This window comes from Nylanderia fulva, unplaced genomic scaffold (genome assembly GCF_048542155.1).
Source record: "Nylanderia fulva isolate GAGA-0341 unplaced genomic scaffold, ASM4854215v1 Scaffold56, whole genome shotgun sequence".
Taxonomy (NCBI): Eukaryota; Metazoa; Arthropoda; class Insecta; order Hymenoptera; family Formicidae; genus Nylanderia; species Nylanderia fulva.
Genome location: NW_028190654.1, coordinates 812,056 through 884,144, shown reverse-complemented (window position 1 = coordinate 884,144; position 72,089 = coordinate 812,056). Strand labels below are relative to the sequence as shown.

The 72,089-nt window shown below is 42.3% G+C and overlaps 6 protein-coding genes across 6 annotated transcripts; 1 reads left to right on the top strand and 5 right to left on the bottom strand.

The window, feature by feature from the left end:
* Window positions 1-16,256: 16,256 nt before the first annotated feature.
* Window positions 16,257-18,111, bottom strand: LOC146721069 (uncharacterized). The gene is given in 2 exon segments (XM_085487496.1): window positions 16,257-16,359; window positions 16,361-18,111. Coding segments are annotated over 2 exon segments (1,785 nt in total). The 5' UTR covers window positions 18,101-18,111; the 3' UTR covers window positions 16,257-16,314.
* A 4,331-nt stretch (window positions 18,112-22,442) lies between these two features.
* Window positions 22,443-22,967, bottom strand: LOC146721068 (uncharacterized). Its single transcript, XM_085487490.1, has one exon. It carries the CDS (start codon window positions 22,965-22,967, stop codon window positions 22,443-22,445), a length of 525 nt encoding a protein of 174 aa, XP_085343616.1.
* Window positions 22,968-25,927: 2,960 nt separating this feature from the next.
* LOC146721067 (uncharacterized) lies at window positions 25,928-26,995 on the top strand. The gene is made up of 2 exons (XM_085487489.1): window positions 25,928-26,152; window positions 26,264-26,995. The coding sequence occupies exons 1-2, from the start codon at window positions 25,928-25,930 to the stop codon at window positions 26,993-26,995; spliced, it is 957 nt and encodes a 318-aa protein (XP_085343615.1).
* A 4,726-nt stretch (window positions 26,996-31,721) lies between these two features.
* On the bottom strand, window positions 31,722-32,828 carry LOC146721066 (uncharacterized). Its single transcript, XM_085487475.1, has one exon. The coding sequence runs from the start codon at window positions 32,826-32,828 to the stop codon at window positions 31,722-31,724; it is 1,107 nt and encodes a 368-aa protein (XP_085343601.1).
* Window positions 32,829-67,905: 35,077 nt separating this feature from the next.
* Window positions 67,906-68,860, bottom strand: LOC114936337 (uncharacterized). Its single transcript, XM_029309511.1, has 2 exons — window positions 68,564-68,860; window positions 67,906-68,469 (listed from the first exon to the last, which is right to left on the bottom strand). The coding sequence occupies exons 1-2, from the start codon at window positions 68,858-68,860 to the stop codon at window positions 67,906-67,908; spliced, it is 861 nt and encodes a 286-aa protein (XP_029165344.1).
* Window positions 68,861-68,911: 51 nt separating this feature from the next.
* On the bottom strand, window positions 68,912-71,038 carry LOC114936338 (uncharacterized). Its single transcript, XM_029309512.1, has one exon. The coding sequence runs from the start codon at window positions 71,036-71,038 to the stop codon at window positions 68,912-68,914; it is 2,127 nt and encodes a 708-aa protein (XP_029165345.1).
* Between the last annotated feature and the right edge of the window lie 1,051 nt (window positions 71,039-72,089).

Sequence of the window (72,089 nt, the reverse complement as noted above, 5' to 3'; positions counted from 1 at the left end):
GACCAGGGCATAAATTTTTCAGAACAAATTTTTGGCGTTAAAAAAAGGTGCCGTGGGAAATAAAACCCGGTCCTTTTCCCCCTTTAAAGGGGGCCGTAAAACCCAATTAAACATAAATGTTTAAAGCGCTGTAAAAAAGTTTCCGTAAGCAAAACCAAAATAAAATATGGCTGCTCTGGCGCTTTATAAAAAGCGCTGTAACGCTGCATTAAACAGTGCAAAAAGTTTTTTAATTTTTACCTAGGTTCAGCTTTCAAAAAATATCTCCAGAAAAAAATTTTTTCAGAAAAAATTATGGGCGTTTAAAATCGGAAGACGAAAAATATATGGTTTTCTTTTTTCAGAGAAGGGCGATGGGGGCCCCTTTTTTTATTTTAAATTTATACAAAATTAAATTCCCTTTGTTGCAATTGAAATAAAAAGTCAATTATCGTTAAAAAGTTATTAAAATTATACAAACCCTTTACATTTATTAAAAAAAATATATATAAAGTTCTAAAAATTTTATTTTATATATGTACTTAAACCCCTTTTTTCAATTATTTTACTTAATTGCATAAATTTTTATGATAAAATTTGTATAAAATCGAAATCTTATTTGTGATCTTAAATTCTAGAAAAGCTGTTCAAAATTTGCTTTAAAAAGAAAAATATCCAAAAAAAATAAAAAAAAGGGCGGCCTGTTCAAAGAGGGGCTCAAAATTTAAGATCTAAAAATTACACGAAAAGTAATGATATTTTTAAGGTGCCGTTTTTAAATTTAAAATACTAAAAAATTTAAATTTTCTAAATTTGTAATAAAATATTACCATGAAAATAAAAGTGTTTTTATCAAGGTCAGTTACATTTAATACTACTATAAAAAAAATGATTACAATTTGATTTTTAAAAAAAAGGCGAAATTTTTTTCTTAGGCACAAAATAATATCGCTTTATAGAGATTTGTTTAAATCTACTAGCCCACAATGAAAAAAAATTGCTCAATTCCGAGTAAACCCAAATTTTTTTGACTCAGAAAAAAATGGGGGGGCCCCTCTCAAAAAAATTTCATATAAAAAATAAAATTAAAAAGGGTTTTGAAAATTATAATTAAAAACCCCCAATCTTTCTTTGAAAATTTTTTTAATTTTGTTCAAATTTTTTCCATTTGTGTTTCCGATTTTGGGAAATTATTGATCAGAAAACTTTGCCTTGTTGCTCGAAACGGGTGTATATTAAGTAAAATTTATAAATGTACAGTTCTCAGGTCAACTACAATAAAGCTATACGCTTAAAAAGTTTACTGATTATTTGTCGTAATATACAATAAAAAATTATATATAAATTATTCAAGATACAAGTGAGAAATAAATATCATTAAAATATACAAAAAAAATTTATCAATTTGACTCTGAAAAGTAAGTGACATGGTTCTCAAAGTGCAAGGTTTCATTTGACTTACAATTTTCTTCAGAAACACAGAAGAAAAAGGTATTTGTATATAGTTTTGTATATTCACTTCGTTGTGTGTAGAGCTTTTAAAAATACGTTGAATCTTTATTCTAATCTAATCTTCTTCTAATGTAATACTTTTCGTATTTCAAATGTTGTAGTAATTATTCTGTAAGAGCTTCGACATTATTTCTAAATAGACATCGAAAAACATCATAGTTTTTTGAGAGCAGGCCGCCATGTTATTTTTCTGAGTCATTAACAAATTGGTACTCTGGAATTACGAGCAATTATTTTTCATTGTACGGGCTAGTATAAATTTCAAATCAAATCTCTATAAACGACTATTATATTTTGTGCACTAAGAATAACATATCGCACTTATTTTCTAGAATCAAATTGTAATCAGTTTTACTTATATGTATGTATTCAATGTGAACTTGCACCTTGAATAAAATATCACAGTTACTTTTCATGGTAATATATTATTACTAAATTTAGATAATATACACTTTACGTATGTTCACTTTGAACTGGCACCTTGAATAACATATCAGTTACTTTTCGTGATAATTTATTATTAGATCGTTTAAATTTTTGAGTACCTTCTTTTGAACATGGCCTGACCTTTTCATTTTTATGATTTTTTTAGGATATATATATATATATATATTATATTTTTTTTGTTATTTTAATATATATATATATATATATATATATATATTGTTACGTCCGTGGCACTGATTTGCTTAGTATCCGACCTCACTCACACAAGCACACGCGAACCGTAAATAAGTAGAGAAATTAAATGAAATGCTAGAACACTTTAATAAATAAAGAATGTTAATACAGAACAAGAATTATAAGATGATAATTATCGGATAGCTATCGTGATATACGTCCACGCAGAACGACAACTAATTTCTAAATCTGACAGTCGTTCTTTACTCAATAATTTTCTTGACAACGGGATTCTGACAATTTCGCATATCGAAGACGGATCGATAGCAGGGCCGCAACACTGCTCCCCGCCGAATTTAGGTTGTCATCCCGACAACCAGCGATAAAAGGACCTTGAAGTCAACCGATTTCTTGTGCCAATATTAGGGTATCGCGATGATTTCTTGGCCCTACCCTGAGCTGCTGCCACAGGTTACCGTGCCCCATCACTTCTTTGATCCCCATTAGACACCATAAAGATTTGTCGTTGAATTCGCTTGTCGACTCTAAGGTACTACGACCATTTTCTGACCTTACCCTGAGCTGCTGCCACAGGTTACCGTGTTACGACGGGACGCCGTTTTTATAATTCCAATCGACTGTGTTCTTTTTCTGCATCCATCTTGTACACATCTTCAGACAAGAGGGGGATATTCACCATGGACCCATTGTCTTTGAAGGACACCTCTAGTCCCCGCCTCGGCATTTGCCTTTCGTCTCACGGGAAAACCATGGCTCAAAAACTGTGAGCAAGGCAGCCTTCATCCAGTTGAATGTTGATGAGCAAGATGATATTTCAGATCTCCGTGTTTTTTCTTTCTCTGATTTACGACTTCTATCTTTGACGTTCTGTCTTCCTTATAAACAAATTTTTCGCAAAACACAGCAAAAAGTAATGCAATTTAGAATTCTTATGATTTACTTATAATTATTCTATTACATTGTAAATGTACAGGCTCAGACTCAGTGTCAATATAATTATCTATAATAAGTATCTAAAACAAAATTTTATTCCCTCTCCTGGAAACGAGCTAAACAATCTATATGCACTACTTTATTCCTATGACGAGGAGATTTTTGTATACAATATACAACGTCACTTAATTTTTTTATTATTATCCATGGGCCTTCCCATGGACTCTGTAATTTCGGTGCCCTTCCTGCAATCTGACGAGGATTATAAAACCAGACTTTTTGTTTCGGCTCAAATAATACCTGTCTAGATCTACGATCATACCATAATTTAACATTTTTTTATTTTATCTGAAGATTCCTCCTAGCAAACTGATAAATCAAATCCAATTTGTTTCTGAGTCTACTTACATAGCTTCCTCCTTTTTTATTTTCTATTACTTTTGGTGGAAAACCTCTTAAAAGATCTAAGGGTAAGCGAAAATCTTGACCAAGATACATTTTCGCCGGAGTTGTACCAGTAGCCTCTTGTTTTGATGAACGAAAAGCCAATAAATACAAAGAAATCCATCGATCCCAATCTCTTTGATTTTCACAGATAAACTTTGCTAAATAATCCAGAATAGTTCGGTGTTGACGTTCAATCTGTCCATCTGATTGTGGATGAAGAGTTGTTCGTGTCTTTCTAATCCTCATTAACATCGTCATCTCCTGGAAAAGTCTAGATTCAAAGTTCCTCCCTTGATCTGTGTGTAATTCCAAGGGAATTCCATGTCTGGAAAATACTTGATCAATAAGAAATCTTGCCACAGTGTTAGCCTTTTTATTTCTCAAAGGAATAGCTTCTGGCCATTTTGTAAAACAATCCACGACTACTAATAAATATCTATTTCCTGTTGTAGAAGTTGGTAAAGGACTCAAAATATCTACTTGCATTCTTTCAAAGAGTGCTCCCACATTATAAATCTGTAGGAGAGATTTTCCTTTTCCAATGGGACCCTTCCTTACCACACAAGTTCTGCATGTAGCGCACCATTTTTCAATATCTTTTTTACTCGTTGCCCAATAGAAGCGTTTTCTGATTTTTTCAAGAGTCTTATTTACACCAAAATGTTCTCCAGAAGGCGAGTTATGAGCTTCTTCTAAAATATCCTGTATCTTTTGTGGAGGTACCACAATTTGGAAGAGATATTTCTGTAAATTTGGAGAGGTTCATTTTTTATAAAGGACCCCATCAATTATCATCAACATCTCCCAATGAGATCAATATATTTTTAAAGAAGCTTCCCCAGAAGCAACTTTTTGCCAAACTGGACGTCTTTCAATTTCCTTAGCTCGAATAATTTTTGATATAATTGGGTCCTGAAGTTGCGCAGGACGCCACTCTTGAAGATTATCTTCTACTAACACCAATTGACCATATTTTTCCTCCTTAAAGAGCTTTTCCTTGAACTCTACTTTAACGCAATAGCGGCACGATGCTTTCAAACATGGACGTCTAGATAAACCATCTGCGTTACCATGAGTTTTTCCACTCCGATAAAAAATGTCAAAATCGTATTGTTGTAGTCATTCAAGCCATCTTGCTAATTGTCCTAGATTTCGAAAGGACACCAACCATCGTAAAGAAACGTGATCTGTCCTTACTAGGAACTTTCGTCCACAAAGATAATGGTGGAATGATTTTACTGAATCCACGACGGCTAGCAATTAACGTCTAGTAACGCAGTAATTTCTTTCAGCTTTGTTAAATATCCGACTAAAATAAGCAATAACCCTTTCCTGTCCATCCTGAAATTGGGAGAGTACTGCTTCGACACCGTGGTTAGAAACATCAGTATCTAAAATAAATTAACCTTCTCCTGACGAAAATGATAAAATCGGTGGAGAGGTTAAAATACCCTTTAACTTCTTAAATGCTTGTTGACATTATATATATCAAATAAACTTACAATTACTCTCAGTCAGTCTATATAATGGTTTAGCTAAAATGGAAAAACCCTTAACAAATTTCCTGTAATAAGAACAAAATCCTAGAAAACTTCGGACCTGTTTCTGTGTTTTTGGAAGTGGCCAATTTTCTATAGTAGAAATCTTATCAGGGTCCGTGGCGACTCCTTCGGCAGAAATTATATGCCCTAAATATTTCACTTCCTTTTTTAAAAATACACACTTCTTAGGATTGACCTTTATATATATATATATATATATATATATATATATACGAAGTGTGTTCAAAAAGTATCGCGAATTTTAAATTTCCGGGGGTTACGTATATTCGATTTTCGATTTTTTTGTGGCGTTATGTTGGTACTCATGTTTCTCATTTATGCCGACAAGTACGGCCATTTTAAATGTTTAGTTAATTTTTGACAGCTGCTTTGCTTGCACGTGTTTTGGCTCGTTTTCGATTTTTGCCTATTCCAAAAAATGGATCAAAGAATCTGTATCAAATTTTGTGTGTTGTGAACCCATGATTCATCACCAGTTATGACCCTCTGGAGCAAATTTGGGTAGTCGCGGACAGAGTCCAACATCTCCTGAGCAATGTTAATGCGATGCTGTTTTTGGTCGAAATTAAGCAATTTTGGTACGAATTTCGCGGCGACCCGTGTCATGCCCAAATCATTGGTAAAAATCGAATGGCACGAGCCAATCGATATGTTTAGGTCCTCAGCAACTTCTCTAACGGTGATTCGACGATTGACCAATACTATTTTTTTCACTTCATCAATGTTTTCGTCTGTTGTTGACGTGCTCGGGCGTCCGGCACGCTCTTCGTCGTTCACATCTTCTCGGCCCTCGGAAAACATTTTGTACCACCGATAAACGTTGCTTCGGTCCAAGGTAGCTTCACCATATGCCACAGTCAACATTCGGAATGCGTCCGCGCACTTAATTTTGTTTTTCACACAAAATTTGATACAGATTCTTTGATCCATTTTTTGGAATAGGCAAAAATCGAAGACGAGCCAAAACACGTGCAAGCAAAGCAGCTGTCAAAAATTAACTAAACATTCAAAATGGCCGTACTTGTCGGCATAAATGAGAAACATGAGTACCAACATAACGCCACAAAAAAATCGAAAATCGAATATATGTAACCCGCGGAAATTCAAAATTCGCGATACTTTTTGAACACACCTTGTATATATATATATATATATATATATATATATATTTGCCTCTTTTAAACGTATAAAAACCTCTTTCAAGTTATTAATAATTTCCTCAAAGTTCTTTCCGTAAACTATTACATTGTCTAAATATACAAAGCATATTTTTTAAATCAATCCTCTCAAAACTCTTTCCATAAGACGCTCAAAAGTCACAGGGGCATTACACAGACCAAAAGGCATTAAATACGGTAAATTGCCACAAACCATGACGTATAGAAAAAGCATTTTCTCTCGATCTTTAGGATCTAACTTTATCTGCCAATATCCACTCTTAAGGTCTATAGTACAGAACCACGAATTCCTCGCTAAATAATCACAGATTTTATCAATTCTTGATAACGGATAGGAATCTTCTATGGTGACAGCATTAAGTCTTCGATAATCCACACAAAATCTTAAGGAACCATCTTTTTTTTTTATCATAACGGCTGGTGAAATCCTGGACTATTTGACTCCTCTATTACTTTTTCCGATTTTATTTCCTCTATTATTTTATTCACTTCTGTCTGAAGATGAAAGGGAATTCGTCGGGGTACCTGTTTAATGGAGCGGGAATCACACAATTTTATATTATGACACAAAACATCGCAATTTTCTGCAATAATATTCTGTGAAAATATTAATTGAAATTCTCTCAAAAAATCACAGAAAACATCTTTTTGCAAATTATTCAAATCAGATGAACTTTGCTCAAAAACTTGACTAAGAGAATTAGAGAGTTGTATAGGATAGTTCTCTATTTGAGAACAGACTAATCCATATTTATTTGCATCTCTTTCTTTTAAACCAAAAATAACTTTAACAAAACCGTCAATTATCTCTGTCTCAGAGAGAAAATCTTTCCCAAGAATACAATCATCATTTATATTTGCAACATAAAAAGGTATCTCTAAGCAAAATTTTCCTAAAAAAACTATCGCAAGAACTTTAAAAATTATTGGTACTCTTTCCCCAGTAGGATATCTAATATTACATTCCACTTTCTCTTGTGTTAAAGAAGCTGCCAATCTAATGCTTAATACTGACACGTTTGAGCCCGTATCAATTTTAAAAATGCATGGCTTATCATTCAACAAACCACTTACGCAACTTCATTTTCCCATAACCGTGTCTGCCTTTTCAAGGCGGCGTAATATAGCATTGTTATTATTATGTACTAAAAATGAATTTTCAGCGATTTTATTATTTAATAAAGATTAAGATTAGATATTTAAAGACAAGGCTCGTGTAATATTATAAAAATAAGATTTAGAAAGACAGGGCCAACCATAACGAGCATATTAAATTAGTTAGAGATGTAATGTCAACACATAATTACTTTATTTGTTAGTATATACAATGATATTAATAAAAAATAAACGTTTCGGCTGTTACCTCAGTCTTCTTCAGTAAATATATAAAAAATAAAATTAAGAAATATTACGCATTAGAGTCTATTTTGTAATGAACCTTTGGTTTGATGAGTCATTAAATTTATATTGGGTGACGCTTATATCATTTATTAAAAATAGATATTGTTTTTGATCGGCTAACCATTTTTTAACTGAGATGGTAACTTTTAAATATGTCAAAAAACATGCAAACGAGCTCACTGTTGTTATTAGATCAAGTTGACAGTCCATTCCACGTCATCAATCCTTTTGCACATTATTAGTTGAGAATATCATCAGAACTGCTTAATATGAGAATTGAAACAATTAGATGTTATCCAGCATCAAAAAGTTAGTCCCCATCATCAAGCATATTACCGAATAGGTTCATCATTGTAGTGTATTTCACCGTGTTTGTCTAAGTATATTTTTATTTTTTTGATATATTACTTTATATTAATTAGTTATTTTTTATATAAAAGATCTTGATTATGATTAAATTTGCTTACTTAAATTGATGAGTAGTCAAGATTCCGCCAAGTCAATGTGTTCATTATACAGTGTCACAATATGATATGTCGAATTCAAACCGTGACTCCTATTATTATTATTATTTATTTATACGACAATTCTTCTAGAATGTCAAAATATGACTCGTCAAGCATATCAGTATCTTTTTTTAAGTTTAGACCGTTTTTTTGTTCCTTTATATGAATTATTTCAGAAACATTTCTCTTCTGAAAATTAGATTCGGAATCTAAAATTTTTGTCTTCCCAATTAAATGAGTGTTGGTAATTAAGAATATGTTCCGAGATGACCGAATTAATGACGAAATTAAAAAAGTTGTTCTTCCGCTACAGTAATAAGTGTCATAACAATAGAGCAAATATATGCAACGATAAGATTCTAACACAGAAAAAAGTTTCGTATTTTAATATCCCGTATATTAATAATGTATCGGAGAGATTTAAAGACATAACGCGTGATTTGGATGTCATTCCATCTTATACGGGTGTTCGCGAACGCGCTGCGTGAGAGAGGATCGCGCGACACAATAGAATAAGTCACCCTTTCTTTTGTATTAAAAAAAGTTTAATTTCAATACACACTTAATTACAAAATACTTGAACAAGACTTATAACATTTAAATATTTCAGTGAAAATGTAATCGAGAACAAAGTGCGGAATAAGCGGCGGTCGTCAACGAGATTTTAGCGGATCAAAATAATATGCGGTTTGCGTTATGCGGTCACTGCGGAAAGCGATAAGGCGCGGATTTCGGGTGCGAGCTCTCTTTTTATGGGTTTCCGAAGAAAACCTACTTTTTCGGAAAGCGCCAATTATTGCGAGCAATTTAAATTGTGCTCGAGGTGACTCGAGGGCACAGCTCATTATTGGCCGCTTTTCTAAGATGCGCAACGAACTCGCGTCTTGCCATGCGCGCGCGGCCGCTCGCTCTTTTTAATTGGTGATCGAGGCCGCGTGGCAATTTTGCGCATGCTTGTAGCGCGAAAAGTATCCGGTGAAAACGGTTGCGATACCGCTAATTGTTTGTGTGCAAAGAGTGTTTATGAGATGACAGGTTTAATTTATGACAGTTTTTTTACCGTGACAAACATACAAAAAAGACCGTGACTTTTATTATTGACGCGGATGGAAAATTCTAGAATTTACAAAAATTTTACTTAACATCTCAAACAACGGGAATTAACAGTCTCCGTAAATTCATTAAAGTACACAAGAATAAGTTACCAAGGGAACTCCATAACAATGTAGTTTATAAAATCGATTGTATGGATTGTGATGCGTCGTACGTAGGGCAGACGGGTAGATTATTAAAAACTAGGTCGAAAGAACACCGTAACAATATAAAAAGAAACGCGTTACAGTTATCAGTCATATCGGAGCATAGATTGCTGAATCATGATTTTAATTGGGAGGATATAAAAGTCTTAGACGAGGAGCCTTTTTTGGGCAAATGTTTGATATCGAAAATGATCCACATAAAACGTCAGAGGAATAGTATAAATTTACAAAGCGACACCGATAAATTAAATGATATGTTTGATCCTTTAATTGAAAAATTTACCAAAATCTAGCTCTGTGACCATGCATATCTGTGTTTTGTTAGACCTTCGATATGAGCGCCGATAAGTTTTAGTTGTTTTCATTTTATATTTTATTTTTATTTTTATTTTTTGTCGTTTTGCGTATATATGTATCGATTGTGCCGAGGTAGAATACCGCACAGTCGTCTAAGTGATGTGTCACGTGTAGCATTGTCTTCTCTTTGTTTTTACTGCCGGGGTGAGTGATCTCTCCGATTTTTAAATTTTAATTCTTGTGATTTTTATATGTCTAATTTATATAATGTTGTTGTGAATTTGATTAGTGTTGGTAAGGGAGTCACTTATGTGCTCTGCTTCCTTCCTGACGATGGTCACCGTTAGGGAGACACTCCGACGGCCGGACATTGTGAATAAGGAGGAGATTAACATTTAATTTGTTTTGCGGATTGTATGTATATGAGATCTATATTGTTATAATTGTAACGACTATCTTTGATTTCTTTAATTTTTTGTATGTTGTAGCTACTGAAGAAGACCCGAAGTGGGTCGAAACGTTTAGAATTTAATAAATAAGCTTGATTTGAGATCTCATTTTAATTTATTAATTTTGTGCATGATATCCGCACAGGCTCCGATTGCCGTCGATATTTCATTTTTAATATATATGTATATATACTTACATCCTTGGCACACTGGACACATGTTGGCCAAGAAGATTGTGAACAATCGTTCTTGGCAGTCGATGCAATGGTGATGCGGCACATCCCTGTACCGCATCGTCTCGTGCCTCTGGATGACGGAAATGGTTGCGAATCTATTCCTGTTTCTCATGAAATAGGGAATGCAGATTTTGATGGATCCCCCATGGTGCGACGTACGAATACAATACGCACACCCTCGTGTTCTCATTGAGGGATACGATGGCTCGATTTTCCAATGTGATTTCGCGAGACGACTCGATCACACCATTATCACTAGCATAGCCATCGTTTATTATTTGCTGATGTTCTTCTGCTTCTTCTTCTTCTTCTTCTTGTCGGATAATGTCCGGCACAATTTCCATTTCTTCTATATTGTTCAGGACGATATTCACCTCCCTGTCGTACACAGGGTCGTACATGTCATATTCGTCTTCTTCGTCCTTGTCATCAGAGATCGTGATGACCTCCACTTCCATCTCCTCATCAGTGACGTCATCAGAGACGTTGTTCACAATGATGTCTTTATCCACTGGTATGGGACACATGTTTTTCCACAATTTTGACACACAATTTCACGAACACGAAATGAGTCAATTTTCTTACTTCCTGTTATAGCCCGAAAGGCTATAATTATAAGTTTAGCGGATATAGAATATAGAATTACTACACTTTCCGCGTGGAGACCGCTGATACAGCAGCGGGCCGGAAACTGCAAAGACGCAATCTAAAAGCTACATCTTTCAAACAGCTCTGCGCTCAAAATCTAGCCGCGTAAGCAAAAGCTATGCACCAATCGGGTGCCTGTCGCCAGGCACCCCTTCCAAACGAAATAATAAAAAACCGAGTTCACGTAAGAACTCGGGAGTGAACAGAGAGTGAGTTCAACTAGACCGACCACCCGAGTCACATCAAGGATAACTCCCGATTCAAACTCAGACGAGTCGTTAGCTAAAGTTCGAATAAATCTAGAGTCGCATCAAGCAAGCGGAAAAGAAAAACGAAGTTACCAGAGGTTTAGAAATAAATGTACGCAGAGTCTCGATTTAGGTTATGTATCGATATATTGAATAAAGAAAAGGAACTCAAAATCTAACAAGACTATAATTTACGGAGAAACCCCGACGATTCGGAAGTCCACTTCCCAATCCGGCGACATCCTTTCTGTGTCTCACACGAGGCACAACAAATTTGGTGGGAGCGGTGGGATGCCGGAGATCGCCGAGGTTCCCTCACAAGGCAAAGACCTGTAAAAACACAAAATTTTATAAAAGGTGTTAGACGGGCACGTCAGTAACACTGACGGGAACAAATAGAAGTCACGACAAGAACGAGAGAAAGAGAGAACGGACAACACAAGCAGTGCAACGAGTGATAAGCAGCAGAGAACAAAAAGAATCGCCGGCGTCCAAAGACAACGCCGACCTACGACAACCTCACGGGCAGCGCATCATCACGAGCGATGACCCGCCGTATTTATCACCAACACGGAGCAGCCGTTATCAGCCCACGAGTGATCGAGTTGCAGCAGCAGCAGCCGACCCGTATAAAACGTAACAATGCGAGCCGTAATACTGTAAGTCCGAATTTTATTAATTACGTGGATGTCGGAGAGACTCGAAACCCCTCAGCAACCGATAGCAAATAAATCGTGGCTGTTTAGCGACTCAGCCGAGCAGGCAATAAAGGCATTGCCACTGACTTTAAAAAATCTCGAAACGGTGCGAATAAAATTTGAAGCACATTACTCGAACGAAAGCGACTCAGAATTACCTACTCACGCGATAACCAAACGCGAATTTCCGTTTGATACTTTCGACGAAAGCCTATTTGCAAAAAGAGAAATCGACGCCGATATAAAAGTAAAAAAAGAAATTAAAGTACGCGTAAATCAAACTCCTAGTAACGTGCGCAACGCGGAGAATTCTCGCTTACGTCCTACGACAGCATTTTTGATCCTAACGAATATCAGAACGACATGTCGCGAACACCGTCAAACGGTGCCATGAATGTATCCGAGGGTGCTGTTAACCGTGAAATCAACCGCCTACGTGATGCTGTAGCACGCGGCTATAAACAATTTATGGAGGTGGACGCGTATAGATCACCTGATAATCGCGGGGTCGATGCCAATAATCCTCTATTGCGCGAGTTAATACAGGGTATGCGCAAAATACAAACAGATATGCGTGTAGAAATAGATGTAATGCGCGAGGAAATGCGTAAAGAAATACGTGCGTCATTGTCTCGCGGAGAGGAATCGGACGACAGCCGTCAAGAATTCCACAGGCGTACGTACGACCAAAACATGATACCGTATCCCGATAACCCAAGAAATTCCCACGAATACATTAACGACCGGGACGATATCGTAAGGTACGACAGTCGGCAGAACATACGCGACAATATACGCTAGTAGATAAGGTAAAAATAAAGATAAAATCACAAAATAAAAATCAAGATAAGGTAAAAATTATGCGAATTATTAAGAGCTGCCACCGATTCTTTGGTGAGCGCCGACATTCAGATATCTATTACTAAGGGGGTTGCGCTTCTTCATCTAAATTTTCTCTGAAAATCCAAGATAAAATAAGGTAAAAATTCTGCGAATTATTAAGAACAAAAGGGCTGCCACCGTTTCTTTGGCGAGCGCCGACAATCAAGCGGGTTGATCCATACGTATATTTCTAAGAAATATCACCGGCGAAAGTATGGGAGCGAACGTGTCGCCGCTTGCGACCTTGTGACATGTCTTCGCAGGTTGTGACGTGTCTTGCGACGTATGTATTTCTATCAACGGGTAGATATCGCAAATATTTCTTGCGAATTAACAATTGTTGAAGAACAAAGGGATGATCGGGATATATAATAAAGACCGATGTCGCTGCCGGGCCATAGTACGGTGACCACTGGCAAGCGCACGCTCTCTTCATTCGGGGTCCATAATGTTTGTGATGCTATCAAGTGCTTCCGATATTCTCACTTTAAGTGCCGAACAGTTGCAATATATTCCGAAGATTATTTTACTGCAAAAGTGCGGCTATTTCGTAGAACATTTGTGGGACAAGCTTCCGGAGCACATCAAGGCAGATCCGGAGGTTCAGACATATCGTCGCTGTCTCGAACATTATAATCGGCCGTGGATGCGAACGCATATTGACGGTCCAGCACCGATGATCAGAGATTGCAGCAAATGTCAGCGAAAATAGGCTGAGATTACAAGTGTAATACAGTGTGAAAAAGTGACAGACAATAAAAATGGAGAACGCAGTAAAAAATCATTCGGGGTGTTATGAGAATGTCGAGATATGGTATAAGCATCTCCTGGAATGCGATCATGGTGAAAAAAAAAGATAACCCGTTTTGTTTTAAACGTGAAGTGAAGAACATTCCGGTGACTTCAGTTGTGCAATTCTTAAGAAATCGCGAACTTGGTGTGCAAAAACCGCATACAAGAGATGTTGCCGATTTCCTGGAAATTCACAAAGACATTTTAAGAGTGACTGGTGGTTTATCTAAATGCACCAGATTGTCTAAACGACACAAGCGAGTCGCATGTTTTCAGCGTCGCTACAAAAATTGTGTCAATTATTTCACTGTAGAAAACCTTTATTTTGGTAGTATGGATATGCCTTCACCATCGACGTCATGTAAATCACAATCATCTGAATATGATTCGGACCAAGAAATGGAGGAGCCAGATATGAGGGAATCACCATCATCGCCGGATTACTTGTCGCAACCTATTTATTTTGCTTGATTAAATAGGTGTACAACATATGTGAAGAGTATATCAACGTTTCTGAGAGTAGATATGTATATGTCTTCGCGGAAGGTGTAAGAAACATGTCTTCGAGGAAGGTGTAAACATGCCGATAGTCAACTACTGAGCAGTCGCTATTTTTGTTTCGGCGAAGATTATCTTTCGGAGATAATTGCAATTACGTGTTGAAGAACAAAGAGATGATGGGGATATATAATGAGGATCAATGCAGCTGCCGGGCCATAGTACGGTGACATTCGCGATCATAGAAGTAGTGAGTGAGTGAATGATACAAAATGGAGAATGGCGAGCAAGACGTGATGGTGATCTCCGATGACGAGATAGAGGTCATCATGATCTCCGACAGCGACAGCGACAGCGACGCCGAGATGTACGACCCCGAATATGATAGGGAGGTCAATATCATCTTAGATGATATTGAAGAAATGGAGGTTGATGTCGTACCCATCGTTGAAGAAGATGATGGTGATGATGAAGAAGAAGAATTGAAAGAATTGCAACCACTCCATGACGATGGGTACGACAGCGGAAACGCTATTCGAGAGTCGTACCACTCACGTACGCTAGATGTGCGGGCCATCGCATCCCTCAACGAACAGACGAGGGTATGCATTGTGATGGCATACGTCTCACCATGGGGGTTGGTGAGAATCTGTATTTCCTGTTTCATGAGAAACAGGGACAGATTCGCGGTCATCACAATCATCGGGAGACACGTGACAATGCGGTACAGAGATGTACCGCATCTGCATTGCATCGATTGCCAGAAAAGAGTGTTCACACTCTTCCTGGCCAACTTGTGCCCAATATGTCATATGTAAGTATATATATATGTAAGTATATATATATGTAAGTATATATATATATTGTAGGCGTATCGTTTATCTAATATCGAATATATCAATTAATTATTGATTATGGAAATGTAGGAGTGCAGGAGAAGGCCGGATGAATTTAGTGACTCAGGAAAAGAAGTCAGGTTCGGAAGATATATATATATATATGTTTATTGCGAGTCGGAAACGTCTTCGCTGTCCAAGTCCCGGTTCTACTCTATCTTCCTTCCGCCGCCTCGATATGAAGGATTGTCTGCCGGTTCGTGAGAGAATGCGTGCTGGTATCTCGATGAACCGCTCCGAAGATGATACTCTCAACGACGATCTGTGTCGATTCCCAAAAAGTCGGCATATTTATACCCGGTGTTAAAACCTTCCCTACCCGAAACATCGGACCAATCAGAATTACCTTCGTTCATCGCGCAGAACTGTGTTTTCGGTTTTCTCGACAAACAAAGGATCGCTCAGAACGCTTTCAATAATAAATATTACAAATAAATAAGTACCCGGCACGAGGTCGACAAACAAAACACGTAAATCAGCTAATCTCATCGTCGGTTAACGTCTTTATAAAAAATGCCTACAGCTCGGCCATCCTGACTTTTTGACCGTCCCGGTCAACGTTATTACCAAAATTACAATACGCAATAAATAAAATTCCTTTACCAAATAATACATAATCATGCTCGAATATACGGGTGCATTTGATCCGTCGCAAATTATATCACATCTCGTTTTTTTCTTTTGCGCTTCGTCAATATTTGTCTGAGGTTTATCTCGTATCGAGGTCGCGCTACGGATAATCGCTCACCTTAATAGATCGCTCGCATCACCTCGCTGCTCAATTTTTCCACCATCGGAATTATCATTCTATCATATTTTCCACCTGTCCGTTTGCCCTCGGCGTGCCCACAGCAATTGATACGTGCTCTATAGCACCGGATCCCAAATATCTCTCAAATATGTCAGATTTGACACAAGTTCCTCTGTTCGAAATTGAACGTCTCGATTTACCATACGCGCAGAAATATTTAAAGAGATACTCTACCGATTCCTCCGATGCTGTTGACTTACGCGGGTAGAGCCGGATAAATTTAGCGAACACGTCGATGACGACAAACAGGTGACGCCCAAACTTGAAAACAGAGTTTTTTCGAATAAAATCGTACAATGATTTTGCCACCAATAAAAATCTCGGCATAGATCGATGAAAATGACTCGCGAGTCCGACGAACCTATGTACGTCCCTGATGTTACATGGCACCGGATCATTCAACGCAGACTCTATACTCTCATCGCTCGGTCGTTCGTGTTTTAATGCGATAACCCTCTCGAGATCCGGCACGCACTTCTCCGCTCGAAGACTACTCAAACCATGAGATTCGTAGACCTCGCAGATCTTTTCGGTGGTATCTTCATCAACCGCCGGATTAATTTTCACTTTTTCGCTCGAACATACCACATTGTCGTCGCATTCAATATGCATCATTTGACTAACGCGCGCTTCTTCCGCGTTTGTAATTTCAAAATCTCGCCCTAATGTTACACGCAGCGACGGACAATTCAGGAAATCCCGACCGAGTAATACGCTATACGCCATCGTATTATGAGGCACCGTGTAAAACTTCATTTTCAAACGCACGCCTCTCACCTCTAAGTCGGCGTGAACGATGCCGTCGATATTTAACTGCGAGCCGTTAATTCCGCAAAACTGATCGATGCTCTCACCGGCGAGCAGACGTGAGTCGCCCCGAATTACTTCGCTTTTCACCAAACTAATCGGAGAACCCGAATCTATCAACGCGTCTACCACATAATTATCAAACCCGTTATTTTCATTTTTAGTCCTGATTTTCACCGTAATCATGTATGGTTTTAGTAATGCAACCGGTTGCACGACGTTCATCGACGTAGTTTGCGCAACGCTGTTCGGCGTTTCCGACGCCGCGGACCGATTTCGCTTTGGACATTCTCTGGCGAAATGATTCGGAGATTCGCACACATAACACGCTCGCTTCGCTTGCGGTCGCACACACTGGGCCGCGGTATGGCCTGTTTCACGACACTTATAACACCCCGTCGAGTCTCCCCGCGTCGCCGTCTCTGCTCTTCCTCCGCTGGTCGTCCTCGCTCCGTCTCTCCCTGGCCGGACGTCTGGTCTCTTTGGATTCCCTCGAACCACCTTCTCGAACGCCTTCAATAGCTCTCTTCCAGATTGGAAGTTCATCAGGCGCGCCTGACTCTGCAGCCGAGGATCCGTCACTCCTTCGATGATGTAATCGAGGAGTTCGTCTTCCGCGATTGGTACGCGATTTGCGAGAATCACCTTTTCGTGGTAATAATCGCAAAACTGCTCGTCTCCTTTCCACACACGAGCCTCGAATTCTCTCCTCAGTGTCAGCTTTCCTGGCCGCAGGTCGAACATCGACTCCATCTCTCGCAGAAGGTCCTCCAGGTCCAGCGTCACATACTCGGCCTTTGAGTAAAACCAGGTCAACGCACGGCCTTTCAACCGAGAGCTAATCAACACTCTCGTCGAATTCTCGTCCAGCTGATACGTGCGTCTCAGCAGCTCCAACTGCTGCCTCCATCTCCAAAAGGTGCTGTCCGTCGCGTCAAACTCAGGCAGCAGCTCCTTGATTCCTCTCACACCGCCGAACGCAGAAATGACGCTGCCGTTCGTTATCGTCGGTGTCGAGGCTGCACTCCTCATCATCTCTATTTCTCTTTGGAGCAACTGTCGCTCTCTCTCCAAAATTTCTCGCTCTCGACGCAGTAATAAGAGTTCTGCCTGCGTCGCGTCGTCATGCTCTCTCCGTTCCGGCGTCGTCATCCTCACTCGGTCCCCTCGTCTCGGCGTATCGTCCACGGTCTCCATCTCCATGGCGTCACCCTGTTCACTGGGTGAACGCACACCTCTTGAAGCCGGGATGCCATCCGAATATCTCTCCTGCCTCCGTTGCTCGCTTAATCTCGCCCATACGCCTGAATCGTTGGTATTCAGGCGCTGGATGAGCTCGGCTTTCGACCCTCCCAAGGTCAGTCCTTTCTCGCGAAGAGCCTCCTTCATCTCAGCGATGGTGAAATCACTCGGCTGCATCGACTCCGCCACCGTCCCTCAGATCTGCTCGATCGGTTCCTCGGGCACTCCGCGATGTCCCCGACACTCGCGCAACCCAAAGATCACTATGCGTTGATCGTCTCAACCCGCGCGTCCCACACTCGACGCGTATCGCGAACTCCCGAATCGCCTCTCTCAGGCCGAATTCGCGAAACCGGGTGCAACGCCTCGATCCCACTTCTGATAACTGTAGGCGTATCGTTTATCTAATATCGAATATATCAATTAATTATTGATTATGGAAATGTAGGAGTGCAGGAGAAGGCCGGATGAATTTAGTGACTCAGGAAAAGAAGTCAGGTTCGGAAGATATATATATATATATGTTTATTGCGAGTCGGAAACGTCTTCGCTGTCCAAGTCCCGGTTCTACTCTATCTTCCTTCCGCCGCCTCGATATGAAGGATTGTCTGCCGGTTCGTGAGAGAATGCGTGCTGGTATCTCGATGAACCGCTCCGAAGATGATACTCTCAACGACGATCTGTGTCGATTCCCAAAAAGTCGGCATATTTATACCCGGTGTTAAAACCTTCCCTACCCGAAACATCGGACCAATCAGAATTACCTTCGTTCATCGCGCAGAACTGTGTTTTCGGTTTTCTCGACAAACAAAGGATCGCTCAGAACGCTTTCAATAATAAATATTACAAATAAATAAGTACCCGGCACGAGGTCGACAAACAAAACACGTAAATCAGCTAATCTCATCGTCGGTTAACGTCTTTATAAAAAATGCCTACATTATATAATATGTCAAAATATATAAAATAGTATAATAATTTATTATATTTCTATGTGCAGGTGCAGAGGCACAGTCTGACAGCGATGGCTGACGCGACCCCCTCTCTCGCAGTCGCCGCTGCGGCACGCTGGCTCTCTCTCGCCGCGATAAGGTTCTCTCCGCTCTCTCTCGCCGTCACCGTACAACCACTTATATTAAGGTTTATTTTTTATTTTTTATTTTTATCTTTATTTTTGTATTTTTTATATTTTTTATATATAGTTTTTTTTATACATATATTATTTTTTATTTTTTATATTTACACACACAGTAGAGAGGGTTTGGAGTCAGTAAATACCGCGGAAGTGACGAACCGTGGGGTCCTAATCTCTAACCAATACTGTAACACATGTACAAGTACACACACGCACACACACACGCACATACACATATACATGAGGTGTAAATCCGACCGGCAACCTCCACGTGGTACACCTTGGGTAACGCCAATGCCGGCGGTAATGTAAAAAATTATGAATAAAATATATATTTATTATACAAAAAAAAATATTTATTAGTTTAAAAAAATGTTTCCTTCCTTCGCGCCTCTCTCCTTCGATATCCTTATAGAAAAAATAAGCGGTAATGTATAAAAAAAAGTAAGCGGTAATGTATAGAAAAAAAAAGCGGTAATGTATAGAAAAAATAAGCGGTAATGTATAAAAAAAAAAAGCGGTAATGTACAAAAAAAATAAGCGGTAATGTAAAAAATAAGTATAAAAAAATAATGAATAAAATATATATTTATTAAACAAAAATATTTATTAATTTAAAAACAATGTTTCCCTCCTTCACATCCCTCTCCTTCGCATCTCTCTCTCGTTCGCCGCGAGCCGCCGACTCTCTCGCCGCCGCGAGCCGCCGAATCTCTCTCGCCGCTACTTGGCGCAGCGTCTTCTCACGATGCGTCTTATATCACCGTCTCTCTCACTCTCACGCTGCGTATTAGTTTGCCGTCTCTCTCTCTCACTCTCGAATGCGTGCGTCTTCTTTCTCGAATACGTCTTATATCACCGTCTCTCTCACTCTCACGCTGCGTCGTATTTCGCCGTCTCTCTCACTCTCGAATGCGTGCGTTTTCTCTCTCTTAATGAGACCGTAGCGTGCGCCTCGTAAGATAAAATTATCGATTTTCTCTCGCCGCGTCTTATCTCTAATCTCGTCAGATAAAAATATCGATTTTGTCTCGCTGCCGCTGAATCCAGGCTTGGATATGACAATGTCCTTGACACGATAATTATCTCTCGCAAAGTATGTAACGGGTGGCGCGCAAATAAAGTACACCATGATATATACATATAAGTATTTATTTGTCTTATATTTAATACATAATTATATATAAAGTTTTATTACATATTAAGAACTAAAAACTAAAGCTACTAGCTCGCAATCGACGAGTTGGTACTTGTTAAAGGCGTTGCTAGCGCGTATCGCATTCGGCAATTCTCTAGCATCCGTTACAGTGGATGCAATACTGGAGATTTGTGTATACTTGATATCGACCGTTGCAATGAGCCTCGTCAATCGATCACACTTAATTTCAATGCATGAATCGAGCTCAAACATACGACGTAACGTCGATTCGACTATCATCATGCGCACGTCCGCTGATTCGAAACTTATGAGCTTGGTGTCGTTTATCTTGCGAAATCGCACTGTTAGCGGCCCAACACTTATGAAATTATACACATCATTGTTGGGGGAGTCATTGTTCAGGTAATTCTAAATAGTGTGACATTGCTCGTAGAGTCCTTTCCACGTTTCGAAAGATAGTATTAGCTGTTTTCCCCGATGATCTCCTATGGCGATCTTCACGTAACTCGGCGGATCCACTCTGATGCCGATTTCGAGGAATTTGAATTCTGTGGCCGTCAACGCGTATCGTCTTCCTAGTAAACGAACCGTACGAGACTCCAGCGAAACGCTGTAAAAATTATAATTCGTAAAAAAATATAAAATATAAAAAGATAAAAATACAAAAAAAAAGTTATACTTACTCGTCGCATTTCTTCTCGCACGTTTCATCACGTCTCGGCATGTAGTAATTCATGCTGCTGCATCTTTGAACCGAGGGTATTAAAAAGTGAACCGTCAGTTAGAACGGTCGACGAGAGACTGATCGTATAAAAAAGTACTAATAATCGAGTAACGCTTATTTTTAAAATATTAGTAGAAGGGGTAAATTGAATTCTTAGAAATATATCTGGAAGAAAAGAACAAAGAGAAATATTTAAAAAGTAGTAGGAGAAGGGGTAAAAGAAATTCTTAGAAATATGATTGCGTGAGAAATTTTTTAAAGTAGTGGGGGTAAAAGGAATTCTTAAAAATATGATTGCGTGAGAAATTAAAAGTAATAGAGGTATAAAAATTTCTTAGAAATATCTGGTGAGGGAGGGAGAGTAATAACAAAGAGAATAGTATGTAAACAATATGTTTATTCAAAAAACGGATAATTGTCGCGATTGGTCGACCACCAATTAAATAATTTAAATACATTTTGTAACGCGCAATTTTTTACATGTTTATTGCACCGTAGAGTATATGTGGGATCTAACTTATTTAATGAAGGCACATCTTCATATATGGCATCCAAGGTCTCAATAGTGAAACCGCTGCTCGCATTGTCCATTATTTCGACCAGCCATTCTCGCTTTTTGAGTCCTTTTACATACACGAGAGAGGACTCTTCTTCCTCCTCTTCTTGTTCATTTATGTCAACGATAGCTGCCGTAATCAAGCGCTGAGCCATGCAGTATGGAACATTTCCATCCTCCCATTGCAAGCCGTGATGATGCTGAGTTAACCACGAGGCTTGACGCTTTTCCGACTTTATAAGCACGCTCCATGGCACAGGGCATGCGAAGAAATAGTGCGACAGGATATATCCTCTTCTCAGGATTGCCGCTTTCTTCACAATAAATCGTTTGTTTAAGATTAATCCTTGCAGGTCGACAAACGTTGGTGCAGACATGATCTCGTCGATGTGAGTGAGTCGAGAGGTATTACGATACTCTTCAGACATCTCACATCATTATGATTATGTATCCTCCTCCCCCTCTCTCACACGCGTAGTTGTGTAAACATTTTTAGGTGATTTTGCGCACAACGTTAGTCAACAGGTTGTACTGGATCACGCGATTGTGCATAATGAGACAATATGCTGTGGTATTATTAGGCATATTCTCTTTACATTCAAACTCCAATTTCACATCCACCGTTGCGCTTTTGACCGAATCGTTTTGTCGAAAACAATCGATAATCACAAACGGACCGGAACGTAGAAATGACGTGACGGTGAGACTCGGCTCGAGATACTCGTATCCGTAATAATTTTTGCAGAAACGCGCATACGTATCGTACAGAATTGACCATCTGTTTCTATCAAAATCCAGATTCATATCGTCGTACGGATAACATTCCGAGTTCAGATAGAGTTTCACGTTGGTTAATTTACAGTTGTCGAATCGACTCGTATCCTTGGACATGATGTTTTTCCGCCCTGTCTGCAGGGCAAAAATTACATATCGCGGCTTCTCCAGTTAAGTCGCGGTTTTAATGACCCAGGAATGCTTGGTCGTACGCTGCAATAGCGGAAATTCGTATAGATCCCACGAGCGGAAACCCATGCTGAGGTAACGTCCGCTTTCCAGAGCGCGCAGCATCGACAGCTTCTTAATCTCGCTCAACAACACGTGTGGCATTCGCCATTGTATCTTGAATATGTTGATTGCAGGCTCCAGTGCAGAATCTCCATACAGACAATTATTGTCGTTGCGCGCTTGTATTAGGATCAACTCATGACGCGAATTAATAACCACACGTTTGTAATCCTCGCAAAATCCCAGCAACATGTGCAGCGGCACACAAAAATTAAAGTATCCATTTACAGTAGTCGGGCTCTCCCAGCCTGCATTTCGCATAATCACGCTTCTATCGGATGACATTGTCACATAGTTTTTCAGCAGACTTGTTATTCCCACATTCCTGTTGCGATCAATCTCCACACCATCGAGCTCGTAGCGAATTTCGTCAAACATGAATGCGACGCAATTATTTCCCAGCATCACATTGGATTTCTCAACTGGATGAGTTATCCGCAGTTCACCCTCGATGTAGAGGAAACTCTCATACGGCAACGTATATAAATCCTGTTGTTGTATGGGTATTCTTATCTCGTCGCTGTATCCAAATGTTGTGTTGGCAAACGGGTTGTATGTGTGAGTCTCAATCTTGACGATGCGATCGTCAAAGACTGGCTCTTCCTTGATGTTGAGAATCTCAGTCATTGTTCAGACAGCGCGCACCGCAAATCCCAAAAATTTTAAAAACGCAACGTTTGACGAGGTGAGTCTCTTCTTCGCGGTTGATTTGATATTAGCGAATGATGTTGCTGCTGGCCTGATTGTGTTCTTCGTGTCTTTATTCAACACGAGCATCCCGTCGCACGAGGGTGGCCCGCCGTCGTACGTGCAATCTAATTGTTATCTCTTCACCTCGAAAATCGAGCAATCGTCCCTCCTGATCAGTAACGCGTAACACTAAATCAGTAATGCTCCGTACGAAGACCGGCAGGTAAATGATCTGCGCCGGCGTTTCCGATATCTTATATCCTGGTGGTACGCTCGGTGAAAATTCGTGTATCGTGTGAACGAGTTTATCGTTGCTGTATGCACCCGCGGTCACGTTACACTCTATGCGGATAATGTTCACGTTGATAATATTAATCGCCATGTTCGATTTGTGCCATTTTCGCGGTTGCAGTATACGATTCGAGAATCCTAGCAGCGATCCAATGTTGTTGAGCATGCTAAAGTTTACTCTGTAGGCATATTTGATCTCGCTTCTCATCGTATTGTAATTAGCGCGGAGCACGATTGAGTAATCGTCATCGTCGACACCTTTATCACTAACAGCATTATGTTTTCGGGAAAGTGCGCGTTTCAAAAATTCATGTATCGCTTGCAGCTCGTACAATCCCTCGGGAATCGTAATTTCCGCGTCGTCTTTGCCGTAGTAAAATTTATTATTTAAGGAATTCACATTCGATATAGTGTGATAAGTTTCAAAATCCGTCAGACCGAGCTCGTAGTCCGCGTCGCTCAAATCTATGGGTGGAAAGTAGGTCGCCGCGAGGACGCTACTCTTCCCAGTCAATGTTAGTGTTAGCGACATGTTGACAAAACTGAGTTAAATAACGCAATGTCAGTCTTTAAATTCGCTGCAAGTTGAACTAAAATTCAATCTCTCGGAAAAACTGCAAGCACAATTGTCCACAGATACTTTGATCATACGTTTGATAAGAGGTGTAATTGTATTCCAATTTCGGCACGTTTAAATATCGCACCAATTCCTCGGGTGGTCGAAAATTGCCAAAACTGTCGAAATAGATTGCGCGATTTCCCCTTTTTGCATACGCCACCCAATGAGTGCCAGGACCGTCTGTGTTGTCCAGATTGACGATACCGCTCTCATTTTCTCGCGCGCCATTTATCGGTAAATTATTGCACATAAATACACCTTTAAAATATGGAATGTGCATACGTTTTGCAAGTTGTAGCAATTGCACATTTGTAGTTACACCTTGCGGCATTTTTAACGTTTTTTTGACGTTTTTTTTTTCCTCGCTCCTCGTCCATATTTGTAAGGGGCGAGATACAGTCCGCGGCCTTCCATGGCGCGATTGTGGCGTAGTATCTCTTGCAACTGACGTTGCGCGGCTTTATTGTCGTTTACCGCTTTTGCTACGCCAGCCGCTCCGCCGACCAGGGATCCGAGCGCGCCTAGCATTGGTAAAATCGGCAAAAATCCGCCTCGTTTCGCTGCCGAAAGTACCCTCCTCCTCTTCTTCGTCCTCTTCTTCAAGCCCATGCCGAGCTTCGTCTTGGCTTTCATCGCTGCCCAGACAACTGCGGCCGCGGCTCTCTCACCGAAACTCGAGTTTTTCGCGACGATGCGAGTTTTCGCTTTCTCGGCGAGTACCTTATCCGCCGCGTGTCTCTCGGTGAGTTCGCTGCTCCGAGAGTACGTTATATCGTGTTCACGGCACGCCGCGTCCAATGGGTTGACACCTTGATCACCTCTAGCCAATCGCTTTTCCAAACGAGTTCCCGGGCCGCAAAATTGATAGCCGGGGATATGAAGCTCGACCGGAAGTGCGTTTATCGCACGATTTAATACACCTGCGCCTATTTTCGTTGACATCCGTTGCAATCTCTAGACGATACTGAGCAAAGCGCGAGTCCGCGCAGCTATAAATAGGCGGACGTTGGAGGTCAAATCGGGAGTGAGAAAATGAAATTCGTGCGACAACCTCTAACGATACGAGTGATGAATTACGACGACAGAGTACGCTGCAGCGTGAACGAAGGTGTGCGCAAACACGGTATAATGCTACCGACAACTATACGCGCGATCGTTTGCGGCCCCTCAAACTGCGGTAAAACCAACGTGTTGATAAGCCTGCTGGAAAGTCCGCACGGTGTGCGTTTCGAGAACGTGTACGTGTACTCTAAATCGCTGCAACAGCCGAAATATCGCTATTTGGAAGATTTATTGACGTCGATTGACGAAATCGGCTACTTTACATTCTCCAATAACAGTGACGTCATTCCACCGAGCGAGGCATGTCCAAATTCAATTTTTGTCTTTGATGACGTGGCATGCGACAAGCAAAATACGATAAGAGAGTACTTCTCAATGGGGCGCCACTCGAACATCGACTGCTTCTATCTCTGTCAGACATACGCGAGAATACCGAAACATCTTATACGCGACAACGCGAACCTGCTAATCCTATTTTAACAGGACGCCACCAATTTGAAGCACGTGTACAACGATCACGTGAATACCGACATGTCGTATGAGGATTTCGGGGAGTTATGTCATACATGTTGGCAGCAAAAGTATGGATTTCTAGTGATAGACAAGGACAGCTCGCTTACGAACGGGCGATACAGAAAAGGATTTAACGAGTTCGCGATACCGCGGAGCCATTAGTCGTCGACAGCACTCTCTAGAGTTTAGGATGGCTGATAATATTCGCGAGCGTGAAAAGGTTGCCAAGGAGATTGCGAAGACGGCCGAATCGATCCGCAAGAAACACCGCGCTCTGAAGACCGGAAAGATCGATGATGATATCGCCGTCAAGACTCACTTTAAACCTATTATCGAGCCGCTACAAAAGATTGTCGACAACGCGACGATTTCGGTGAAAAACGAGCCTAACACCGACGACGACGACGATGACGGTGTGAAGATCGAAACACGGTATGAGGGGGAGACACCGAAAAAGAGAAAACATAAAATTATCAAGCGATATAAAGAGGAGGAATTGAAAAAGAGAAAATATGATATTTCGAAGCCATTGGACGCTTCACTGCCGACAACATCTACACCGATAAGCGCACAACCTGTGATACCCAAAGCACTCGTAGACGAAAATGTTTTGGAAACCACGCGTAACCCGCCCGAAATATCCCTTCGACACTGGTTAAGATCGTCGGAAGGTCGACAAATGATGCAAAAGGATTGGGGGCCATTAGGACAAAAATACATGGACGCTCTCCTCGGTGCTGATGAGAAAAAAGAAATTGATAATGTATACGGAGTCTACTTCGGCGAAAATGAAATGCGGCTCGGCAGCAAGCGATTCGCGATTGACAAAGATGACAATATAATCATAGGCGACACGCGGTACATTGGAACGCCCGGATTGTACGAGTTGATCTTCAAGAAAAGACCCGATTACCGGGATGACGATTTGCAAAAATACAAGCACATATTATTGACGACAAACGTGCATAAACGCAATTTTGATGCGCAAGGTCGTGTGAAGGGTAGCAAGGGGGACAAGTACAAATATATAATCGCGCCGTTGACGCGGGTGGAGAGCCCAAAATCTGGCACTGGAATGCCTCGCGCTATGACGCTAACCGACAATAAGATTGATTACGTGCACTGGGACGACCCTAACGAGCTAGTGGATCGCCTACGATTGCTCGACGCTTCGCGCCAAGCTGGCAACAACGCGCATGACAACGAGATCTTGTCGATCATCGAGAAACTGCGGGAAGCGGGCATTATTATAAATTAAACAAGGGTTCCGACAATCTATTCAGTCCATCGCGTGACACTCTACAAAGCATTGCAAAAAATGTCTATCAATAAATTTGGATTATTCGAGAGGAGAATTGATACAACCGGCGATCATTGGCACACATTGATGAGAAGATGTGTGCGTAAAAACGCTCTATGTCGCGTCGCTACAGATTATGACGCGAGATCGCGCAAGATTCGCCGTGTAGCGCAACCTGAGGCGGATACCGATACCGTCAACAAATTGTACCTGGAAGAGTGCTTTAAAACATTGATGGTCCAACAGAAAGAGTTAGATGAGAAGCTGACTGCGTTAGAGAAGGATGTACGAGCGTTGGAGACTGCGATAAAAGAACTTTTGCGTGCGCCAAACACTATCTCAGACATCTAATGAGCGGTTGGCTCGGAAACGTCTATCAAACAGTTGTGAAACGTCTAGAAGGGATTCTCGAGTGGTTACGATCGACGTGCTACCAAACAACAATGAGTGGTATCAGTGACCGACCCGGAAGCAGCAGCTGTGAACGACCCGGAAGCAGCAGTGAACGACCTGGAAACGGTGGTGAACGCGACCGCTACGATCGAGGTTACGATCATGTCAAACAGGGTTGCGAACGAGGCTACGAACAAGTCCTTAAAGGTTACATACAAGGCTATCACCAATTCAGTAAGGGTTGCGAACAGGTCAGGGACGGTTACGATCGATTCAAAAGCGGCTGCGAACGGATCAGAAACGACTGTGAAAAAGGCTGCAAACGAGTCAAAGACGATTTTCGAATGGGTCAAGGACGGGAGTGAACTACGCTATAACGACTACCTAACCCGAAAAAACCCCGAAACAACGTGAACGAACCCCGAAACAACCCCGAAACAACGTGAAAGAACCCCGAAACAACCTCGAAACAACGTTAAAGAACCCCGAAACAACGTGAACAAACCCCGAAACAACGTGAAAGAACGTGAAAGAACCCCGAAACAACGTGAACGAACGAGAATGAATAGTGAAAATAACAACGAGCAACATAGTTTGGAGAGAAGGCAGTTGGTAAACGAGTTGCACGCGTCAGCGAGAAAAAATTTCCCTCGAAGGCATGTCATAGTGCGAGGATACGATGATCTGTGGCAAGCCGACATTGTCGAGATGCGTCCGTACTCCCGTTTCAACAGAGGTTACCACTACATACTCACCGTCATCGATGTGTTGAGCAAGTATGCGTGGGCTGTACCACTCAAGAGTAAAGGAGGAAGCGAGACAGCTGACGCAATCGCTGAGATAATTCGAGATAGCAAGAGATGTCCGAAAAACATGCAAACTGATAACGGGAAAGGATTTTACAACGTCGATGTGCAACGACTTATGCGAAAACATGATATTAATCACTATTCTACATATTCTGTATTGAAGGCGTCGGTCGTCGAGCGATTCAATCGCACGCTAAAGAACGACATGTGGAAGATGTTTACGCTGAATGGCACTTACAAGTGGTTCGACATACTGCCACGCCTCGTATTAGATTACAACGGACGCAAGCATCGAACGATTGGTATGCGACCCGCCGACGTTACCCCCCGCGATCGCCGAAAGACTCTTGGCTACCGTGTACAATCGTGTAAAAATCGCGGGCCCGGCAAAGTTTAAAGTAGGTGATCAGATACGGATCAGCAAGTACAAACAACTTTTCGAGAAGGGTTACACGCCAAATTGGACAACCGAGGTGTTTAAGATTGTTAAAGTGCAGCATACTAATCCCGTAACATATCTACTCGAGGATTATCGCAAGACATCTATCGCTGGAGCGTTTTACGAGCACGAGCTGCATCGCGCAAATTGTCCGGATGTGTACCTCGTGGAGAAAATACTGCGCAGGAGGGGTGACGAGGTTTACGTGAAATTTCTGGGATTCGACAGTTCGCACAACTCTTGGATACATAAAAACAATGTTATTTAATGTTATTTTATTCAATCATTGTATAACATACTATATATTGTATACCATATATAAAATATATAACAAAAAATATATAAAATATATATACTTCTCATTAATACATCCTTACAATATAAATATAATAAATATAATAAATATAATAAATATAATAAATATAATTTACAACGGTATTCTATAATGTCCCCACGGCAAGGTGTCGGTCGACTCAGGTACGACATACCGTTTGTCGTCGTAGGGACTTAGAGCAATTTTTGTCTCGCTGATGGTATACACTTTATGTAATTTCGATTTTATGCATGACTGCTGACGCGTCATTTCTATTTCATCATTAAGGCAACGCGTATAATCGTCGAATGTTATACTACGCGCTACGACGTTACTTTTGCCTTTTTAGTGTCCTTTTTACCGTCCACCCGCAAAGCATACATTTTTGCTCTAAGCCCGACGAATTCGGTCATTATCGCGCCGTTATTCTCATCTTTCATCAGACCTGGCACCTTTTTATTCGCGAGTGGTATACCGTACGCATTATTCGCGGCGTAGTCGCTGGTATCGAATCGAGCGATATCGCGTTTCAAATTTTCATAGACATCCTGACATTTAATTTGATAAATTAAACTGTCTGTGTCGGTGTACATTACTCTACAATTGTCACGATAGAGCGGTGACATGTATTCGTGGTGAAATTCATAAAGACATACTTTTGATATGTCGAGTATGCACATGCCAACGTAGATTGGTTTGTAGATTTTAACTTCGAGTTTGCGTAATTCAATTGCAACTAATTTTTCCGAAAATATGCTAGTACTATGAAAATTTGGTTTCGCGATCATTGCCTCCGCACCGTACCGTCCGTCCCATTTTGTTAATAATTTTACATCCACATGAATGCGCACATTTTCCATCGTCTTGCCAAATACCGCATTATTCATCAATTTATATAAATTTTATTCAAAACCGTTTTTCGCATGTGTTCTAAACTGCGTGTTGAGTTCGATGTATTTTTGCAGCCACGCTGACTGCGTGAATTGTAGTATGCGGTATATTTTTGTTATGCGTAGCCCGTGGCGCGTGCACTGCTGTAGATTACGATAGTGTATCACGTAGCGCTTCTTATCGCAAAGCGTTGCGAGGAGTTTATACTCCCGCTTGCCGGGTGGCTTATCGCGCGTCGGGCAAAACAGTAGGTCAATGTGCGCGTCATGAAGATGCTGTGGATACTCTAAATCTACTTCGAGAACATAGCCTATAGGCGAATCGAACGCGAAAGATGATACGTCAAAATTCGATATATCGTCGATCCACCGAAAATCGGCATACGGCAATGGTTGACACATTGCCCATCCGTACAAATTATTTACATCGAAATACATGAGGTACGATGAGGGTTTCGATGGGTCGTATGATTGCATGTACTTGTTATTAGCCTGTGCGTATCGGCCTGAACATTGATTAAGGCCGCCGCGTATACCTCGTTCGACAAACAACCATGTCAATGTCTGTTAATAATTCAAATTTTATATTCGTATGTTTTAACATGGCGTCCCATGTACATCCGGGGAGAGTATATTAATACGCGGGATCGAGTCCGTAACTTTTTATACAACTATCGCGAAAATTCTCAAATATATCGGCCAATAACAAGACATCAATTTTTAAATATAAATCGCTATATTCGCCTAGCGTTCGAAGGGAGAATCGGCTCCAGACGGTCTCGGCGTGCGCGTAATCACTCTCGGATACTGTGTCGCCGGTTAAGGAACTGTAAAATGAGTCGCGCGGCGGTAAACGTGTGTCTTGTAATCTGTCCACGCAGTCAATGTATTCGTACGGAAAGACGCTCTTCCGTGTCAATAAATTGAATTTTTCACTAGTTAAATTTTGATATTCCGAAAGTAAAATTTTTAGTTTTTCTTTATCCAAAAATGACGCTAATTTGTCGAGACTAGCGCTGAGAAACTTGTACGAATCGATAAAGCGTAATTTGATATAATTTTTCGAATTATTATCTTGTGTCAATCTAACAGTCTTCGAGAATGAAATGTATTTTTCCTTCGTTATCGGCAGTAATTCGATTTCCCCTTCGAACGATGTGGCTATGTCCTCGATAATAAAATGTGCGTCGTAGCCGGACAGATTGTGAAAGACTATAGGGATACAAAATGATTCGTTGTAATTTAAGTTACAATTTGAATGCGCAGGACCCCTGTACCGCCCGGGCAGGTGGCAATGATCGCGGACGCGTGTATCGTCTTCGTCAAACGGTTTTTCACAAATGTGACAATGCGTCGCGGTGCGAAATTTTAACCACTCGTCAGGCGTTAAATTTACCATGGGGACATTGGTCGTTAAAATATTTTTTACGCGAATTGCTAAATTTTTAAGCTGTTCGGCGAACCATGCGACGCAATCGACACTACGGCGGGAATTGTACGCGGACAACGAACTGTCGTACGAACACTGTACATAGTACGCGATGCTGAACACTTGATGGTGTTGATGATTTTTGGCATCTTCGGTCTTTGCCAAAACACACTCGAGGTCGGCGTACACTACAAACGGCAGCCGCTCCTTCCACGTGTAGTTGTCGAAGCTGAGCCACTTGTCATTCTCGCTCGGCAACCGAATAGCGCAGTCGTTCAATTTCCCACAATCTTCCATATGCGCCTGCAATTTATCCACCGCTCCGAAATAATGTAGGCATCTGTAAAAAATAAAAAATTTAATTAAAATATAATTTACGTGTAATAAATATATATATATATATATATATACTTACCGATCGCATATAAATTTTTTACATTTCTTTTTGCTCAGTTGTGAGCCCACGAGACGAGACAGATTTTTAATGCATGTGAAATGCCCCACTCCGTGTTCGTCCTCCACGTACAGCAGATTGACGTGCCTGTCCTTCTTTTTTTCCGAAAGACGCAACGGGACGATGTTCTCGTTCTCGATGATGTACACGTTTACGGAGATGTCGTTTGCAAGTTCGAATTTTTTAATTTGATTCACAGTCACTGGAAACTCAATGTTTTGGAGGTTCAACACTGTGGTGTAATGCGGATAGGAGGATTCTCGATCCACATGTATATCAGCGGGGTACAGAGCAGCCACCACTGACCATGCGAAACACGCATTGTCCGCTGATCGCACATTAACAACCGCTCTCTTTGTTACAATTTTTTGCGGTAATGTGATACGACATCCCGCGCGCATAAGATTATACTTGTTGATATTTACTGTCAAATCTATTATCCGCGGCAATGCCCAGCCGCTATCGCGTTCCTGGAACTCTTCTAGCGATGCTAGCGTGGGCTCAATTACGCGGCGCTCGTACCACTCGCGTACATCGGATGTGCGAAAGAGTTCAAAGTTTCTCGTGTTAATATTTTTATTGGCGCGCTTGTCACCGGACACAAATTCACCGTTGAAAACAGTGTTCACTTTTACACTGATGTGTCTCTGCAGCACATTCTCCACGTTCTCGACTACAATGTCTGCGGCATTTTCCAAAAACTGACGCGGTTCGATGTGGTCTGCGTTAATTATCGCACCGGTAAGTATACGGCTATCGAACGCTGTATCGATTTCGCGCCAAACGAGTCTTTGCGCGTTATTGCCGCCGCCACTGAATCCGCCGCCACTAGGCATGGATTCACCGACATACCGTCTCTGCAAGCGCACCTTTGCACCCTCGAGTCGCGCTATTCTCGCCACCAGAGATTGTCTATGTCCAATCGAGAGACGCGGACGCTTGGCACGGCTGCGTTCTTCCAGCTCTTCGATAAATTCTTCGCACTCTTGCAGCCATTCGAAATATTCGCCCAAGTTAGCAACTTGGCGGGAACGCTCCAACAGGTCGCGCTCAATGTTCTCCATTTTTGTAAAAAATTCACTTTTTCACACTTATTACAAAAAAACTTCTTTACACACTAAACTTTTTTTCTTGCACCTCGAATGAAGCGTGCGCTCGCCAGTGGTACTATGGCCCGGCAGCTGCATCGGTCCTCATTATATATCCCGATCATCCCTTTGTTCGTGGGGATGATGATGCAATTGTTAATTCGCGAGAAATATTTGTGTGATATCTTATCTTGGATTCGAAAACTTAAATATCGCTGATAATTCTTAGAAATACATAGATAAATTTCATTTCACCCCGTCGGATCGACACGTCGCGCAAACATGTCGCAACCTGTACGGATCAACCCGCTTGATTGTCGGCAAACCTTTTGTTCTTAGTAATTCGCAGAATTTTTATCTTATCAAATTTAGATATCCGATTGTCGGCGCTCGATCCAAGCTTGGATTTGGATTTTGCGGCAGCCATTCGCAGAATTTTTATCTTATCAAATTTAGATGAAGAAACGCAACCCCCTTAGTAATAGATATCCGATTGTCGGCGCTCGGCTTGGATTTTGCGGCAGCCATTCGCAGAATTTTTATCTTATCTTCGGAGAAAATTTATGAAAACTTAGATACCGCTCAAAGACGCCGCTTATCTTTGATACCTTACAAAGACGCCGCTTATCTTGGATTCGAAAACTTAGCTTATTTTATCTTGGATTTTCAGAGAAAATTTATGAAAACTTAGATACCGCTCAAAGACGCCGCTTATCTTATCTTATCTTGTTTATGAACATATCAAGTAACATGATCCCCTTATCTTATCTTGTTTATAAATATATCAGGTAACATGATTCCCTTATCAGGTAACATGATCCCCTTATCAGGTTATCTGATATGTTTATAAACAAAAGATAAGCTTATCTACTGATAAAACCCCCTCCCCCCCGCGTGACGTTACCCCCCTCGCCACGATTCCCCCCCCCCGCCCCTCACCCCCCCTCATTGCCCCTGGTCTAGAACCCCCCTAGTATACCTACTCACATGCACTTATGCTATAAAAAATATACACCCTGCTAACGAGAGAGGGTTGGTGGGAGCTATCTTGTGTACGAAATTAAAAAGCAAAGCAATGTTAGATTTCCAAACGCGAGACATACAGACGTATGATGAACTCAAGCGACAATTAGAACTTTCTTATCAAAGCAAGCGGAGCATTACACATCTGCAGATAGAGTTTAATTTTTTAAAACAAAAGACAAATGAAGGCGCGCAAGCTTTCGGAACGCGCGTCAATACCTTAGCTATGGAATTATACAAATCCATAACGGAGAGAAAAGATCACTCTGCCATCGAAAAGCGGATTATTCTAAGTACCATACATAAACAAGCCTTGCAAAATTTCTAAATAGGACTACGCGACGAGATACAACTGCTTATTCGTTCTCGAAATTACCAAACGCTACAGGAGACAATAACTGCCGCAACCGCCGAGGAAAAGGTAAAGGGCACAAACGCATCGCGATCAAGTTACTATACAAATCAAAATCGATATGATCAAGCGCCGTCGCGACCATCAAAAAACGCCGTGCAATGCCATAAATGCGGAAAATCGGGACACTACAAACGAGAATGTCGCAGCAGCAAATACTTGCTCCCGAAACCAGAAAGACCCTTTCGTGCGAATAACGTCGAAAAATCTTGCAACTATTGCAAAAAACGTGGGCATAACCGCGACGAGTGCTGGACTTTAAATGGACGGCCAAAAACGACAAGTCACGATAGAAAACACGGTGATAAACAATCGCGTAACGTTAACGTAACCGAGAGTCGTAAAAAGCCGAAACCGAGAAAAAGTAATACGGATTCCGAATGAAGCAGCGACGAGGACGAAAGACACGAAGAAAAGAATAAGATGACACGCGCGCTTGAATATCAGGTGGCACATGTGCGCCGAACGCCGAGAGAGAGAGCGAGTTTAAATATAATTACTCTGCCCATGCGAGAGGCAAAACACGGGATAGTAAATATGCTTTACGATTCAGGAGCTACGATTTCATTGATAAAAGTGAAACACTTAAAGGACGAGACCAAAATTTACAATGATAAAATAACCCTCGTTTGAATAACCGGTCACAATGTAAAAACAATCGGGAAAATGTACGCGGCCATTGAGTTAAACGGAAACAAGATAAAACACGCGATTTACGTCGTAAAGGATGATTTCCCGATGGAATACGACGGGATCATAGAAATCGATTTCCTCCGAAAACAGCAAGTCACGTGCGATTACAAAAAACGCGAATTACAAATCGGAAATGCCGTCCTAAAATTGCAACCGTATAACAAAATTACTTTAAAGCCGCGTAGTGAAACAATTATACAAGCGATAACAAACCATAATAAGACAGGGATCATTCGAGCCAAAAAAGCCGCTCCAGAAATCTACATCGGACGATGTTTGGTAGAAGCAAAGAATTACCAATGTCCCATCAGCGTAATTCATACAACTGATAAGCCGGTCGAGATCTACACACCCCTCGTCATCGTAGAAGACGTTTGCAAAGATAACGCGCATGAGTTATATACGATACATACAGAAGAGACTCTGAATCTATTAACGCGTGACGAACGAATCTCAAAATTATTACGCACAAAACATTTAAATAAAAAAGAAAGGAAAGCGATACAAAAAATATGCGAAGAATATAGTGACGTGTTTTATTTAAGCGGAGAACCACTGTCATGCACAGCAACACTAAAACACGAGATAAGCACGCGCGCCGATACTTCATTCGTCAATGTGAGATCTTATCGTCTTCCCGAAAAACACAAAGTAGAAGTGAACAAGCAAGTACAAGAAATGCTAAAGAATGAAATTATTAGTACAAGCATTAGCCAGTGAAATGCACCGTTATTAGTAGTGCCGAAAAAGGCTGACGCAACAGGCAAATCGCGATTAAGAGTAGTAGTCGATTTCCGGAAGTTACATGAATTAACTATAGGCGATTGATTTTTTTTGCCAAATATTACCGTTATTTTGGATCAGCTGGGAAACGCAAAGTATTTTACGACGCTCGACCTCGCATCTAGATATCACCAGATACCGATGGCTGAGCGCGACAAAAATAAGACAGCCTTCTCGACTCCCTACGGACACTACAAGTTTAATAGAATGTTGTTTGGACTTAAGAACACGCCTGCGACTTTCCAACGACTCATGAACTCGGTACTAATCGGGATACAAGGGCTCCGATGTCTCGTTTATCTCGACGACATTGTTATATACGGATTCAGTTTAGAGGATCACAACAGAAGATTCGCGGAAGTATTACAACGCCTACGGAAACACAGTCTCAAACTACAGCCTGACAAATGCAAATTTTTACGAAAAGAGGTGATATACCTTGGACATATTATTTCCGAAAACGGTATACTGCCAGATCCGTCGAAATTAGAAACGGTAAAAATTTTTTTTGACATTGCGGAAAGTAAAAGACGTACAATCGTTTATCGGACTAGCGGGTTATTATAGAAAATTTATAGAAAATTTTTCGCAAATCGCGAAACCGTTAACAAAATTAACGAAAAAAACGGAAACGTTCGAATGGAAAAATGAACAACAAATCGCGTTTGAAAAATTAAAGGAAAAATTAATGACAGCGCCAGTGCTAAAGTATCCGGACTTCAATGAAGAATTCAACGTGACTACCGATGCCTCGGACTATGCAATCGGAGCCGTATTATCACAAGGAACGGTAGGCAAGGATAGACCTATCGCATACATCAGCCGAGTATTATCTCGCGCGGAACAAAATTATAATACTACGGAAAAGAAACTATTGTCTATTGTATGGGCCGTTAAACATTTTCGACCATACATTTACGGCACAAAGTTTAAAATAATTACCGATCATAAACCATTACAATGGCTCTTCAACGTAAATGACCCCGGCTCAAAGCTAATTCGCTGGAGGTTAAAATTAGAAGAATATGATTACGAAATCATTCATAAGGCCGGACGAGCGAACGCAAACGCCGACGCACTAAGCCGGAACTTAATCCGAAACGCTGACTTGAGCGAAAGGATGGAAGAGATATGCAAAACAGAAAAAGAAGAGGAAGAAGTCGCCGATAATACAAGGAAATATTCTGAAGAGGAAAATAATCAAATACTCTAAGAATATCACGATGCACCCACGGGAGGGCATCAAGGAATCGAACGAACAATCAAAAGAATTCGATTAAATCATAACTGGCCAGGATTGACAAAAGATGTCGAACGATATATTGCAAAATGCAAATCCTGCCAAAAAAATAAGCTATCGCGCCGAACAAAAGCACCCCTCGTAATCACGGATACTCCGAATAAACCATTCGAAAAATGTGCATTAGATATTCTCGAATCTCTAACAGTTACCACTAACGGAAACAAATATCTGTTAACATTTTAGGATAGCCTGACAAAACTCAGTAAAGCGATACCGATTGCAAATCAGGAAGCAAATACCGTCGCGAAAGAATTCGTTACGAAAATAATTTTTGTACACGGCATTCCCGAGAAAATTTTAACGGACCAAGGCACAAATTTCATGAGCAAAGTATTTAAGGGTGGAGTTCCGAATAGGTGAACCCTCCGATTTTTTTGAAACTACACTATTTTTTGTATTTTTGAACGCTGATTACGAATATGATAATGAAAATTTGCGACTAGGTCATTTTCAAGATCAAAACTCAAAAAAACTGACAACAATATAATTTTTTAGACAATATTTTAATAAATATTAATATAAAAAAAAAAAATTGTTTCAAATAAAAGTTGTAGTTCTTGTAAAAATACATCATTTATGTCCTATAAATTTTTTGCGTAAAACTGATAGTTTTCGAAAAAAATTAGATAAGAAAAACCCTCTCAAACATTAATATATTCTTCGTTCTCAGCCGAACCCGGAGTCAACGAGGTTTGCGTGGAACCTCGCTCTGCGTGGAAAGTTGCAAACCCATGTGGAATCTCGCTTCGCGTGGAAAAGTATATGCGTGGAATCAGTGAGTTCCGCTCTCCTGCGGGGGGCTCCACTACCGTAAAACCAGACAAATAGATTTGCGTGGAACCTCGCTCTGCGTGGAAAGTTGCAAACCCATGTGGAATCTCGCTTCGCGTGGAAAAGTATATGCGTGGAATCAGTGGGTTCCACCCTCTGCGGGGGGCTCTATTACTGTAAAACTAGACAAATAGGTTTGCGTGAAACCTCGCTCTGCGTGGAAAGTTGCAAACCCATGTGGAATCTCGCTTTGTGTGAAAAAGTATATGCGTGAAATCAGTGGGTTCTGCGCTCCTGCGGGGGGCCCCACTACCGAAAAACTAGACAAATAGGTTTGCGTGAAACCTCGCTCTGCGTGGAAAGTTGTAAACCTATGTGGAATCTCGCTTCGTGTGGAAAAGTATATGCGTGGAATCAGTGGGTTCCACCCCCTGCGGGGGGCTCCACTACCGAAAAACTAGACAAATAGGTTTGCGTGGAACCTCGCTCTGCGTGGAAAGTTGCAAACCCAAGTGGAATCTCGCTTCGCGTGGAAAAGTATATGCGTGGAATCAGTGGGTTCCACCCCCTGCGAGGGGCTTCACTACCGTAAAACTAGACAAATAGGTTTGCGTGGAACCTCGCTCTGCGTGGAAAGTTGCAAACTCATGTGGAATCTCGCTTTGTGTGGAAAAGTATATGCGTGGAATCAGTGGGTTCCGCCCTCCTGCGGGGGGCTCCACTACCGAAAAACTAGACAAATAGGTTTGCGTGGAACCTCGCTCTGCGTGGAAAGTTGTAAACCTATGTGGAATCTCGCTTTGTGTGGAAAAGTATATGCGTGGAATCAGTGGGTTCCGCCCTCCTGCGGGGAGCTCCACTACCGAAAAACTAGACAAATAGATTTGCGTGGAACCTCGCTCTGCGTGGAAAGTTGTAAACCTATGTGGAATCTCGCTTCGTGTGGAAAAATATATGCGTGAAATCAGTGGGTTTCGCTCCCCTGCGAGGGGCTCCACTATCGAAAAACTAGACAAATAGGTTTGCGTGAAACCTCACTCTACGTGGAAAGTTGTAAACCCATGTGGAATCGTATATGTATTGCAAAGTACATGCTTAGATGGGAGAACAGATAAGATTTAGATTTCATCGTTTTTGTTGAAAACTATCATTTGTACGGTAAAAATTAATAGGACGTAAAATGTTTTTCTCTGTAAGATCTAAAACTTTTGTCTAAAATATTTATCATAATTTGTCGTATTTACTGAAATAACTGTTAAAAACTATAATTTTTATGGGTTTTTCTTGATTTTCACTATGAAAATGAAAGGTGCGCCAATTTTCACTATAATGTTCGTAATCAGCGCATCAAAATACGTAAAAGTACTGAGTTTCAAAAAATCAGAGAAGAGCACTTTTCGGAACTTTACCCGCCGTTTTTAGTCTTTAACATCGATTTTCTCAAAAACTTTCAATTTTACGCAAAAAATTTATAGGACATAAATGATGTATTTTTACAAGAACTACAACTTTTATTTAAAACATTTTTTTTTTTATTAATATTTATCAAAATAATGTCTAAAAAGTTATATTGTTGTCAGTTTTTTTGAGTTTTGACCTTGAAAATGACCTAGTCGCAAATTTTCATTATCATATTCGTAATCAGCGTTCAAAAATACAAAAAATAGTGTAGTTTCAAAAAAATCGGAGGGTTCACCTATTCGGAACTCCACCCTTAAATACTTTGCTCATGAAATTTGTGCCTTGGTCCGTTAAAATGTTCTCGGGAATGCCGTGTTCAAAAATTATTTTTGTAACGAATTCTTTCGCGACGGTATTTGCTTCCTGATTTGCAATCGGTATCGCTTTACTGAGTCTTGTCAGGCTATCCTGAAATGTTAACAGATATTTGTTTCCGTTAGTGGTAACTGTTAGAGATTCGAGAATATTTAATGCACATTTTTTGAATGGTTTATTCGGAGCATCCGTGATTACGAGAAGTGCTTTTGTTCGGCGCGATAGCTTATTTTTTTGGCAGGATTTGCATTTTGCAATATATCGTTCGACATCTTTTGTCAATCCTGGCCAGTTATGATTTAATCGAATTCTTTTGATTGTTCGTTCGATTCCTTGATGCCCTCCCGTGGGTGCATCGTGATATTCGTAGAGTATTTGATTATTTTCCTCTTCAGAATATTTCCTTGTATTATCGGCGACTTCTTCCTCTTCTTTTTCTGTTTTGCATATCTCTTCCATCCTTTCGCTCAAGTCAGCGTTTCGGATTAAGTTCCGGCTTAGTGCGTCGGCGTTTGCGTTCGCTCGTCCGGCCTTATGAATGATTTCGTAATCATATTCTTCTAATTTTAACCTCCAGCGAATTAGCTTTGAGCCGGGGTCATTTACGTTGAAGAGCCATAGTAATAGTTTATGATCGGTAATTATTTTAAATTTTGTGCCGTAAATGTATGGTCGAAAATGTTTAACGGCCCATACAATTGACAATAGTTTCTTTTCCGTAGTATTATAATTTTGTTCCGCGCGAGATAATACTCGGCTAACGTATGCGATAGGTCTATTTTTGCCTACCGTTCCTTGTGATAATACGGCTCCGATTGCATAGTCCGAGGCATCGGTCACATTGAATTCTTTATTGAAGTCCGGATACTTTAGCACTGGCGCTGTCATTAATTTTTCCTCTAATTTTTCAAACGCGATTTGTTGTTCATTTTTTCATTCAAACGTTTCCGTTTTTTTCGTTAATTTTGTTAACGGTTTCGCGATTTGCGAAAAATTTTTGATAATAACCCGCTAGTCCGATAAACGATTGTACGTCTTTTAATTTCCGCGGTGTCGAAAAATTTTTTACCGCCTCTAATTTCGACGGATCTGGCAGTATACCGTTTTCGGAAATAATATGTCCAAGGTATATCACCTCTTTTCGTAAAAATTTGCATTTGTCAGGCTGTAGTGTGAGACTGTGTTTCCGTAGGCGTTGTAATACTTCCGCGTATCTTCTGTTGTGATCCTCTAAACTGAATCCGTATATAACAATGTCGTTGAGATAAACGAGACATCGGAGCCCTTGTATCCCGATTAGCATCGAGTTCATGAGTCGTTGGAAAGTCGCAGGCGTGTTCTAAAGTCCAAACAACATTCTATTAAACTCGTAGAATCCGTAGGGAGTCGAGAAGGCTGTCTTATTTTTGTTGCGCTTAGCCATCGGTATCTGGTGATATCTAGATGCGAGGTCGAGCATCGTAAAATACTTCGCGTTTCCCAGCTGATCCAAAATAACGGTAATATTTGGCAGTGGAAATCAATCGCCTATAGGTAATTCATGTAACTTCCGGAAATCGACTACTACTCTTAATCGTGATTTGCCTGTTGCGTCAGCCTTTTTCGGCACTATTAATAACGGTGCATTTCACTGGCTAATGCTTGTACTAATAAGTTCATCCTTTAGCATTTCTTGTACTTGCTTGTTTACTTCTACTTTGTGTTTTTCGGGAAGACGATAAGGTCTCACATTGACGGATGAGGTATCGGCGCGCGTGCTTATCTCGTGTTTTAGTGTTGCTGTGCATGACAGTGGTTCTCCGCTTAAATAAAACACGTCACTATATTCTTCGCATATTTTTTGTATCGCTTTCCTTTCTTCTTTATTTAAATGTTTTGTGCGTAATAATTGTCAGATTCGTTCGTCACGCGTTAATAGTTTTGGAGTCTCGTCTGTATGTATCGTATATAACTCATGCGCGTTATCTTCGCAAACGTCTTCTACGGTTACGAGGGGTGTGTAGATCTCGACCGGCTTATCAGTTGTATGAATTAAGCTGATGGGACATTGGTAATTCTTCGGTTGTACCAAACATTGTCCGATGTAGATTCCTGGAGCGGCTTCTTTGGCTCGAATGATCCCTGTCTTATTATGGTTTGCTATCACTTGTATAATTGTTTCACTACGCGGCTTTAAAGTAATTTTGTTATACGGTTGCAATTTTAGGACGGCATTTCCGATTTGTAATTCGCGTTTTTTGTAATCGCACGTGACTTGCTGTTTTCGGAGGAAATCGATTTCTATGATCCCGTCGTATTCCATCGGGAAATCATCCTTTACGACGTAAATCGCGTGTTTTATCTTGTTTCCGTTTAACTCAATGGCCGCGTACATTTTCCCGATTGTTTTTACATTGTGACCGGTTATTCAAACGAGGGTTATTTTATCATAGTAAACGGTCTCACCCTTTAAGTGTTTCACTTTTATCAATGAAATCGTAGTTCCCGAATCGTAAAGCATATTTATTTTTCCGTGTTTTGCCTTTCGCATGGGCAGAGTAATTATATTTAAACTCGCTCTCTCTCTCGGCGTTCGGCGCACGTGTGTCACCTGATATTCGAGCGTGCGAGTCTTCTTAATCTTATCTCCGCGCTCTCCGTCTTTATCGCTGCTACGTTCGGAATCGGAATTTTTCTCCTGCCGGATTCTTTGATTATCTATTTTATTAATACTTCGCGGGTTTTTTTGATCCTCTGGTTTGTTCCGTGGGGGCGTCTTATTTTTCTATCGCCCGTTTAACTCCCAACATTCTTTGCGGTTATATCCACGCTTCTTGCAATAATTGCAAAATTTTTCGATGGCGGATACGCGGGAGGATTTTTCCGGTTTCGGCAGGACGTTGATCTTGCTACAACAGTTTCGTTCGTAATGTCCGGGTTTTCCGCATCTATAACATTGTGATGACCCACTAGTGGTCGTCACTAAATACGCCGGGCCGACGCGCCGAGCCGACCATCCGCCGGTCGCGTGATTCATCTCTTCCGGGGGATGCACGCCACGCGCAAAGAAGCGCGTGGGGGAACATCACCAGTATATAAGCCGGCTCCTCCGAAGAGCCGGCACCATTCTTGTTCCGAATCCGATCCTAGCACCAGGCCTCTGAGTGTCCCCGAGGTTTTCCAGATTCACGACAGTCGACGAAGACGGGAGTACCCTCTTCGCAGCCAAAGAGGACCCGGCATTCGACTCTCCTGTATACGACCGACGGAGGCGGGTGTAACCCCTTTGCTGCCTGGGAGTACCCGGCATTCGGTTTTTTATCTACGACCGACGGAGGTGGGTGTAACCTTTTCGCTGCCTGGGGGTACTCGGCATTCGGTCTCCTGTGTCCGGCCGACGAAGGTGAGTTTGACCTCTCTGCTGCCTGGGAGTGCCCGGCATTCGGCTTTTTGTCTCCAGTCGACAGAGGTGGACGTGTCCCCTCTGACGCCAGAGCGTACTCGGCATCCGACTCTCCTACAGCGCGCCGTGCCCGCGAGATCGTTCGTCCGTCCGCGCGATAGTGATAAGTCAGTGTAAATAGCAGTGTGTCCGTCTTCTAGGTTTAAGTTTGTACATATGACATTGTAAATACACCGAATAAACAGATTGTGTCTCCATAACTCGTGTACGCAAGTTTGGCCTTCCGCTCCCGAATCCTAGTTCCGGCGAGCCGTCCGAGGCTAACTGAGATAGCACCATTACAACATTGTCCCGTCGTTCGCTATCCTGGTCGCGTTGATTCAGGTTTATATAGCGAGGAATTAGTTGCCTGTGACGTGCTAGGTCCGATAAATCTCTTTTCCGCGCTCGCGCCGGCTATCGCTTCTTGAAACGTCGTGTATCGTTGTGAGCGTACGAGTACTTTTAAGTCGCTTCGTAGCCCTAATTAAAAATTCAATAATGCTTGTTTTTGGATCGTTAGTAAAATAGTGCGTTTCTCTGAGCTCGCATGGTTCTCTCCCTCTATCATTGAATCGTATAAATTCATCGCGAGCTGGTCGACGCGTTGCCCGAAACTTTGTGCTGTCTCATTATATTTCTGCTTTAGTGAATTGAATTCAAGTTTTAAGTGGGCAGTATTTTGCTTGCTTTGGTATGCGGTCTCTAGTTGTTGTGTTAATTCCTTAAACGTTTGTATGTCTCGCGTTTCGAAATCTTGCATGACCTTAATTTAGTAAATAGTATGCCTTGTATCAGAGACTCTTCGTCTCCGGGGTGTATGTTTTGTATGGTATATGTGCATGCGTTTAAAAATTCTTGAAGGCGGTGTTGCGATGTACCGTCGAATTCGGGTATCATCATTCGCGTTTCCTTTAGAGACATATATTGTCGTGCAGTAGACTCCGTCGATTTTGTACGTCGCGCTCAGTCCGTCCGTAAGTCATACGAGGCTCGTAATCGGACTCCCGTCGTTCGTCTGTGTGTGTGTATGCCCGTGCGGCTTCTATCCTATCTATACGTATGTTTATTGTATGTAACTTTGCATGTATAACTTGTATTATATTAAGCATTTGGGAAGTTTTCCCGGGCGCTATGACGGAGGGTTGTTGTGACGCGGCGTCTAAATTCTGTCCCATTTGGGCAAGGGTTTGTCGGAGTATGCTTATTTCGGCATTTATCGCGGCTGGCGGAATAATTGCTTCCGCGTTTGTATTTTCTACCATATTTATTTCGCTATAAATTTCTTCAGGGTCGAATATTTTGCTGTCGTATGACGTTAATGAAAATTCTCTCCGCGAAGATACTCTACTCGGAGTTCGGCTGATATACGGTCGCAATCGACGCGGTTCGTCTTGAGTTACTTGAACGGAGTCGCTCGGGTTATGTGGGAATATACTCGCGTCAAAACTAGTAAACGGAAATTCTTGTTTGTTTATTACGTTCGAAGGTAACTCGATATTATTTTTGTTTGACAAGTCGCTGTCTAAATTTCTACGAACGCTTTCGAGATTTTGCGCAGTTAAAGGCAATACTCGCGTTGTTAACCGTACAGATGTATTATGTAACCACGATTGGTTTTTAATCGCTTGTCGGGGTGTTTCGTCACCTTCCGACATTCACGCAATCAAATAAATTCGGACTTACAGTATTACGGCTCGCATCGTTACGCTTTACACGGGTCGGCTGCGGCTGCTGCAACTCGATCTCTCGTGGGCTGATAACGGCTGCTCCTTGTTGGTGCGCTGTTCGTGAGGTTGTGGTAGGTCGGCGTTGTCCTTGGACATCGGCGATTTCTTTCGGCCCTCAGCTGCTTATCGCTCGTAGTACTGCTTGTGTTGTCCGTTCTCTCTTTCTCTCCTTCTTGTCGTGGCTTTTGCTTGTTTCCGTTAGTGTTACTGACGTGCCCGTCTAACACTTTTTATAATTTTATGTGTTTGTTATAGCCCGAAAGGCTATAATTATAAGTTTAACGAATATAAAATCCGCGTGGAGACTGCTGATACAGCAGCGAGCCGGAAATCGCAAAGACGTAAGCTAAGAGCTTTATCTTTCGAACAGCTCTTAGCTCAAAATCTAGCTGCGTATGCAAAAGCTATGCACCAATTGAGTGCCTGTCGCCAGGTACTCCTTCTAAACAAAATAACGAAAAACCGAGTTTACGTAAAAACTCGGGAGTAAACAGAGATTAGATTAGATTAGATACGTTTATTGCTGCTTCAATTAGAGATTACAAGGCGCTTTTTTCCTTGTTTAAAGGAGCGGTCCCAAACCTTTATACGTCCATTTACAATCCATTCTTAACCTATAACTTAACCTATAACTTAAATCTAATTAACGTAAACAATTATATATATACAGTTGTATATACAGACACAAATGAGTCGCCACGCCATTTCGCTTCGCCGCCCACTACGCCTTTTCTCGCCTTTCCACCCTACCTACTTCCTACCAGCTCTTCCACACACACGACCTCTTTATCCTAGCCTTTCTTAACCTACGCTTTCTTATTCGCTACTTTCGCATTCTTATGTATACTACTTAACCTAAGTGGAACTTTTTTTTTTTGGTGACGCTGGAAAAACCATTATGGTACCACTCACCTCCGGGTAGAGGTGAGGGTTATGTGGGACTCCTTGTTCCCCTTGATCGAGACACTCGAGGCTTGACTAGGGGGCCCAAGACCTACCGCACTAAAACCCCAACGGATGTCTTACTCGTGGCGTTGAATGGGGAGTGTCGAGGATGCTGGTTTCCCATAGCCGTCTCGGAAACCACTCCCCCGCTAATAGTTCCGGGAAGCCGCCTCGACCTTGCGGCTGAAACCCCTCCCCGACCGCACAGTCAGTGACTGTGCGGTTCCTTCGCGGTTGCGGCGCAGGGCGAACACCGGCCCCACGCCGCGCTCTCCCAAAGAGTTTGGGGGGGCGGGGCTATGGCTCGAGAGCTCCCGCTCGAGCCATCGCCTCCCGTCCCCCCAGTGGTCGCAACCCCCGGATCCCCTAAAGGGTGATCCGGTTCGGTGTTCCACCGGGGGAGCCCTCACCGGGGGGTTCCTCTCTGAAGGAGAGAAACCCCCCTCCGTGGATGACGGTCCCTCCCCCCGGTGCTTTATGGCTCCCGGTGAGAGGGCCCCGCACGTCACGTTTCCGTCATTGAGGAGGGTTCCAGGCGCCCCGAGCGGACGGGCGATGTCCACCCGCCAGGAACACATGGCCCCCCCTCGACCCTCTCAGCTGCGGCTCTCTCCGCTCCCTTAGGAGTTAGGATTTGGCCACAGCCGAGGGGGTTGCCCTTTTGGGGGCGCGGCCCCGCCAACCCCGCCTAGGCAAGGCCGACGCGTCCGCGCCCCCGATTCTCGAGAGGTCTTCGGGGGGGGGGCTGAGACTTAGATGTCTCTAGCCCCCCCCCCCGGAGATCCTATCCCACATCTATGTTGGATGCGGGTATGGCAGGCGTGCGCCCCCCCCTCCCCGATCTCCGACGCCCCCGCCGGGCAGGCAGCTGCCCGCCACGGGCGCCGAGGAAAGAAGGGGCACACCCCCACCTATATGTTGATCCTCCTCCTCATCTTCTTTGCTGCCACTGGCAACCTCTCTCTCCTCCCACTTTCTTCTTCTCTCTCTTTTCTTCTTTCTATCTCTTTCTTTCTCCTCCTTTTGCTGCATCACAGCTTCGCAGTAGGAGGAGAAGGATTTCCATGCTTCCTCGCTCCCAGCAATCTTTTGTATTATTGCTGGGAGCGACAAATCCCTCCCGACTGCGGCCACCAACTCTGCTCGTTCGCCCGCCCAGGCAATACAGTCTTCAAGCGTGTGCTGGGCGGTGTCCCGTTGGTGGCCGCAGTGATGGCAGCGCGTGATGCGCTCCTTTTCGATTCTCCTCAGGTACTCACTAAAGCATCCATGCCCGGTGAGCACCTGAGTCATTCGGTATGTAACACCCCTTTTTGCCCTGCCTAGCCACTGCTCCAGGCAGGGCCGGATGGCCCCGACGGTGCGTTGCCCGAGAAGACTGGGATCTTCCAGTCTCCCGGACCAATCTTTGATTAGACGCCGCCGGGTGTGGATCCTTAGGTTACGCCGGATACTGTCCGTTGCGATGATCCCGTCTCTTTGTAGCCCGCGTGTACGCCTGTACACTTCGGCGTACATGCGGGCCAGTAATTCTATTGGAGGTACTCTGGAGAGTACCCCAACTGCTGTCCAGCTTACTGTACGGAACTCCCTACAGATCCTGTTGGCGACCCTTCTCTGCAGTTGGTGCAGCGAATCCTTCAATTTTCGGGTCGCCTCTAGTTTCTCAGCCCATACGGGGGCTCCGTACATGATCATCGCATGAACAGTCCCAGCATAAAGTCGGCGAACCCTCTCGTCGGGTCCCCCGAGGTTTGGCAGTAGCCGACATAAGACCATAGCGGCCCTGTCCACTCTCCAAATAAAATACTTGGGTCTCCACCTGGATGGAAAGTGGACATTTGGCGAGCACTTTCGTCGGATAATCCCTTCTTTCCTCTACGGGGGTGTTTTCCACCACAATGGTTGTTTTGGGTGGCGCTCCTATCCTTCTGTTGTGAAAAAAGACAGCCTCTGTCTTTTGAGGCGCCACCCTTAGAACAATGTCTTTAATGGTTCGTACCACGCGCGCCACCGCCAAGTTTGCACGTTCTGTCGCTTCTCCCCAGGTGTCTCCCCCGGCCAGTATTAACGTGTCGTTGGCGTAACAGATTGCCTGACAGCCGGGGGGGAGGGCAGTCCTCAGGGCGATGTCATACGCCAGGTTTCACATTAGTGGCCCCAACACTGAGTCCTGTGGAACCTCGCATGACATCTCCCTACACCCCTCCTCGGCGTTCCTATCTCTATAGGCCAACTGCCTGTCCCGGAAATAGTCCGCTATTATCGATACCAGGTATGAGGGAACCCTGTGATATTGCAGGGCTTCCCCCACCCGGTGCCATGGCAAGGTGTTGAAGGCATTCGATATATCCAGGGATACTGCCAACAACATCCCGCCTTCCCTCGTTACGGCCTCCGAGACCGAGCGAACCCACAATATTGCGTCAACTGTTGATCGTCCGGCTCGGAAGCCGTATTGTCTGTCGTCCAACTGCGGACCACTCCGGGACAGATGATGGACGAGGCGGTTTGTGATAATTCTTTCGAGAATTTTTCCCGCCTCGTCCAGTAGGCATATTGGCCTATACGCCGAGGGCGACTCCATTGGCTTGCCCTCCTTTGGAAGAAGGACCACGTTGGCCTTCTTCCACACCCGGGAAAAGGAGCCCGTTCTGAGGCACTCGTTGTACAAGTGCCTCATGGGCTCCGCCAGATCCTTAAAGGCAAGGGTTCATGCCTTCCCGTGGACGCCGTCAGGTCCTGGGGCTTTTCCACTTTTGATTTTTCTGAAGGCGTCCCTCAGCTCTCCTCTCGTGACCCCCATCTCGTCTTCGTCCCACTCCTGTTCCCGCTTTTGTATCTGACGATCGTCGGTAATACGCGGGAATAGGGTGTCTATTATATCCTGTACGAGACGGGGGTCCATGGTCTCCGTTAGCGGGGCCGTCCCTCTCTTTAGTTTGTTTAAAACCATTCTATAGGGACGAACCCATGGATCCTTATCTAGAGAAGAGAGCAGCTCTTCCCATGCCCTTGCTTTTGCTTGTCTTATGGAGACGCGTAGGATATTGTGTGTCTCTTTGTACGCATCCCACGTGTCTTCCAGGCCCTCCGAATCTGACAGCGCGTATTTCTTCCGTCGGTGCACCCTCCTTCTTGCCCGGTCGCAGAATCTGCGCAACTTCGCCAGATCCTCCGACCACCAGTAGGCCTGCCTGCGTGGCCTATTCCTTACCTTGGGCATGGCTACGTCACATGCTTGTGTTATGATGTTTTGTAGCCATGCCCTTTGTTCCTCTAGGCCCCCGCTTGGGGCTCTTTCCACAATTAATGTCGCAACTATTGCGGCCTGAAACGCATCCTCGTTCATCTTCCACAGGGCCCATCTCCTGGAGCTAGCTTCTCTGAGCAGACGGCGCTTTAAGACCTCCTTTGTGAGGGTAGAGACGGAGAATGTGATGTATCTGTGATCAGAATCTGTCTCCCTCTCCGTCTCCACCCTCCAGCCGTGTATAATCCTCTTCGCAGTGCGGGTCGCCCACGTCAGATCGACTATAGACCCGCCCTGTCTTCTCCAACAAGTTTTTTCCTTTCCTTTATTGAGGAGATCCATTTTGCTTCGCGCCGCCCACTCGTACACCTCACCGCCCCTCCAGTCGGTGCGCGGGGAATCCCACGCCATGTTCTTGGCGTTAAAGTCCCCCGCCACCACCAAAAGGCCGGCGGAGTATTTGATCACTTGCTGCTCCAGGATTCTCAGTCTCTCACCAAATTCTCTTTTTTTTATATTCGGCGAGATATATACTGATACAAAAGTGATGGGCCCCCAAGATGCCACCACGAAACCATCTCCCCTGTTTAACGGATTTAGCGGTGGCGAGTCGGATGCGTTCCTCCTGATAATCGCAGCCGAGCCGTCCTTACTCACAGCCTAATTTTTGTTGTTAGCTGGTGGGCTGTACGGCTCAACTACGATTGCAATTCCGCAGGAATCCTCGCACATGTTTTGTACAAGGAGATCCTGGGCATTCCTAGCATGGTTCACGTTGGCCTGTATTATTTTAGATGAGGCCATCGTGAACCGTTTTTCCTTCTTCATGTTCTGATGCCAATTCCATAGCATCAGAGTTTTCTTTCGCTCTGCTCCTAGTCCTTGGGATTCTTTGCTTCTTTGGGGGTTCTTCCAATCCCCTCGTGATTCCCTCATTTCTTGGCTTTGCCAATTTGTTTAGGGGAATTCTCCTCTTCCCCTTATGCACCGGGAATACTGCTGGTTGAGGGTAGCGCTTCCTTATTTCCTTTTAACAGGATTTGCTGCATTTGTGCGCTTTGCGAGATTTGCAATATTTGCTCCTGCAGATCGTCCTGTTGTTGCTGGTTGTTGTCCTCAATTTTGTGCGTTATCACCGCATCCAGCAACTTCGTATGGCTTCTAAACACGGAGTTATTCCTCTTTCCCTCTTCCAGACTATCGTAGGGGTCGGTGAGGGTATTACTCAGATTGCTATCCTCCGGTGTCGATGCCGAATTGTTTCTCGACCTCGACCTTATGGCCTTTCTTTTTCTCAAGTTTCTGCATGCTACCCATGGCCGCTTGAGAGACTCGTGTCTGAGTCGACCCGCTGTAACGAGATTGTTAGCTCTCGAGTTTTAACTCCACTGGTGTTCTCCTTAACTGGAATTAATTCCTGCCCTTTGTAAAGTGGGGTGATGGAAACCCCCTCTTCTTCCCGAGGTTGGCCATGAATCTCGCAGTTTTCGCCTTCGTTGTTGTTGTTGTTGTTTCGTGTGTTAACCATTTCTATTGAATCCCACTCTCCCATCACGGCTCCTGTCCTCCCGGGTATACCCCCACCGGCTAAGGGGTGCCCCGAAACATGACCGGCCACACCCCAAGGCCGGCCCCCAAGTTTCCCCGGGGAGGGGACGTACGTCATTGGCCGGGGGGATATCGCACCCCGACCCCGAGCCCCTTACACACCCGCGCGGGTTTTAACGCCCACGCGGGCTTTCAGGGGTCCCGCACCTCTGACGGTGCGGGTACCGTGATGGGCGGCGCCACCCGGGGGGCCCCACGGACGCTTTGGACAGGGTCATCGCTCCCCGGCCCTGTTCTACACGCCGTGGCGACCAGCATTATGTGGCACCCCTCGTCGAAGGCTTTCGACGAGGGGCAGGCGCCTCTCCGGTCGGCCAGTTCGGAAGAGGTAACGGTCCCGACCGATCGGAGATATCTACTCTCGCCGCCGGGCTCTGCCTCGGAAACGTCCGAGCGGCCTCGGTGGCAGGCGGCCGCGGCACCCTCCGGGCTATGCCCCTTGGGTAACCCCTCCGGGCTATGCCCCTCGGGTAACCGCGACGCGCCTTCTCCGCTATCCTCGGCCCGGATTCGGAAACGTCCGAGCGGCCCGAGGATGGCAAGTCGCAGGGACGCTGGGACGAGAGCACGCTCTCCGACCAGCACCATGCGACTTCCCACTCGCCGTTGAGCCCCGCCTCGAAAATGTCCGAGCGGCCTCGACGGCCGACCCGCGTGGTCCCCTCCGGGCATTGCCCCTTGGGTAAACCCTCCGGGCTATGTCCCTCGGGTAACCACGCGTGGCCGTCCCTGCCGACCCAGCTCTGCCTCGGAAACGTCAGAGCGGCCTGGGTGCGGCCTACCCCAGGGACGCTGAGACGAGAGCAAGCTCTCCATCAGCACCCTGAGGCACCTCCCTGTCCCCGGAAACCGCTCCACGAGTGGGTCCCTAGGACCGATCGACATGGCTCCCTCTGGGCGAAGCCCCTTGGGACAACCCTCCGGGCAAAGCCCCTCAGGTGACCATGTCGATCCCTCCGCCGGCGCGACTTCCCACTCGCCGTTGAGCCCCGCCTCGAAAATGTCCGAGCGGCCTCGACGGCCGACCCGCGTGGTTCCCTCCGGGCATTGCCCCTTGGGTAAACCCTCCGGGCTATGTCCCTCGGGTAACCACGCGTGGCCGTCCCTGCCGACCCAGCTCTGCCTCGGAAACGTCAGAGCGGCCTGGGTGCGGCCTACCCCAGGGACGCTGAGACGAGAGCAAGCTCTCCATCAGCACCCTGAGGCACCTCCCTGTCCCCGGAAACCGCTCCACGAGTGGGTCCCTAGGACCGATCGACATGGCCCCCTCCGGGCAAAGCCCCTCGGAAAACCCTCCGGGCAAAGCCCCCCGGGTAATCGCGCGCGGCACCCTCCAATGCGGCCCCCGCCGCCGAAGCCCACCCCCCAACTCCTAAAGGGAAACCCCCCCGAGAAACCCCGAAACAAGCCCCTCCCAAGACGGAGGGGAGGGAAGACCCCGGGCAAAAGCCGCCTACCCGGCAGGCGTGCCGAGCCACAGAGCATGGTGGGAAGGGAAGCGCCGAAGCGCCGTGCAGTCCCTTCTCCTAACGGTGCCATGCCACCGGGCGTTTGAATTCCGGGTTGCCATCCCTCCGCCAGCGCGACCCCCTCCGGGCAAAGCCCCTCGGAAAACCCTCCGGGCAAAGCCCCCCGGGTAATCGCGCGCGGCACCCTTCAATGCGGCCCCCGCCGCCGAAGCCCACCCCCCAACTCCTAAAGGAAAACCCCCCCGAGAAACCCCGAAACAAGCCTCCACATACGAGCCGAAGCTCTAACGGGGAAGTGGGCCCCGTCTCCCCGGGATGTGGAAATCTTCCACACCTCGAGGAGAGCCCCCAGAAACGGAGAGCATGCCCCCGAGACCGGGGGCAGTGTACCTCGAGAGGTACGGACCACTCTTAGCACCTCTCGCAAGGCTATTCCCTTGCGAAGGGTGAGCCCCCTTTATCTTTTGAACAGCTCTTAGCTCAAAATCTAGCCGCGTATGCAAAAGCTATGCACCAATTGGGTGCCTGTCGCCAGGCACTCCTTTTAAACGAAATAACGAAAAACCGAGTTCACGTAAGAACTCGGGAGTGAACAGAAAATGAGTTCAATTAGATCAATCACCCGAGTCACATCGAGGATAACTCCCGACTCGCAATCAGACGAGTCGTTAGCTAAAGTCAGGATAAATCTAGAGTCGCGTCAAACGAGCAAAAAAGAGAAACGAAGTTACCAGAGGTTTATAAATAACCATACGCCGAGTCTTGTTAAGATTGTATACCAATATATATATATTGAATAAAGAAAGAGAATTCTACATTTAACAAGACTAAAATCTACGGAGAAACCCCGACGATTCAGAAGTCCACTTCCCAATTCGGCAACATTCCTTCTGTGTCTCACCTGAGGCACAACATTTTGGTGGCAGCGGTGGTATAGCCGGAGATCGAGGTTTCCTCACAAGGCGAAAACCTGTAAAACACAAAATTTAATAAATGTTACGACCATAGGATTCAAATTCCTCAGTTTCCAAAAATTTCTAAATCTTAATTTGTCGCAATAACATCGCGTTTGGCTCTTAGTCGAGATGAAGATGGAGTTTTTTAAAAAATAGGAGAGCTGACTCACAAATATTCTTATTAATGTTTAATAAATGTGTTAGACGGGCACGTCAGTAACGGGAACAAACAGAAACCACAATAAGAACAAGAGAAAGAGAGAGCGGACAATATAAGCAGTGCAACGAGTGATAAGCAGCAGAGAATCAAAAGGAATCGCCGACGTCCAAGGACAACGCCGACCTACGACTACCACACGAACAACGCATCAACAGACGTGAAGTAGGTCACCATCCAAGGACACGATCTACGACAACACGGAGAACGCATCGCACCGTACAGCGACCCGCAGGATCACCTTACAACGCCGGACCGCCAGCCGCATCAACACCGCCGAGCAATGACCGGCAGCATCAGCAAGTGAGCGATAATTATGCTAGCCGTATTAATGTAGGTCCGAATAAAACTTTTTATATATATTACGTGAATGTCGGAGAAGAGCGAAACACCCCGACAAGCGTTAAAGAATAAATCGTGGTTACATAACGACTCAGCCAAACGATCAATCAGAGCATTACCGTTAACTTTAAAGAATTTCTAAAAAGTGCGAATAAAATTAGAAGCAATTTATTCAAGTGAGAGCGACTCAGAATCATTTACTCACGGGAAAGTCAAACGCGAATTTCTGTTTAATATTTTTGACGAAAGCTTATTTGAAAAAGGAAAAATCGACGCCAATAAAAAATTAAGAAACAAAACTAAAGTACGCGTAAGTCAAACTCCTAGTAACGTGTCGCGGAGAATTCTTGCTCACGTCCTACGACAGTAGTATTTTTGATCCGAGCGAATATCAAAACATGTTGCGAACACCGCCAAACGGTGTCATGGATGTATCCGAGGGTGCCATCGACCGCGAGATTGACCGTCTTCACGACACCATAGCTCGCGACAATAATCGACTCGTGGAAGTCGATGTACATACACCACTCCCTAATAGCGATATAGGAACAGATAACCCTCGCGATATTAGGCAATACACAGATAGACGCATTGAAGAAACTGAGGTGCGCGAAACACCTAATTATAGGGAGGCAGGCATAGAAAATCCTATGCTACGCGAAATAATGAGAGGCATGCGAGAGCTACGTAGAGAAATGCTCACAGAAATAAATATATTGCGCGAACAGATTCATGATTCTAACGCATACGCTGACGAACGGTGTCAGATCCGCCGGGATACACACTCACGTACACTCGAGGGAGAAACGCGATACCCAGAGTACGACAACAAAAGATATGACGCTATGTACGGACGGACGGAGAATGACGTTAGACATCGACAAAGCCCTCATAAGTATTTTATCTCATTAAAAGAAGCACGACAAATGATCCCGGAATTTAACGAGACGACACAATATAAACTGCAAGAATTTTTAAGCGCATGCACTTATGCTATGCAAAATATACACCCTGCTAACAAGAAAGGGTTGGTGGGAGCTATTCTGTGTACGAAATTAAAAGGCAAAGCAATGTTAGATTTCCAAACGCGAGACATACAGACGTATGACAAACTCAAGCGACAATTAGAACTTTCTTATCAAAGCAAGCGGTGCACTACGCATTTGCAGATAGAGTTTAATTCTTAAAAACAAAAGATAAATGAAGGCGCGCAAGCTTACGGAACGCGCGTCGATACTTTAGCTATGAAATTATACGAATCCATGACAAAGGGAAAAGATCACTCCGCCATCGAAAAGCGGATTATTCTATCATACAAAAACAAGCCTTGTAAAATTTCCAAATAGGACTACGCGACAAGATATAATTGCTTATTCGTTTTCAAAATTACCAAACGAGATACAACTGCTTATTCGTTCTCGAAATTACCAAACGCTACAGGAGACAATAACTGCCGCAACCGCCGAGGAAAAGGTAAAGGGCACAAACGCATCGCGATCAAGTTACTATACAAATCGAAATCGATATGATTAAGCGCCGTCGCGACCATCAAAAAACGCCGTGCAATGCCATAAATGCGGAAAATCGGGACACTACGAACGAGAATGTCGCAGCAGCAAATACTTGCTCCCGAAACCAGAAAGACTCTTTCGTGCGAATAACGTCGAAAAATCTTGCAACTATTGCAAAAAGCGTGGGCATAACCGCGACGAGTGCTGGACTTTAAATGGACGGCCAAAAACAACAAGTCACGATAGAAAAAACGGTGATAAACAATCGCGTAACGTTAACGTAACCGAGAGTCGTAAAAAGCCGAAACCGAGAAAAAGTGATACGGATTCTGAGCGAAGCAGCGACGAGGACGAGAAACACGAGGAAGAGAATAAGATGACACGCGCGCGGGAATATCAGGTGACACACGTGCGCCGAACGCCGAGAGAGAGAGCGAGTTTAAATATAATTACTCTGCCCATGCGAGAGGCAAAACACGGAAAAGTAAATATGCTTTACGATTCGGGAACTACGATTTCATTGATAAAAGTGAAACACTTAAAGGGCGAGACCGTTTACTATGATAAAATAACCCTCGTTTGAATAACCGGTCACAATGCAAAAACGATCGGGAAAATGTACGCGACCATTGAGTTAAACGGAAACAAAATAAAACACGCGATTCACGTCGTAAAGAATGATTTCTCAATGGAATACGACGGGATCATAGGAATCGATTTTCTCCAGAAGCAGCAAGTCGGACGAGCAAACGCGTATAGCCGGAATCATGAACCCTTCCTCGGGAGGCACCAAAGTAACTTTGAGCACAATGCGCACACCAGACCGCACATTTACACTTACGTGTAAAGAAAATGGAAAGGAGTTAGCCGCATATCGTGCGACAGCCCCAAGAGCCCGGTCAAAACAATTGGTCGACAATTCCGGCCCCACAACCGGCCCCCGACGGCTAAGAAACTGCAAGCACAAGGAACACATCGGTTCCTACCAGGGCACGAAATTTATATGGCATCGCGAGCAATCGAACCACAAATCTTCAAACATTTTTTTTACTAGACGACGCAACTGTATTAATTAAGCAAAGGTTGTCACAAGACTAAAGGGTGACGACAGAAGACACGTAGAACGAACGCCTCTCTTTCCTGATAAAAAATTGCAAACAAAAGTATATACTCACCATCAGAGATAAAATAGTAAAAGGAATTATATGTATATCAGTACAAGGCACTCTCACTCTTAGCCTGCAATGCTGCAGTATTCAAGAAGGAAAGTGAGAAGGGTCAACCGTATGAGATAACAGAATTCAAACACAGTCCAGGAATTCATTTTGAGCAAATTGACAATTACATGAAACAGACAGAAACTATAGACAACGACTTACAAAACAACAAACAAATTTTTTTTTTTTGCACAAAAGCAATTTGTTTACCCAATGACATTTACCGGAATAGCAACGACAGTACCCGCAATAGCCATTATAGCATAGATAATAAGTAAAAAAAAAAAATAAAAACAAAAAACAGCCAAGAGTAATAATAAACAATGACTTCAAAATACCGCGATCAATCCTAAAAAGAAGTCAAAGTACTAGATTTTAAGAAACAATTATAAAACCTACTATGTTTCGGGGAAACTATAATTGTACATAAAATAAGATATAAACATAAGCAAATATTGTTAAAATGAAAAGTATAACGAAAAACCTCGTACCTCCATTTTTCTTTTTTAACGGGGGAGGGATGTTATAGCCCGAAAGGCTATAATTATAAGTTTAACGGATATAAAATTCGCGTGAAGATCGCTGATACAGCAGCGGACCGGAAACCGCGAAGACGCAAGCTAAGAGCTTCATCTTTCGAACAGCTCTTAGCTCAAAATCTAGCCGCGTATACAAAAGCTATGCATCAATCGGGTGCCTGTCGCCAGGCACCCCTTCTAAACGAAATAACGAAAAACCGAGTTCACGTAAGAACTTGGGAGTGAACAGAGAGTGAGTTCAATTAGACCAATCACCCGAGTCACATCGAGGATAACTCCCGACTCGCAATCAGACGAGTCGTTAGTTAAAGTCAGGATAAATCTAGAGTCGCGTCAAACAAGCGAAAAAGAGAAACAAAGTTACCAGAGGTTTATAAATAACCATACGCCGAGTCTTGTTAAAATTGCATACCTATATTGAATAAAGAAAGGGAATTCTACATTTAACAAGACTAAAATCTACGGAGAAAGACGATTCAGAAGTCCACTTCCCAATCCGGCAACATCCCTTCTGTGTCTCACCCGAGGCACAACATGTTTTTACAGGTCTTCGTCGCTGTGGATGATGGGGACGACGTCGGTCTTGTGATTGAGATAATCCCACCGCTGCCACCAAAATGTTGCGCCTCGGGTGAGGCACGAGAGAATTTTCGGGTCTCAGCCGTTTAAAGGATGGAGATCCTAAGAATAGGCGGCGTCTCCACTCCAGATTAGATTCAGTTTTTTAATAAATCTTTATTCCCTTTAACTCTGGAGTTGATTTATTTTGTCGCATCCCACCTAGGAGGTTAGTTAAATATTTCCGCACTCGGCAAAGTTAGAGTACAGGCGATAGTTTTGTGTTCAGCGGCTTGTCTTTGACACGTAATTAGATTCTGATTAGCGACTTGTCTTGTCAAATTTCTATCAGCGATTTGTCTCTCTGGATTTTTGTTAGCGACTCGTCTTGTCGAATTTCTATCAGCGACTTGTCTCTCTGGATTTTTGTTAGCGACTGATTTCATCGCCTCGCTCTCCGTTCGCGGTGATCTCTTGTCTTTTCTACATCTTTTGGGAGAAGATGTAGAAAAGCTCTCCCATTGGCTAATTTTATTCACGCGTTTTTTATCTAGGTGCAAGCGAAGCATGTTAATTCTTCGCTTGCAATCCGCGGTTTCCGGCGTTTCGCTTATTTTCTGTCGCGTTTGCGTCTTCTCGCGATAAGCGCTTCGCGAGAGCGCGAGAACGTTTCTCAAACGATTCCATAATGCCGACTTACTAATTTATTACTAATATGATATTTAATATAATATAGTTATAGTCATTCAGACTATAACAGTTAAATAACAAACACAAAATGATTATAGTTGTTTGTCACTTTTTGTTTCCAACTGAGCTTCAGTTTCCTCTGAGCCGTTCTACTGACATGAGGATTACACTAGCGTCATTTTTGTTACTGTTACAATTAAAATACTGTTACATCATAAATATATGTAAGTTTTTATTAGCATATCTTTTTGATACCATTTGTTAGATTATTGTTTCATAACGCACTTGATTGTTGGATCTTATAATTAGTGAGGTGTAATGAGAAAATTATTTTAATTTATAGGATGCGATTAATGTTTTATATTTTAACACCTGCCAACCTCGTAGTCAGAAAACTAAAGAGAATCGCTTCCCACAGTAACGTAAATGTGATGGCTTAGTGAGAATCATCTTAATGTTAATCTTACGACGTTTTATTTCGTTTACTGATGTAACCGCGTTTAAATATGTTTATTAGACTTTTATACGTTAAACATTTAGACTTTGGTTATTTTAATTTGCTTTGTGTACTGCGCTGAAGAGATCCAAAAAATTGGATCGAAACGTTCGCTTTTTCATTTGTTTTAACTTTCGAGTTTATTTTTATAATTTTATATTAATTTAAACTTTATTGTTTCTATTAGTATATATTGATTAAATGTAATAAATTAGTTTTGAAAACCGTAATATTACTTCTGCTCTTATTAGCTTTTTATATGTGTAATGCTTTATTTTAATATGTTTATCTATATGTATATATAAGTACCGTTTGTCTGTATGTATGACCGCGAACTACTTTTACATTTATGGAGCGATTTTCACCTTTGTACTAAAATGTTGCAAATATTTTAAAGAAAATTGCTGTGTGGTTTTTTTAAGTTTTCACTCACTCACGCACTCACACATTTATTGACAGATTTGTACGAAATATGTACCAAAATTTTACAATTTTTTTGGAAATGATTATTAGATGGTTTTTTTCAAGTTTTTCACCTCCACCCACGACCCACCCACGCATCAATACCTTTATGGACTGATTTTCTCGAAATTAGTACCAAAATTTTGCAAATTTTTAAAGGATCGGTTACTATGTGTTTGTTTTAAGTTTTACACCCCCAATTACTCACGCACCTACATATTTATGAATCAATTTTTTCATAATTGATACCAAAATTTTACAAATTTTTCGGAGATTACTACTATGTAATTTTTTTAAAGTTTTACACCTCCACCCACGCACCCACCCACGCGCGCGCGTATTTATGGGCCGATTTTTATCAAATTGATATCAATATGTTGCAAATTTTCGGAATAGATTACTATGTATTTTTTTTTTAATTAAAAAATTTTTTTTAATTTTAGAGGAAGCTCTGTTTTCGTAAAAAAATTTTTTTTATATTTCTACGCCAGTGTGTTCAGAATGTTCCAAAACATCGAAAAGTAACTTTTTTTTTAAATTAAATTTAAATTTTTTTAAATTTTATATGTATGAATGTATGTGTGCATTTTAAATTTAAATATCTCAAGAAGTATTTAATTTACAAAGCCCAAAATTGGCATACAAGTAATACAACACTTTTACTTAGTCTTATTTTTATAAAAATTCATACAGTGTTTTATTTATATTAAAATTTTGAATTTTTCGAGAAATGTCTGTTATTCTTTGGTAAGTTTTAAGATATCGGGATCAATTTTTTTATATAAATAGAATAACATTAAATGGTCGGTATTAAATTTGACGAGAATCAATGAAAGGATTCATTTCTTTTTTAATTTTGAATTTTTAAAAAACGTTTTTAATTTTAATAAATTTTAAGATATTTGAGTATATTTTTTTACATAAATAAATTATTATTCAATAATGTTTGATATTGAGTTTTGCGATGGTCGGTAAAAAATGTCGATTTTTTTTAAATTTTAATTTTTAAAAATATGCATTTTTTAATTTTCCTAAATTTTGAGATATCAAGCTAAATGTTTTTACTTCGAAAAATTTGGAACTGTATTGTGGTAACAATTTCGAGAAAATCGGTAAAAAATTAATTCATAAATGTGTAAATGGGTGGGTGCGCGGGTAAATGAATGGGAGTATGAAACTTTAAAAAACTACATAGTAGCGATCACCGAAAAAATTTGCAAAATTTTGGTACCAATTTCGAAATAATTATACCTATACTATTTATGTAAAGACGCAGAATTTGTTAGTTTATTTGTTTGTCCTCGCAATGATCTTTAAAACACGTAGACCGATTGAAATGAAATGTTAAAGATTGATTCTTTATTGTCTTGGAATTGTTATAGGCAGCGTAATATATTCATCTAAAAAATTTTTTTTGAGGGTAGATATACACGAACAATTTTTTTCAGCTTTTAACGTCAATGTGTTTGAAATGTATTAAAATGTCGAAATTCGGCAGTGTAATATATTCTTCTGAAAACATTTTATTTTGAGAGGGAGTGTGCATAAACAAATTTTGTAAAAAGGTCAAAAGTTAAATAAATTTAATGTCACAAAAATATCAAAAAGAATTTTCTCAGAAGAATATATAAAAAAATTTTTTTCTTACAATCAGTAATAACTAAACATATTTAGAATCAATCACATGTATTCCATTGGGAGAATATTAAGATAATAGATCATGAAAGAAATTATAATAAAAAATTAATTTCAGAAATGATGCATATCAAAGAACAAAAAAATAGCATCAATTTAAACAAAGACGCTGAGTTGCTTGATAACAGTTATTTTGATATTCTTGTAAAATTAGGTGAGTCAAGCTAAAAAACATTGTTATTTACTTCGGTGCTTAGTCAGATTAGGCATTAGTCGTATCTGTCTCATAAATCCATCAACATAACTAAGTACAAAGAACAGTTTAAATATAATATAAAAAAACTGTTAATCTCAGCTCGAATTATTGTGTTACAATAAAAATAAAATCTCGACGGCAATCGGAGCCTGTGCGGATGACATGCACAAAATTAATAAATTAAAATGAGATCTCAAATCAAACTCATTAATTAAATTCTAAACGTTTCGACCCACTTCGGGTCTTCTTCAGTAGCTGCAAAATACAAAGAAACAAAAATAGAAGATAATCGGTACAATCAGAAAATTATAAAACTCGTATACATACAATCCGCAAATAAATTAAATATCATTCTCCTCCCTATTCAAACCGTCCGGTCGTCGGAGTGTCTCCCTAACGGTGACCATCGTCAGGAAGGAAGCAGAGCAGTGACTCCCTTACCAACACTAATCAACATGGTATAAATTAAACGTAGAACAATTCACAAGAATTAAAAATTAAAAACCGGGAAGAACACTCACCCCGACAGCAAAAACAGAGAGAAGACGATGCTACACGTGACACATCACTCTAACGACTGTGCGGTATTCTACCTCGACACAGTCGATACATATATACGCAAAAAACAAATATGAAAATAAAAATAAAAACAACTAAACTAATCGGCACTCATGTCAAAAGTCTAACAAAAAAACCCGGCTATGTAAAATCACAAAGCTAGATTTTGGTAAATTTTTCTATTAACAGATCAAGATTCTCGTTTAATTTATCAGTGTCGCTATGTAAATTTAAACTATTCCTCTGACGTTTTATGTGGATCATTTCGGATATCAAACGTTTACCTAAAAAAGGCTCCTCGTCTAAGACTTTTACATCCTCCCAATTAAATTCATGGTTCAATAATCTATGTTCCGATATGACTGATAATTGTGACGCGTTTCTTTTTATGTTGTTGCGATGTTCTTTCATCCTAGTTTTCAACAATCTACCCGTCTGCCCTACGTACGACGCATCACAATCCATACAATCAATTTTATAAACTACATTATTATGGAGTTTCCTTGGTAATTTATCCTTGTGTACTTTAATGAATTTACGGAGACTGTTAATAGCTGTATATGATGGAATGACATCCAAATCACGTGTAATGTCCTCGATTCTCTTCGATACATTATTAATATACGGAATATTAAAGTACGAAACTTTTTTCTGCGTTAGAATCTTGTCATTGCATATATTTGCTCTATTGTTATGCAACTTATTATTATAGCGGAAGAACAACTTTTTTAACCGCGCTTGCAATGTTTGAAATATCAAATTGAGAGGATAATTATTAGACAAAAGAACTCCAATCATAGACTCAGTTACCTTTATGGAATTTCGGATGAGATAGCCAAAAAACTCTATCTATGAGGCTGATAATGGTGCCTTTTTTATGACAGAGAGGATGCTGCGATTCAAAATTTAAATATCTACCTGAATACGTCGGCTTATGAAACAAATCAAACTCAATGCTCCCATTATTTATAATAATGGTGACATCTAAAAAATTCAATCGGTTGTCAACCCCCTCCTCCATGGTAAACTGCAATCTAGGATGGAAAGAATTGAACGTGTTTAAAACTATTTTAAGCATGGAGGGTGGGGCCGCCAACGCGATATCGTCAACATATCTAAAATAAAATGGAAATGACAATGGAATCGCAGCAATCGCTCTACTCTCCAAATCTTGCAACGTGATATCCGCAATGATCGGTGAGAGGGGGGAACCCATAGGCGTGCCAAAAGTCTGTTGATAACATACATTATTAAACATAAAATAAGTCGAGTTCATAATAAAACGAATTGCCAATAAAAATTCATCTCGTGGAATAATACACTCTTTTTCAATATACCCCCATCTGTTAATTAAACTATTAATAGCCATATCCAATGGTACGTTGGTGAACAATGATGCAACATCTAGTGAAACTAGCTTCACATCACTATCCACACATAAACCATTTAATTTGTTCACTAATTGGAAATTATCAGAAATAGCCGAATCAGGTTTCGGAATTGCCTTATATATTATCTTATGTAAAAATTTTGCCAAGTAATAAAGAGGTGTATTCCTAGATGACACGATGACACGTAAAGGGCAGTTTAAATATAATCATAAATTTGAAGAAAAATTTGATACATATGTAAGTTTATTATAATTATTCTTCTGGAAATTCAAAAAAAGTAATTTAATATGAACATTCACAGCACATCTTTAATAAAATATATTAACCACGGACCGAGCTATAAATTTTAAAAGATAGACGCCTAAAGAGATCTGACTGCCTCACTTTTCACTTACTAATGACAAACTTGAGCTGACAATTTTCTCTTCTCTTTTCTTGGAACATGGTTTGGATAATTAATTATAATTGTAACATTGCGAAACATTTTAGACAACATAGGCAATTCATTAATGTGCGAGATAATATATGCTTTTAGACATAAATGTTCTAATCTTTAGTTTTTTATTTCGTTTTCATATGTTTTATTGTTTATCTTATTAATTTATTATGTATCAAATGTAAAAGTTAAGGTATTGATAAAGACTGTTGTACAGTCGAAACGTACGCATATGGTTGTAACAACTTGTGTTATGTGGTTCTTTTTGTAATAATAAATTTTCATTTGACATCTTAAATTAATATTATATTAGCTCGTTTAGGACTTACGTTTCCGGTGCAGACGCGGTGTACACGTGGAGTGTGAGTGCGGATATTTGAGGGAGATTAGAGGGTATAGAGTGAAAGAGGAGAGGATAATGTGAGGAGGAAGAGAGAGTAAAAGTATAGTGAGAGAGAATAGTTAGAAAGAAGTCGTAGGAACAAGAGTGATAGAGAATTGGATGACAGACGATAGTGGGCAGGGAGCATAGATTGCATAGAGAGAAAGAGGGGAGCAGAAAGACAGAAAGCAGGCGCTAGGGAATAGCTAGTGAGTTTAGAAAGTAAGAAGCAAGAAGTAGAGAGATCAGAGAGAGGTGCTAAATGGGTAGAAAGGAAAACACGGAAAAAGGAGAATATAGAGAGGAAAGAGGATAGGAATTAGACTCTAAGGGTTGAGTAAATATGCTAAGCGGAAAGAAAGAAGGAAACAGGGGAGGTGAGAGAGGAGGAGTGATAGGAGTATTAGGCAAAAAAGGAAAAGAAAGAAGTGGTAGCCTAGGGAATATAGAGGATTTGTTGAAGAGAAAAAAAAGGGAGTTAGAGGAGAAGAATGGGGAGGAGAACGTAGAGATTTTTAAGAGAAGTAATAAAATAACAAGATCACCGGAGAAAGGAGGTAAAAAAGGGGAAAAGGGAGAGATTAAGAGACTGTTACAGGATATGTGGCAGGAAGTGAGGAAGATAATGGGGAAATTGAGGGAGGAGATAAAGGAGCAGGGGAAAAGGATAAGAGGAGAGATGAAGAGTTAAGCAGAAATTGTAAGGAGCAGATGGAAAGATGGAGAGAAGAGAAGAAGGAGTTAAAGGAGAACATGGAAGGTATGACGAGAAGAATAGAAGGACTGGTGAAGAAGTTAGAGGAAAAGGGGGAGGGAGAGAGAGGGAAGGGGGAGACAATAGGGTCTGAATTACAAAAAAGAGTAGGGGATATGGAAAGGAAGTGGGAAATAATAGAAAAGGAGGAAAAGAGAAAGAATATCGTCATAAAAGGCCTAGCAGTTAATGACGGCGTAGATGTATGTGTGTGTGTTAGGGGGTTGAGCGGAAGCTAAAGGGAGAAGGCCGTAAGGGCGACCCGGTGTGGAGACTCAACCCCCTAGAAATCAAGTAGATTAAGTTTAGAATAAGTTAGGCTAAGTTAGATTAAGTTTATGTTGATTTTTGTAAATAATGTTTTTGTAATTTTTCGTAAAAATGTTGATAGAAATGTATTTGTAAATTGTAACCACAAAATAAATGTTACTACTACTACTACTACTACTACTACTACTACTAACTACTACTACTACTACTACTACTACTACTACTTACGCGTGAAACACTAATTTAAAAAACAACTAATATATATCTTTTTTTTTATTACCGGTTTGTCACTTGTCCCGGGTGGAATAATAATAATAAGTCAATGGAGTTTAATTAACAAACGTATATATTTAACACCAGAATAACACCATTGATTTAACAAGACGAGGCTCTCTAGACCGATCAAAAGCTACCCGGATAAATTGTACGAACTACGAACTTCCGTACTGATCGCGCGTAAAATCCGGACGATGCGTACGCTATCAAGGTTCGTCTCACAGTGACGATTCTGCTCAATCCTCGATAATATTCCCTACCGAGTCGAGTACAAAAACATACTCGGTGTCGGTCGTATGATTTCTTCAACCAATCACGATCGACCACCGAGATGTTTGTCAGATTTCGGCAGCAACGGTAATGTCAGAAAAACTAAAGGAAAATAATTCCTTAGAATCCGAAGCAAATGTTATTTGTCCGAGGACTGGTTCTTTGAAACAAGAGTTGTAAATCAAACGAGAATTTATCTATATTGTGATCGTCTCTTTTTCGAACATCCCGCTCGCCTCGTATACCGGATAGGTAACGAAATAATTACTTCTCAAACAGATTAAAGTCCAGTCCTTCAGGGTTGAGCGATCTAGAGAGGTTTTAAGACAACATTGCAAAACAAAGAAATATGCAGTTGATTACATGATACATGGTTGAAGAAATGGTACAGATTAAGTACAATAGTTATAGATCGAAGATGATAACGGAGTATGGCGCTGACATTTGGTATCACATTGTACTTATGTTTACATAATCATAATTTGACGTCGCGACATAGTCTTATTTGAGACGGTAATCGAGCGAAATCTTCATTTCGCGGAGCGCATTAATCTAAAAGCTAATAATTCGCATTTATCGGTAGTCGACAGATCTGTGTTATTGGTCGCTTCAGAGTTGTTTTTGCGGTACGTAACGTTACAACGCGGACATGGCTATCCTTTCCTGGATGAACCGCTACTATTCGAGCGAGTTCCCATTTAGAAGGAGGAAGAAGACTATTTTTTAATAATACTAATTCGTCGATCTTTAAATCTGATTGATTCTCGCGCCATTTTTGTCGTTGCTGAAGTGTATGCAGATAATCAGCCGACCAAGATCGCCAGATCTGTTCGAGCATCGCGCGTACTTGTTGCTATCGCGAGAGACGGTCAGAGTCTATTTCTAAATTCGACTCTTCCGGTAAACTAATTAACGGGCGGCCGATTAAAAAATGGCCCGGAGTAATCGCAGAAAAATCGTTCGGATTGTCATGTAATGCGGAAATAGGTCGTGAATTTAGACACGCCTCAATCTGACACAGTAGCGTAGCGAACTCGATTTGCGACAATGTACGCGAGCCGGTTACTCTTTTAAGATGAAACTTCAATCCTTTTACGCCGGCTTCCCAGAGTCCGCCAAAATGCGGCGCGGCGGGAGGAATAAAATGCCATTTTACGTTGTCGTTGGCAACGGTGTTTTTAAGTTCAGGATCGGCGATAAGTCTTTGAAAAACGGAGTACAATTCCCTATCTACGCCCTGAAAGTTCGTGCCGTTGTCGCTGTAAATGTCTGACGGGAGGCCACGACGACTCGCGAAACGTTTGAAAGCAGCGAGGAATCCGGCAGTAGTGTAGTCGTCCACATACTCTAAGTGAACAGCCTTAGTCGCAAGGCAGATAAATACGACCACGTAATACTTTCTCGATTTTTGACCTCTTCCCACGACTGGAATTATACTCATCGGTCCCGCGTAATCGACGCCCGTATGCGTGAACGGGGGCGATGGGTTGACTCGATGAACGGGAAGATTCCCCATCAGCTGTTGCGACGGACGCGCGCGTTTGCGGACACATCTTACGCAATTATGAATGTGGGATTTGACGCTGGTGCGAGCGGAAATTATCCAATAGTTTTGTCGTAAAATTCGTAGCGTAAGTTGAGTGCCACCATGAAGGGCGGCTTTATGCGCGTGCGCGATTAATAAGTCGGAGATGCGATGCTTCGGCAAAATAATGGGATGCCGTTCGTTAAAACTCATCGGCGAGCTTTCGATCCGCCCGCCCAGGCGTATTAATTTGTCTTCTCCGAGGAAAGGACAGAGAGTCGACAAGGAGCTGGATTTCGGAATTGAACCTTTCGCATTTAAAACCTTAATTTCCGACGGAAATTGATGGAGCTGTACGTACCGAAGCCAAAAAAGGGAAGCTTCCTTGAGCTCGACAGCTGACAACTCCGTCGTTTTTGGCGCAGTAAATTCGCGTTTTAATTTTTGAATAAATCGTTTCACGAGCGCGGTAACTCGAATTAATTTCGTCCAGCTAGAAACTATATGCGGTAGCTCCCATTCCGAGGAGACTCGAGTATGACACACGGAAGAGAGTTTTATTTCAGATTCAACGATTTCTCGATTAGCGTCGGGTCGATTTTGATTATGGTTATGAATTGGCCACGCGGATTCCGTAGAACTTAACCAAGCAGGGCCGTGCCACCAGAGCGTAAAGTCCCTGAATGCAGCCGGCGATACACCTCGCGACGCACAGTCCGCGGGGTTATCGCTCGATGAGACGTGATTCCATTGCACCGAAGGGAGTTGAGTCTGGACTTCAGATACGCGATTTGCGACGAAGGTTTTCCATCGCGATGGATGGCCTTGTAACCAGGCTAAGGCGACAGACGAGTCGGTCCATCCGTATACAGGCGCTTTTTGCAAATTCAACGAATTTTGCACCCATTCGAGTAATTTGGTCAATAATACAATCGCGCTCAACTCCATTCGCGATACGCTTATTGTTTTAATTGGGGCGACTTTTGATTTAGCTGTTAATAAAACTACTGAAATTTTATTGAACGAGTGACGAATTCTCAAATAAACGACAGCAGCGTACGCGCGGGTCGACGCGTCTGCGAACCCATGTAATTTGACAGCTAAATTTTCTCGATGTCGTCCAGTTCAGCGCGGGATGCGTATTTCATTTAGTTTGGAAAATTCCGAGCAATACTTTCTCCACGGCTCTAATAACTCGGCAGATACAGGAGAATCCCAGTCATATTTTCTGATCCACAGCTCTTGGATCATTATTTTAGAGGTAATTACTATCGGAGATGCCCATCCTAATGGGTCAAAGACCTTTGCGATAAATGATAGAATGGTTCGTTTAGTATTAAAGTCGGCAGTAGGTATATCTATTTGGAAGCAAAACGAATCTTCTTGCGGTCTCCACGTGAGACCAAGTACCTTTAACTGGTCGTCTTCACCGAGTTTTCGTTCGACAGCTAATTCGTGCTCGCCAGCCGGAATATCGTCTAATAATTCGGTCGCGTTAGCAGCCCATTTGCGTAAGTAAAAACCGCCACGCGACATTAGTGACTGAAGTTGATCGCGGCTTTCTTTGAGCTCCGGAACGTCGTCGGCGCCGAATAACACGTCGTCGACGTATATAAATTCCTGAACGATGGATTGAGCTTTTGGAAATGCGTCCTTCATCGAGAGCCAATTGATTAAGAACTCGCATGGCTAAATAAGGAGCAGGAGCAGTGCCGTACGTAACCGTTAATAATCGATAGGCTTTAATAGGTTTATCATTTGCGGATCGCCAGAAAATCCGTACGAAATCCGTATCATCCGGATAAACGCGAATCTGTCGGAACATTTTTTCAATATCCGCTGTATACACGTAGCGGAATTGTCGCCATCGCAGGATAATAGAGGCTAACTCGCGTTGTAACTTAGGTCCGGTCATCAGATAATCATTTAACGTAGAGCCGTTACTAGTTTTACACGACGCGTTAAATACGACGCGAAGTTTCGTTGTACTGCTGGACTCGCGGAGCACCGGATGATGCGGGATATAAACCAGAGAAAAGCGTGGCTTATTGTCATCCGTAACGGCCTCCATATGACTCATTGTTTCATATTCCGACAAGAATTCGTTATATCGTTTGGCAAGATCGTAATTTCAATCTAGACGTTTTTCTAATTTAGAATATAGAAGCGCGGTAATTTCGTATGAAGAACCGATCTCGAGCGGAGGATCGGTTTTGAACGGTAACCGAACGATATAACGGCCGTCGTTGGCATGCGTATGACTTTCCTTAAAATGCAACTCACATTTTTGATCTTCTTCCGACAGCGGAGAGTCGGAAGAAATCTCCTCGATCTCCCAAAACTTACGGAGCAGAGAATCTATCGGAGGGTCCAGGACGCAATTTAGCGTTTGAACCGATTCTGTTCTTTGAGTAGAAGTTCCGGTGGAACCGGATAAGACCCAGCCTAGTTTAGTGAGCTGAGCCGTTGGAGTTCCGCTTGGGCCTTGCTTTACGTCATGCAGTAACAAAGCGCCGTATATGTCTGCTCCGAGGAGCAGATGAATCGGGTGATTGCTAAACAGATCGGGATCCGCGAGATTTAATCCACTTAAGTGAGGCCAAGAATCGAGAGGTTTTATTCGAGAACCCGCGTACGACGTTATTTTTTGATATACGAAAGCATTTAGAGGTAAAGAAGGTCCTTGCGTTTGACACGGCTCGAGCTTGAGCGGTACTTGCGCTTTCGCTACGCCACTGTATTGTTCACCAAAGCAATGTACCAGTAATCTCGCGCGGTAACGTTTCGTGCGCAGCGTTTGGCATGACTCCGAAATAAAACTAACGGCAGAACCCTGATCCAATAACGCACGTATTTTAAATTTACGACCTTCGACCGTGCGAAGAATCACCCACGCAGTAGCTAACAGTACATTCGGTGGATTTTTTATCGGAGCGCTAATCGTTTGAACAGAGACAACAGCGGACTTGTCGTGGGCCTCAGAGGCAGTAGCAGACGGTTGAGCGTTGAGCGTCGCATTATTCGCGACAGAATTTACATTCGTCTTTTGAGCATTAACGTCCCGGTGTAGGAGCGTATGATGCGCTCGTCGGCACACATTACATCGTTTTTGACTCGAACAATCGTTAGGGAAGTGGCCGACTTTTAGACAATTGAAGCAACATTTATTTGATCGGAGAAGCTGAATTCTCTGTTCAACTGATTTACCTTTGAAATCATCACATTGCATTAACCGATGATTGCCGGGGCAATTCAAACATTTATCGGCGGTCACGCTGTGTACAGAGGCGCGATTATAACTGCAGCGGTTAGAACCTTTAATTTTATTTTGCGAAGAATCGATATTTTTATAATGATCCGTCAACCCTCGTATTCGCAACGTCATGAAATCACGAATATTTTCGTAAGTCGGATAAGAGCTTGTTTTTCCGCGTAACAGATTCCATTCGTTACGCGTGCGTGGACTAAGTTTTTGAGAGATTATAAAAACTAACAAATCGTCCCATTGATCTACCGGTCTGCCTAAATTATCTAACGCAGCCAATGACGAGGCAACAACACCTCGCAACCTCTTAAGATCGGCAGCGGTTTCCGTTTTTATAATCGGCAGCTCTGTAAAGGCTTGAATGTGCGCAAAGATGATAGCGTATTGGTTATCGTACTCATCTACAAGTAATTTCCACGCAGCGTCGTAACTCGTGTCTGTTATCTGGATATGATTTATCAATAACGCGGCTTCGCCCGTAACACTCGCCTTTAGGTAATGTAATTTTTGAGTGTTCGATAGCGTTTCTTTAGAGGCAACAAGTGACTCGAAGATTCCGCGAAAATTTCCCCACTCCGTTAGATTACCGGAAAACTTCGGCAGAGATATACGAGGTAATTGCAACGCAATAGAGGGTTCCCGTATAGAGGTGTCGCTTACCGAGTGAGCCGCGTTCGACTCGCATCGAGTGAATTTACCGATTACATCAGCGAGATAGTCCGCGGCTTCGTGATAGACGTCCTCAACCTCGAAGAAGACCTCTGCGGTAAAGTATCCGTTCGTTCGTTGTTCCTCGGGTGATGCTGCGAGGAGAAGCCGGACGTTCAGCTGTTGACACTTCTCCCATAAGGTCTCCAGGCCTTCCAGTCGATTCTTCGCCTTGTATAAGGTGACGTTCGCCTTGCCAAGTTTTTTAAAATTGGAAAGTACTCGCTTGATTGAAGCGATCGTGGCAGATTGCTCGACGAGCAGTTCCTGCAGGTCACTCGACATAACAGCGAGAAGTAGGGCCTCAGCTGGGCATTAAAGCTTCACCAAACGCAGAGCGATTTGGTAGAGTGTTAAAGTGACGACTGACCGTCGTATTTCAGTCGGCTAAGGAGCTCGACAATCGCACTTAGGCTGTGCAAAACGCTAAAGAGCTCGTAAATAGTGCTTGAGCGCGACTCGGCGGATTACGCAGAGTGCAATTATTCAGGTTACGCGCTAAAGAACGCGATAGTCACCCTTAAATTTGCGAAGCGTTAAAGAACGCGGTAACAATACTTGAAAGTGGCACTGCGGATTACGCAGGTCACCAAGAAAAAGTTCGTGATCCACGGGGCACGATTATTTCACTTCGTTGTGTGAAGCACTAAAGAGCGCGACAACAGTTTTTTACGGTGCTGTCTTGCGGATCACGTGGAGCACACGCGTGTATGGTGTGCTGAGGAGCACAATACATTAACGTTATTAATGCGCCAGGGGCACTTTGACTGTGATAGTTTCAATCTGCACAGAAATCTTGTTCGATCACTCGCTTTTTACTTTTCCACGCGAGAAGACGTTTCCTTAAAATACCGCACGGAACTCTTCACGGCAACAGCGGAATGCGTCTTCTTGTTTACAGTCAACTTATGTACCGTGTCAGCTTCGATCACCTGATCGGTTTTCGGTTCTTTCTTGCATCACTCGCGGCAGCGGTCTCAATCACACTCGTCTATCGTTCTCTCGAAGTACTGTTTTTAGCGTGACAAGTTCCAGATCCGGCTCGAAGGACCATTTAATGTTCACCCGCCTTCGATTTACGCGTGAAACACTAATTTAAAAAACAACTAATATATATCTTTTTTTTTATTACCGGTTCGTCACTTGTCCCGGGTGGAATAATAATAATAAGTCAATGGAGTTTAATTAACAAACGTATATATTTAACACCAGAATAACACCATTGATTTAACAAGACGAAGCTCTCTAGACCGATCAAAAGCCGACCCGGATAAATTGTACGAACTACGAACTTCCGTACTGATCGCGCGTAAAATCCGGACGATGCGTACGCTAT

Bases quoted from the DNA above. Each gene is read 5' to 3' on its own strand.
- LOC146721068 (XM_085487490.1), bottom strand. From the start codon at position 22,967: ATGCTGGGAAATAATTGCGTCGCATTCATGTTTGACGAAATTCGCTAC.
- LOC146721067 (XM_085487489.1), top strand. From the start codon at position 25,928: ATGGCTGATAATATTCGCGAGCGTGAAAAGGTTGCCAAGGAGATTGCG. The intron at 26,153-26,263 runs GTGAAGATCGAA...GATATTTCGAAG, and splicing joins ACGACGACGACGATGACGGT to CCATTGGACGCTTCACTGCC.
- LOC146721066 (XM_085487475.1), bottom strand. From the start codon at position 32,828: ATGGAGAACATTGAGCGCGACCTGTTGGAGCGTTCCCGCCAAGTTGCT.
- LOC114936337 (XM_029309511.1), bottom strand. From the start codon at position 68,860: ATGAGTCATATGGAGGCCGTTACGGATGACAATAAGCCACGCTTTTCT. The intron at 68,470-68,563 runs GTACGGATTTTC...CTCCTTATTTAG, and splicing joins ATCCGGATGATACGGATTTC to CCATGCGAGTTCTTAATCAA.
- LOC114936338 (XM_029309512.1), bottom strand. From the start codon at position 71,038: ATGTCGAGTGACCTGCAGGAACTGCTCGTCGAGCAATCTGCCACGATC.